Source organism: Sturnira hondurensis, unplaced genomic scaffold (genome assembly GCF_014824575.4).
Source record: "Sturnira hondurensis isolate 20B ecotype Veracruz unplaced genomic scaffold, ASM1482457v3 Scaffold0016960, whole genome shotgun sequence".
Taxonomy (NCBI): Eukaryota; Metazoa; Chordata; class Mammalia; order Chiroptera; family Phyllostomidae; genus Sturnira; species Sturnira hondurensis.
This window is the reverse complement of record NW_028089591.1, coordinates 113,033-185,121: the sequence shown is the minus strand read 5'-3', so window position 1 is coordinate 185,121 and position 72,089 is coordinate 113,033. Positions and strand designations below refer to the sequence as shown.

General features: G+C 39.1%; 1 protein-coding gene and 2 pseudogenes across 5 annotated transcripts; 1 reads left to right on the top strand and 2 right to left on the bottom strand.

The window, feature by feature from the left end:
• The window catches only part of LOC119001605 (proteasome subunit beta type-2-like), a 1,507-nt pseudogene extending 747 nt beyond the window's left edge, over nucleotides 1-760 (bottom strand).
• A 20,690-nt stretch (nucleotides 761-21,450) lies between these two features.
• XIAP (X-linked inhibitor of apoptosis) lies at nucleotides 21,451-56,571 on the top strand. 5 transcript variants are annotated; one of them, XM_037067018.1, is made up of 9 exons: nucleotides 21,451-21,587; nucleotides 21,842-21,966; nucleotides 32,743-32,861; nucleotides 42,713-43,616; nucleotides 44,995-45,094; nucleotides 45,543-45,621; nucleotides 46,362-46,404; nucleotides 50,340-50,540; nucleotides 54,908-56,571. In XM_037067018.1, the coding sequence occupies exons 4-9, from the start codon at nucleotides 42,740-42,742 to the stop codon at nucleotides 55,099-55,101; spliced, it is 1,494 nt and encodes a 497-aa protein (XP_036922913.1). In that variant the 5' UTR covers nucleotides 21,451-21,587; nucleotides 21,842-21,966; nucleotides 32,743-32,861; nucleotides 42,713-42,739; the 3' UTR covers nucleotides 55,102-56,571. The 5 variants fall into 5 exon arrangements, with proteins under 5 accessions (XP_036922913.1, XP_036922911.1, XP_036922915.1 ...); XM_037067016.1 differs by having other exon boundaries at nucleotides 42,708-43,616; XM_037067020.1 differs by lacking the exon at nucleotides 32,743-32,861.
• On the bottom strand, nucleotides 36,952-38,249 carry LOC119001602 (partitioning defective 6 homolog beta-like; annotated as a pseudogene).
• Nucleotides 56,572-72,089: the final 15,518 nt, after the last annotated feature.

The window sequence follows — 72,089 nt, the reverse complement described above, 5'->3', positions numbered from 1 at the left end:
AATGAAAGAGAACTTTGCTAATTTAGTGAAGGAAATAGACATGCAAGTCCAGGAAGGACAAAGAGTACTAAACAAGATGGATACAAAGAGGCCCACTCCAAAATACATCAAAATTAAAATGTCAAACTTCAAAGATAATCAGAGAGCCTTAAAAGCAGCAAGAGAAAAACAGTTAGCTACTTACAGGGCAGTTCCCATCAGACTGTCAGCTGATTTCACAAAAGACACCTTACAGGCAAGAAGGGGCTGGAAAGAAGATCTCCAAATATCCTCTTCACTGTCATCTCACATGAGATAGTTGGTGTGTAGTACTGGTCCAGGATACTGAGAGTCAGGAAGTCACTATAGCCATGGACTGTGAAAGAGGCCTTGGCCAAGGCTGCCAGGTAGTCCATGTAGTAGAACACAGACACCCATGCTCATCATAGCCAGCCAGGAGGAAGTTGACATGATATGGGGTCCGACTCTGAAGACAGTCAGCCAGGTTCCCCTGAGCGAAATTAGCTGCCTCTGTGGGAGACAATTCATAACCATTTCTTATCTTATAAAGTTGCACATTTTTCTGAATATATTCTGCAAACTGTACAGTGTCTCCAGCACTTCCAATACATAGGAGTAAGATTTTTTCACTCATCTTAAACACCTTGTCATGATCGTCCTTCATGTGGACAATACTGGTAGTGGCCAACTGCTCAGAGGCAACAAGGACAAAGTTGGGGCCCTGTATGCCAATGAAGTATTCCATGCTGGTGGGAGGCCAGGGGCTGCAGGCTGCACAGGGCACGGGACTCCCTGGCTTCGCTACCTCACCAGTGAGACAGCACCACCAACTTCAGCTTTGCTCTACAAAGACATTTGTTTTCATTACTTTCTTTTTTTGAGTGAGAGGAAGGGGAAGAGAGAAACATCAGTGTGAGAGAGAAGCACCAATTGGTTGCCTCCCATATGCATCTAGCCTGGACCAGGGGTTGGTGCCTGGACTGGGGATCATTTGCTTTTGGACTAGGGATCCTAAGTATCCAGGCCACGGGTTGCATGCACCCGTGCCCAGACCGAGGATTGAACCCTCAATCTCGGTATGTTTCTTGACTGGGAATCAAACCTGCAACCTTTTGGTTATGGGGCAATCTCCAACCAGCTCAGCCACACCTGCCAGGGCACTACTTCAATTTCACTAGTTGTAATTTGTCTGTTCATATTTTATAATTCTTCCTGACTCCATTTTGAAAGACTGTATGTTTCTAGGATTTTATCCTTTTCTTCCAGGTTGTCCAACTTATTGGCATATCGTAACATTTTCTTACAATCTTTTGTATTTCTTTGGTGTCTGTTATTACTTTTCTTTAATTTCTGATTTTATTTATTTGGGTCCTGTCTCTTTTTTCATGATGAGTCTGGTTAAAGGCTTTTTTAAAAATCTCATTTATCCTTTCAGAGAACCAGTATTTAATTGTATTGATCTTTTGCATTGATTTTTTTAAAGATTTTATTTATTTATCTTTAGAGGGGAAGGGAAGGAGAGAAGGAGAGAAGTATCAATGTATGGTTGCCTCTCATAAGTCCCCTGCTAGGAACTGGCCTGCAACCCAGGCATGTGCCCTGACTGGGAATCGAACCACAATCCTCTGGTTCGCAGACCCTTGCTCATTCCACTGAGCTACGCCAGTCAGGGCTGCATTGATTTTTTAGATTCTATTTTGTTTATTTCTGTTCTGATCTTTATTATTTCTTTCTACTCACTTGGGACTTTGATTTTCTTTTTTTTAAGTTTTTTTAAGTGTAAAGTTAGATTGTTTATTTAAGCTTTTTCTTGTTTCTTGCAATAGACCCATAAGCTATAAATTTTCTGAAGACTGTTTTTGCTATGTCTTGTAGATTTTGGGTTGCGTTCTCATTTTTATTTGTTCCCCATTATCTTTTGTTTCTTCCTTGATCTCATTGTTAACCCATTTATTGTTTAGTAATATGTTATTTATTATCTATGTCTTTGTGCATTTTTGAGTTGTTTTTTTCTTGTAATTGATTTCTAGTTTCACACTATTATGGTCAGAGAAGATGCTTGATATGATTTCAATACTCTTAAATTTATTGAGACTTGTTTTGTGTCCTAACATGTGGCCTATTCTAGAAAATGTTCCATATCCACTTGAAAAGACTGTATATTAGGCTGCTTTGGGATGAAATGCTGTGAAGATATCAATTAAATCTATCTGATCTAGTGTGTCATCTAAGGTGACTATTTCTTTGTTGATTTTCTGTCTGGAAGATCTGTCCATTGATGCCAATGGGGTATTAAAATCTCCTACGATGATCGTGTTACTGTTGATCTCTCCCTTGATGTTCAAGATTTGCTTTATATATTTAGGTGCTCCTATGTTGGGTGCATCAATGTTTACAGGGGTTGTATCCTCTTGTTGGATCTTTCCTTTAACATTATGTAGAGTCCTTCTTTGTCTCTTACTATAGCCTTTGTTTTAAAGTCTGTTTTGTATGGGATAAGTATTGCTAACCCCAGTTTTCTTTTATTTCCATTTGCATGGAATACCTTTTTCCAAACCTTTACTCTTACTCTGTGTGTATCTCTCATTTTGAGGTGGTTCCCTTGTAGACAGAATAGGTATGGGGTTTGTTCTTTTATCCATTCAGCTACCTTCTGTCTTTTTACTGGAGGAATTAAACCATTTACATTTAAAGTGAATATTGATAGCTAAGTTTTATTGCCATTTTATTATTTCTAACTCTGCTGCTCTGTTCCTTCCTCCTCCTTTTTCCCTTTTTCTTCTTCCTCTCCTTCACCACTTCCTCCTCCTCTCTCAAGAAGATCCCTTAACATTTCTTGTAATACTGGTTTGGTGGTAATGAATTCCATTAGCTTTTTCTTGTCTGGGAAGCTCTTCATTTTTCCTTCCATTTTAAATGACAGCCTTGCTGGGTAGATTAGTCTTGGTTGTAGGTCCCTGCTTTTCATGCCAATGCCCTCTGGTCTGAAATGTTTCTGTTGAGAAATCAGCTGACACTCTTATTGTGGCTACCTAGTAGACAACTAACTCGTTCTCTTATGCTTTTAAGATTCTCTTTCGTCTTTAACCTTTGCCATTTTAACTATGTTGTATCTTGGTGCAAGCCTCTTTGGATTCACCTTGTTTGGGACTCTCTGAACTTCCTGGACTTTTATGTCTTTTTCCTTCACCAGATTAAGGAAGTTTTCAGTCATTATTTGTTCAAATAGGTTCTCTATCCCTTGATCTCTCTCTTCTTCTTCTGGTACTTCTATGATGCAAATGTTTTTATGCTTCATACTGCCCCAAAGGTGCCTTAAACTATCCTCATTTTAAAAATCCTTTTTTCTTCTTGCTACTCTGATTGGCTATTTTTTTCTACTTTGTCTTCCAAATTGCTGATTCATGCCTTGCTTCATCTAACATACTGTTTTTTCCTTCCAGTGTCCTTTATTCCTGATATTGCATTTTTTATTTCTGACTGGTCCTTTTTTATGGTTTCTGTGTCTTTTTCATGCTGTTGAGCATCCTTATAGTCATTACTTTGAGCTCTATATCTGATAAATTGCTTGCCTCCATTTCATTTAGCTCTTCTTCTGGAGAATTCTCTTGTTCTTTCATTTGGGGTCTGTTTCTTTGTTTTCCCATTTTGGCAGCTTCTTTGTGTTTGTTTCTATGGATTAGGCAGATCTGAAAAGACTCTGATGCAGACCAATGTCAGATGCTGCCTGTAACTTGCCCTGGGCAACATGTTTGAAGCTATCAGCAATCCACAGCTTGTGGTTCCCTCTCCTGGACTTGGGTGTGTGGTGTGGAAAGTACCAATGTGTGTCCCAAGGCCAGCTTTTACCAACCCAGGGACAGTTCAACAAAATTTGGAAACACCCAGAGATATGCCTCTACCTGCAGGCTGCTTATTAAGTTTAGTCACTGTAAGAACCTCCAGCTGTACTCCTCAGCAGGGCTTAAGCTCCACAGGGTGGGGCTAGAGGGATTCCTGCAGATGGGGCTATTGCTTCCCCCCAGGCTATTACTATATGGAGAAGAGTGCTCTGCCTGAGAAAGATGGTTTCTGCAGTATGGGGGGGTGGGGATGACTGAACTCAGGGATGACTGAACTCAGGAATACTGGTGGCTGACCCTTCAGCTCTCTCCCAGAGCCACCAACCCCAGACTTTCCTTACATGGCTCTAGTCCCCTCTGTCCTCCCTCTACTGGAGCTCAGGATAAGTGACTGCAAACAAAATTTTGTGTGTTGGCACTTTACAAGGGTGGCTGCATCTCCAGTCATTTCTCCCTGGCCAACAGAAACCCTGCTGTTTTTCACAGCTGGATGTTACATGGGCACCCTTTCTGGTCTGGTACTCTAGGGTAGTGTGGAGTCATGCTGGACATTGCTCTTCCAACCCCAAAATGGAAGGTTGGCTGAAGGGCCCCCCAGCCAGAAGGAATGTGTATTGTTTTAGAAATGGAGTGTAATTCCCTCCTTATCCCCCTTTGGGAATGGCTTCCTGTCCTGTGACTTCCTCTTGACCTTTGTCCTTTCTGCATGTACACACTGAGGTAGAACATGTGCCTCCTTTGTCTGGGACCCCTTAAAATAAGTCTCAGACTCTGGGAGGTGGGGTCCTGCTTTGCTCATCTGCCACTGCCACCAATGCTCCCTGTAATGAGAGTAATAAAGGCTATGTCTGTTCCATCCACTCCTCCTTGTAGTTTTTTCAGCTTATCTGATTGAGCAGTGAAGATCCCCAGGCTTGACCTCTTGTGTTACAGGTGGGGAGTCCTGCTTGAGGCTTAGACCTCCTCCTTTCTCAGGGGGACCCCCCTGCAGTTGAAATATGCCTCCAGAATGCTCTAGGTAGCCCAGCCAGCCCTCTCATGCCTCTGTACTTCCTACCAGTCTTGATGTGGTGTCTTGTGCAAGTCCTTGGTTATAATGCTTGTCTCCAGTTAGTCTTCACTTGGTTATTCCTGCTGGCCTTTTAAGAAGGTGTCTGTCTATAGTAGACTCCCGACTCTCCCTAGCAGACAGAATCTCTGCTGATTTTCACAGGCAGATATTATGTGGATGCTTCTTCCAGGCTCTGGATACTTCTTCTAGGGCTGGGCAGCCTGGCATGGGGTTGAGACCCCACACACCTCTCAGGGAACTGTTTTAGCTAAGATATCCTTCTGGAATCTCCACTGCCACCTATGGATGTGCAGCCAGCCATTCTCACAGCTCTGTCCTTCCTAACCATTTTGATTTGGCTTCTGTCAATCCTTGATTATATAGCTTCTGTTCATCTAGTCTTCAGTTGGTTACTTATTTTTTTAACCGGTGTCTTTTATTTTTATTTTTTCCATTTTTAAAAGAGGTAAAATACACATAACATAAAATGTACTATCATAATCATTTTAAGTGTACAGTTCAGTGGTATTAAATACATAATGTTTGCAACTTTTCATTTTGTGAAACAGAAGCCGTATGTCCTTTAAAAAATAACTCTCCATTCTCCCTCCTCCCAGCCCTTGACAGCTATCATCCACGTTTCCTCTATCATTTTCACTACTCCAAGTATCTCATGTAAGTGGAATCATTTCAGTATTTGTCTTTTTTCCTATTTCCCTAATGATTTGTACATTTCCCTAATGATTTCTGACATTGAGCATCTTTTCATGTGCTAATTGGCCATTTATGTATATTCTTTTTTCCCAATTTTTTATTTAATTATTTTTCAAGTACAGTTTTCTGTCTGTTATTCCCATCCCCTCCCACCACCCCGTGCTCCCCTCTCCCTCCCTTTTCCACCCTTCTCAGTTGTTGTCCATGTACCTTTTATATATGTTCCTTTAAATCCCTCCCCCATTTACCCTGAAATTCCCTCCCCTCTCCTCTCTGGTCACTGTCAGCCTGTTCTCTATTTCAGTGTCTTTGGTTATATCTTGCTTGCTTGTTTGTTTTGTTGTTTAGCTTCCTGTTAAAGGTGAGATCATATGGTATTTGTCCTTCAACACCTGGCTTATTTCACTCAGCATAATGCTTTCCAGTTCCATCCATGATGTTGCAAAAGGTAGGAGCTCCTTCTTTCTTTCTGCAGCATAAAATTCCATTGTGTATATGTACCACAGTTTTTTGATCCATTCATTTACTAACAGGCACCTAGGTTGCTTCCAACTCTTCGCTATTGTAAATTGTGCTGCTATGAACATTGGGGTGCATAGGTTCTTTGGGATTGGTGTTTTAGGGTTCTTAGGATACAGTCCTAGCAGTGGAATTGCTGGGTCAAAAGGCAAGTCCAATTTTAGTTTTCTGAGAAAATTCCATACTGTTTTCCATAATAGTTGTACCAGTCTGCAATCCCACCAACAGTGGACCAGAGTCCCTTTTTCCCCCACACCCTCTCCGACATTTGTTGTTTATTGCTTTGTTTATGATAGCCATTCTCACCAGTGTAAAGTGGTATCTCATTGTGGTTTTAATTTGCATCTCTCTGATAGCAAGCGATATTGAGCATCTCTTCATGTGTCTCTGGATGTTCTGTATATCCTCCTTGGAGAAGTGTCTGTTCAAGTCCTTTCTCCATTTTTTAATTGGGTTAGTTGTCTTCTTAGAGTGAAGTCGTGTGAGTTCTTTGTATATTTTGGAGATTAAACCTTTGTCTGAGGTATCATTGGCAAATATGTTTTCCCATCCAGTTAGTTGTCTTTTTATTTTAATGCTGTTTTCTTTGGCCGCGCAGAAGCTTTTTATTTTGATGAGATCCCATTTGTTTATTCTTTCCTTTATGACCCTTGCTCTAGGGGACATATCAGTAAAAATATGGCTGCATGAAATATCTGAGATTTTCCTGCCAATGTTCTCCTCTAGGACTTTAATGGTGTCATGGCTTATATTTAGGTCTTTGATCTACCTTGAATTTATTTTGGTGTACGGTGTAAGTTGGTGCTCAAGTTTCATTTTTTTGCAGGTAGCTGTCCAGTTCTCCCAACACCATTTGTGGAAGAGGCTATGTTAACCCCATTTTATGTTACTGCCGCCTTTGTCAAATATTAATTGACTGTGGAGAGTTGGGTTTGTTTCTGGGTTTTCTATTCTGTTCCATTGGTCTATGTGCCTGTTTTTATGCCAGTACCAGGCTGTTTTGATTACAGTGGCCTTGTAGTACAGTTTGATATCAGGTATTGTGATCCCTCCTACTTTATTCTTCTTTCTTAACATTGCAGCTGCAATTCGAGGTTGTTTATGGTTCCATATAAATTTTTGAAGTGTTTGTTCTATGTCTGTGAAATATGCCATTGGTACTTTAATAGGTATTGCATTGAATCTGTAGATTGCTTTGGGTAGTATGGACATTTTGATGATGTTAATTCTTCCAATCCATGAACACAGTATATGTTTCCATTTGTTTGTGTCTTCCTTGATTTCTTTCTTCAGTGTTGTGTAGTTTTCTGCATACAGGTCTTTTACCTCCTTGGTTAGGATTATTCCCAGAGATTTTATTTTTGTTTTTGCTATATCAAATGGGATTTTTTTCTTGATTTCTGCATCTGCTGATTCATTGTTGGTATACAAAAATGCCTTTGATTTCTGGATATTGACTTTGTAACCCACTGTTTTGCCAAATTCATTTATTAGTTCGAGCAATTTTTGGGTAGAGTGTATAGGATTTTCCATGTACACTATCATGTCATCTGCGAACAATGACAGTTTTGTTTCCTCCTTTCCAATTTGAATGCCTTTTATTTCCTTTTCTTGCCTAATCGCTGAAGCTAAAACTTCCAAAACTATATTAAATAGAAGTGGTGAAAGTGGACAACCTTGTCTTGTTCCTGATCTTAGTGGAAGAGCTTTTAGTTTTTGACCATTGAGTATGATGTTGGCTGTAGGTCTTTCATATATGGCCTTTATTATATTGAGGAATGCTCCCTCTATTCCCACTTTGCTGAGTACCTTTATCATAAATGGGTGTTGTACCTTATCAAAAGCTTTTTCTGCATCTATTGATATGATCATGTGGTTTTTGTCCTTGCTTTTGTTTATGTGGTGTATTACATTTACTGAGTTGCGGATATTGAACCATCCTTGCATCCCTGGGATGAATCCCACTTGGTCGTGGTGTATGATCTTTTTGATGTGTTCTTGGATGTGATTTGCCAATATTTTGTTGAGAATTTTAGCATCTATGTTCATCGGCGATATTGGCCTGAAGTTTTCTTTCTTTGTTGTGTCTCTATCTGGTTTTGGAATTAGGATGATGCTGGCTTCATAAAAAGAGTTTGGGATTTTCCCGTCATTTTGGATTTTTTGGAATAGTCTGTGAAGAATGGGGGTTAGCTCTTCCTTAAATGCTTTGTAGAATTCTCCTGTGAAACCATCTGGTCCAGGGCTTTTGTGTGATGGGAGTTTTTTGATTACTGCTTCAATTTCATCTGCTGTTATTGGTCTGTTCAGGCTTTCTACTTCTTCTTCATTGAGTTTTGGAAGATCATATTTTTCTAGAAATTTGTCCATTTCACCTAAGTTTTCAAATTTCTTCCCAAACAGTTCTTCATAGTAATTTCTTACAATCCCTTCTATTTCTGTGGTATCCGTTGTAATCTCTCCTCTTTCATTTCTGATTGTGTTTATTTGTGTCCTCTCTCTTCTTTTCTTCATGAGCCTACTTAAAGGCTTGTCTATTTTGTTTCTTTTCAAAAAACCAACTCTTGGATTCATTGATCCTTAGAATTGTGCTTTTAGTCTCTATGTCATTTAATTCTGTTCTGATCTTGGTCATTTCCTTCCTTCTACTTGCTCTTGGCTGTCTTTGTTGTTGTTCTTCCAGTTCTTGCAGGGATCAGGTTAGGTTGTTTGTTTGAAATGTTTCTATTTTCTTTAGGTAAGCCTGTATTGCTATGAACTTTCCTCTCAGGACTGCCTTCGCTTTGTCCCATAAGTTTAGGGTTGTTGTGAGTTCATTTTCATTTGTTTCCATAAACTTTTTAATTTCTTCCCTAATTTCAATCTTGACCCATCCATTGTTTAATAGCATACCATTCAATCTCCATGATTTTGGGTGTTTTGGGTTTTTTCCTGTGGGGTTGGTTTCTAATTTCAGTCCCTTGTGATTGGAGAAAATGCTTGGTATGATTTCCATTTTCTTGAATTTGTTGAGGCTCGTTTCGTGTCCTATCATGTGGTCTATCTTTGAAAATGTTCCATGTGCATTTGAAAAGAATGTGTATTTAGCTTCTTTGGGATGGAGGGCTCTGTATATATATTAATTAGGGTCATTTCACCTAGGGTGTCATTTAATGCTACAATATCTTTGTTGATATTTTGTTTGGAAGATCTGTCCATTTTTGACAGTGGGGTGTTAAAATCCCCTACTATAATTGTGTTGCTGTCAATATCCTTCTTGAAGTCTTCTAGGATTTTTCTTATATATTTGGGTGCTCCTATGTTGGTTGCATATATATTTATGATGTTAATATCTTCTTGGTGGATTCTTCCCTTGAGTATTATGAAGTGACCTTCTGGGTCTCTCTTTATGGCCCTTTTTTTGAATTCTATTTTGTCTGATATTAGAATTGCTACCCCGGCTTTTTTTTCTTGACCATTTGCTTGGAAAATTTGTCTCCAGTCTTTCACTTTTAGTCTGTGATGGTCTGTTGTCCTGAGTTGAGCCTCCTGTAGGCAGCATATGTGTGGGTCATGCTTTCTTATCCATTCAGCTATTCTATGTCTTTTGATTGGAGCATTTAATCCATTTACATTTCAGGTTATTAATGATAGGTACTTATTCATTGCCATTTTTGTACCACAGTTCCTCTCTGTCTCTCTCTTTAACTTCCTTTCCTTAAAGCAGCCCTTTTAGTATTTCTTGTAGAGCTCATGTGGTGGAGGCATATTCTTTTAGACTTCTTTTGTTTTGGAAGCTCTTTATTTGGCCTTCTATGTTGATTGATAGCCTTGCTGGGTAAAGTAGCCTTGGTTATAGGCCTCTGGTTCTCATTACTTGAAATATTTCTTGCCATTCTCTTCTTGCTTGGAATGTTTCCATTGAGAAGTCAGTAGCTAACCTTATTGGGGCTCCCTTGTATGTTACTTCCTTTTTCTCCCTTGCTGCATTTAAGATTCTCTCTTTGTTTGGGAATTTTGCCATTTTAAGTATGATGTGTCTTGAAGTGGGCCTCTTTGGGTTCCTCTTGAGTGGGACTCTCTGTGATTCCTGGATTCATGTAACTTTTTCTCTCATCAGAGTAGGAATATTTTCCATCATTACTCTTTCAAATAGGTTTTCTATCCCTTGTTCTTCTTCTTCTCCTTCTGGTATTCCTATTATTAGGATATTATTACGTTTCATATTATCTTGCATTTCTCTTAGTCCCTCTGCATTCTTTTTGAGCCTCTTTTCCCTTTCTTGCTCTTTCTGGGAGATTCTTTCTGCTGTGTCCTCCAACTCGCTGATCTGATCTTCTGCCTCATCGATCCTGCTTTTCATTCCTTCTACTGTGTTCTTCAGTTCTGAAGTTGTATTCTTCATTTCCTCTTGGCCTTTGCTGATAGTTTCTATTTCCTTTTTCGTGTTGATATAGTTTACGGAGAGCTCATTGTAGCTCCCCTCTCGTTTCTGGTAGCTCCCCTCTAGTTTCTGGTAGCTCATCGTTAGCTCTTTGAGTTTCCTGATAACTAGTGCTTTGAATTCAATATCTGATAGCTGACTTGCTTCTCCTTCATCTGACATTATTTCTGAGACTTCCACCTTTTCTTTCATTTGGGCATTGTTTCTTTGTCTTCCCATTGCTTATGAGACTCTTCTTTTTAGCTTCAACTTCTTAAATTGATCTGTTCTGACTCCCTAGGTTTATGGTATGAACTTCTGTGGTAGAATACCTGTGAAATTCAGTGGTGCAGTCTCCTGCAGGTATCTTGATGTTCTCTGCTTCCACCTACTCCTTTCTTTTTGTGTGTGTGATCAGTTGGAGGGGGAGGCAAAATGGTTTATGACAGCAGGAGAGTACTTTATGATATTTACAGTCACAGCCGGTAGAGAAGAGATCGAAGATCTTTAGGCTCTATATAGTGTTAACTGTAATCTTCAACCCAATTTGCCACTTTTAAGAAAGGATAGACCAAGGATAAGTGTCTTGTTGGGGAGGGAAGGCTTGTGAGTTGTATCTAGAAAGCAGTGAGGTTGCGGGTGGTCAGATTTTGAGGTAAGGTGAGAGTAAGGATAGTAAATAGACGTAGTATGTGAGCAAGTAGAGTTAATCACTACAGTAATAGAATTCAGGAACCTGTAAAGTGGGCTAAGACCCGAGAGATGTGTTGTGAAGTATTTACAGTTGTATAGAAAGCAACAAACAAACAAACAAACACAAAAAAAGGGCAAGAGAAGTGAGGAAAAAGCATTAAGTTTGGGGTGAAAGGAAGAAGGACTAAAACAGGAAAAAAGAAAGGAGAGGAACAGAGTACTGAAAGATACAGCAACAATAAAGTTAAAAATTTATACTATTACTGAAAAAAAGTTTTAAAAAAGTAAAAAAATAAGTTTACATAAAGTTAGAAAAAAGTTAAAAGAAAAACCCTCCTCCATTGTTGGTTTCAAACTGTCCAATCTGGTTTTTCTTGTTTCAGCAGGGCCCCTCTGTGGGTGGGTTGTAGGCCCAGGCACACACCCTCCCGCCAGCCAGGCTACCAGACTGGGGTGCGGGCGCCCACCCACCCGACAGGCTGCCTGAGTCCCACAGGATCTGGTACTGGTCCTTCCCAGTCCTGTGGCTGGGTGAGAAGCAAGTCAAGCTGCCTTCACAGGAGAACACCTCAGTCCACTTTCCAGTAAGAACTTCTCCAGAAAGCATGCCTCCCAGTCCAGCCCAATCCCCAACCTGACTGGTTAGGACAGTGCTCCTCTCAAATTTCCTGGGCTGGCAGGCTGGTGGGCTGGCGACCACAGAGATCACAACTGAACATGGCCCTCTTTCCTTGCCACTCTCCCTGTACACGTAGGCAGACAGGTCTCTGCCCCCCAGCCCTGCCTAGATGGTGAGGAAGGGAGTCAGCTCTTCCAAGGACCCCACAGCCGGCCCAATGCTCCACTGGGTGCTGGGCTCCCGATGAGTTCTCCATGGCACTGGCCGCAGACAGAAGCCTCTACACCCCTAATGCGGCAGCGGCAGTTGAAGCTCCGAGGCGTTACGGGCTAGCCGAGGGCAGCCGGCCCTGCAGCTGCCACTTTTGTCTTTACTCACAGGTGCTGGGCTCCAGATGAGTCCTCTGTGGCAGATGCCCCAACGCTGGCCATAGACAGAAGCCTCTGGGCCCTGGAAGCTGCGGCAGCAGCAGCTCCGAGGTCTTTACTTGCCAGCCAATGGCTACTGGTCCCACCGCTGCTGCTTTTGACTTTACTCTGGGGTGTTTGGCTCCCAAGGGCAGCTGGCCCTGCCGCTGCCGCTTTTGTCTCTACTCACAGGTGCCAGGGTCCCAATGAGTCCTCTGTGGCAGATGCCCTTGTCACTGGGCACAGGCGGAAGCCTCTGGGCCCCGACCCTTCAGTTGGTTATTTAGGTTGATTATCCTATATTTTAGTTGTGATTCCAGATTGGTCTGGGAAGGTAGTGAGTATACATTCCCTCTGCTCAACTGCCCTCTCGGATCCCCTGTATTCTTTATTTCTGACTGGCTCTTTTTTACAGTTTATATGTCCTTTATTTGTGTTGTTGAAGTTGTCATTAAGTTCTTTGAGCATTCTTTTTAAAAATATATTTTATTGATTATACCATTACAATTGTTGTTCTATTCCCCCTTCATTCTCCTCCACCCTGTACACCCCCTTCCCCACCATTCTCCCCCTTTAGTTTATGACAACATGTCTCAAGTTCTTTAGATTCTATATTTCCTCTACTATTCTTGCCCTCTCCCCTATCTATTTTCTATTGTCTATGCTATTTTCTGTACCTTCTCCCCGCTTCTCCTCCTCCCACTCCCCTGTTGCTAACTCTCCATGTGTTCTTCATTTCTATGGTTCCACTCCTAATCTAGCTGTCCTCTTGGTTTGCTTTTGTTTTGGGTGTGGTTGTTAATAACTGTGAGTTTGCTGTCCTTTCACTGCTAGTATTTTTCATCTTCTTTTTCTTATATAAATCCCTTTAACATTTCATATAATAAGGGCTTGGTGATGATGAACTCCTTGAATTTGATCTTACCTGAGAAGCACTTTATCTGTCCTTCCATTCTAAATGAAAGTTTTGCTGGATAAAGAAATCTTGGCTGTAGGTCTTTGGATTTCATGACTTGGAATATTTCTTTCAGTCCCTTCTTGCCCGTAAAGTCTCTTTTGAGAAATCCGCTGACAGTCTGATGGGTACTCCTTTGTAGGTGACTGTCCCCTTATCTCTTGCTGCTTCTAGGATTCTCTTCTTCATTTTCATCTTGGGCAATGTAATGATGATGTGCCTTGGTGTGTTCCTTCTTGGGTCCATCTTCTTTGGAACTCTCTGAGCTTCCTGGATTTCCTGGAAGTCTATTTCCTTTGCCAGACTGGAGAAATTCTCCTTTATTATTTGTTCATATATGTTTTCCACTCGTGGCTGTTTCTTTTTCCCTTCTGGTACCCCTATAATTCGGATGTTGGAACATTTAAAGATGTCCTGGAGGTTCCTAAGCCTCTCCTCATTTTTTTGAATTCTTATTTCTTTATTCTTTTCTGGTTGGATGTTTCGTTCTTCCTTCTGGTCACTGCATTGATTTGAGTCCCAGTTCCCTTTCCATCACTATTGGTTTCCTCTGCATTTCCCTTCATTTCAATTAGTTTAGCCTTCATATATTCCTCTAATTTGTGACTATAATCAACCAGTTCTGTGAGCATCCTGATCACCAGTATTTTGAACTGTGCATCTGAGAGGCTCGCTATTTCTCGGTCGCTTAGAGTTATTTGCTCTGGGACTTTGAGTTCTCCTTGAGCCATAATGTTTTGATCTGTTTGTGCCTGTTATGTATGAGGAGTGGAGCCCTAGGTGTTCACCAGGGCGGGGAAACTCAGTCACTGGGTTGTGATGCTGCATGTGGGGGCGGGGTCAAAGGAAATCAATGGTGGTCCCCTCTGCCTCCTCCCGCTGCTGGGGCCTCGCTGTCCATCTCGCTGTTCACACCTCTGCTGGTTTATCTTTGCGCGAATGTGTGACTGAGCTCAGCCTGCCCCGTACCCTCACTGGGTCCGCGATGCTACCCCGGCTGCCCTTGCGCCTGGGTCGCCTGGGTCGGGGGATCCTTCCTCCCCAACTCTGCTCTGCTGCTGGCTCCGCCTCTCTTACCGTCCCGGTTGAACGGTTCTTTGTTGTTCGACTTCCGTGTAGTTAAGTTTTCTGTTCTTTGGCTGCGTCTTTGTTCACTAAACCTTTTTTGTATTCAAACTTGGTTGTGGGAGAAGGCACAGGGTTTCCACCTATGCCTCCATCTTGGTGGAAGTCCTCTTTGAGCATTCTTATAATCATTGTTTGGAACTTCCACCTACTCTGCGATCATCTTGTATCCTCCTATCCCCAGTTTTCTTATCCTTGGGGTGATATGATGATTAAGTGTGATCATCTATAAAATGCATTCAACATAGTATGAACACAAAAACATTCAATAAATATTAGCAGCTACACTTCAGCCACAAGACATTAACTTCCATTTCCCAAATGCATGCTGTTTTGTTTCATTTCCATTAGTTAGTACATAATGACATGTGTGCTTAAAATGCCTTGTTCCCACTGCTTCACCTAGCTAACTCTTGGTTGTCCTTTAAGACTGAAGTCTTGGTGGAACTTGTTCTAATACACCCTCCTCACAGTCTGAAACCCTTCTCTGGGCTTCCTCAGTGCACTGTGCCTGCCTCCACAAAGTGAGAAGCCATTGCAGAGTTAGATCTGGCTCAAGGACCTACTATATGCCAGGCACCATTCTAGATTCTGAGTCAAGACAAGAATAAAAATAACACTCAGTTCACAGGTTACTAAAAGGACTATGAGAGATCAAGTTTGCCAAGCACTTAAGACAGTGTCAGTAATTGCTAACTATTATTATCTATCTACATTCAAGACACTCCCTCACACTCATTGACATCTGTGGCTTTTCGTTCAGTCTTCCTCTCTAAACACACATCCCACTATCATCCTTTGTAATGACCCCTCCAACATGCTAGCCTCACTCCTGGACCTCAACTCCAGTAGATTTCACCTCTACCTTACTTCAGACACACCATGACAATATCCTGACCTTGATATTGTTGTTGGAGTGTAGGATTTTTGCAGGCTTATGGTTCCAAAGACAAGGTGTGGAAATCAGGACTTACCCCACCTTCCTTCACTCAGAGCGACTCTGCTCTTTATCTATTTTATTTATTTGGGCTTTCACTTATAACTGCTTTTGCAAAAGAAAAGTATTCTAATGCTAAAATTCTGCTGTTCCTCTCAGCACATAATTACACATTTTACTTTCCAAAGAATCCAGTTGCCATTGAGGTATGGTGACCCCCCTCAAAATTTCTACTTATCTACATTGCATGCCTTTTGGCCTCTGACGATGTGTCCTTTTTTCTTTTCAAGGCTAATGCCACTATTTAGGCTTGATCTCATTTCTTTCTCATTTCTTTTGAGTTTTTATGCCATCAGTTTTCCTTTCTCATATTAGGTTGACCCACACTAAATTGCTGCTTGGGACATTCGACAATGATGGACCATTGGCAATTTCATATGGTTCAAGTTAATATATCTGTTCTTTCCCTCTCTCAATATTCCTTCTTCTCAATCAAAAACAGTTACAAGAAATCCTTGTACAGGTAAGAGTAGCCTCTCCGTAGATTGTGTTCTTTTAAGTTTATACCTCTTTGTGTTCCTACATTTAAAACCTAAACACCCTATCTCAGGTATACCTGCCTTTGCTGTCCGCATCTCCCAACCGACAATGTACCCAACAAGTGTTTACTGAGGGTCTGGAGTTCTTATGCAATTTTTATTCGCACACTCAATAAATATCTTTTGGGTATCTACATTGTGCCAAACACTGTTTAAAGCACTTGGAATAGGTCATTGAACAAAAAGATTCCTGTTCTCCTGGAACTTATATTCTAGCAGTAGTGAGAGGGAGGAGATACACAATAGATAAACATAATAAATTAGAGGACCATGCAGTATTTTAGAATATGATAGATGTTGTGGAAGATGAAAAAGGACAGCAGGGAAAGATGACTGGGAGTGATAGGAGGGGAAGTTGAAATTTTATTTTATTTTTTTTAATATATTTTATTGATTATACCATTACAGTTGTTCTATTCCCCCCCTTGAATCCCCTCCACCCACACCCTCCCTCCCCCACCATTCTCCCCCCCTTAGTTTATAACCACGTGTCTCAAGTTCTTTGGATTCTATATTTCTCCCACTATTCTCGCCCTCCCCCCTATCTATTTTCTGCCTACCATCTATGCTATTTTCTGTGCCTTCTCCCCTCTTCTCCCCCTCCCACCCCCCTGTTTCTAACCCTCCATGTGTTCTTCATTTCTATGGTTCCACTCCTGATCTAGCTGTCTTCTTGGTTTGCTTTTGTTTTAGGTGTGGTTGTTAATAACTGTGTGTTTGCTGTCCTTACACTGTTCATATTTTTCATCTTCTTTTTCTTATATAAGTCCCTTTAACATTTCATATAATAAGGGCTTGGTGATGATGAACTCCTTGAACTTGACCTTATCTGAGAAGCACTTTATCTGTCCTTCCATTCTAAATGAAAGTTTTGCTGGATAAAGCAATCTTGGCTGTAGGTCTTTGGATTTCATGACTTGGAATACTTCTTTCCAGCCTCTTCTTGCCTGTAAGGTCTCTTTTGAGAAATCCACTGACAGTCTGATGGGTACTCCTTTGTAGGTGACTGTCCCCTTATCCCTTGCTGCTTCTAGGATTCTCTCCTTCATTTTAGTCTTGGCTAATGTAATTATGATGTGCCTTGGTGTGTTCCTTCTTGGGTCCAACTTCTTTGGCACTCTCTGAGCTTCCTGGATTTCCTGGAAGTCTATTTCCTTTGCCAGACTGGGGAAGTTCTCCTTTATTATTTGTTCAAATAAGTTTTCCACTCGTGGCTGTTTCTTTCCCCCTTCTGGTACCCCTATAATCCGGATGTTGGAACGTTTAAAGATGTCCTGGAGGTTCCTAAGCCTCTCCTCATTTTTTTGAATTCTCATTTCTTCATTCCTTTCTGGTGGGATGTTTTGTTCTTCCTTCTGGTCCATTCCATTGATTTGAGTCCCAGTTTCCTTTCCATCACTATTGGTTTCCTGTGCATCTCCCTTCATTTCAATCAGTCCAGCCCTCACACGTTCCTCTAATTTGTAACTTTGTTCCTCTAATTTGTGACTATAATCAACCAGTTCTGTGAGCATCCTGAGTAATAGTATCCTGAATTGTGCTTCTGAGAGGCTGGCAATTTCTTGGTCGCTTAGAGTTATTGGCTCTGGGACTTTGAGTTCTTCTTGTGCCATCTTTCGGGTTGTTTGTGCCTGTTCCATAGCAGTATCAGAGCCCTAAAGTGTTCACTAGAACAGGGCAACTCAGTCGCTGGGTTGTGACGTTGTAGGTGGGGGCGGGGTCAAAGAGGGACAATGGCTCTCACTGGTCTTGCAGGGCAACTAAGTCGCTGGGTTGTGACGCTGTATGTGGGGGCGGGGTCAAAGAGGGACTATGGCGTCCTGTCCGCCGCCTGCCGCCACGGCCCTCACTGGTGCCGCAGTTGCTGCCGTCACCGGGCCCACCTGTTTCGTCCCACTGCACGCGAGTGTGCCACCGCCGTCAGCCCTCGCCCCCTGGGGCCTGCGTGGTCTGTCTCACTGTGCGCGAATATGCACCCGCGGTCTGCCCCGCACCCCAACTGGTTCCCGTCTGCCTGCGCGCCTGGGTCGGGGGCCCTGTCCTGCCCGACCCTGCTCGCTGCTGGCTCCGCCCCTCTTACCGTCCCCGGTGAACGGTTAGATGTAGTCCGACTTCCGTATAAGGTGAACGGTTAGATGTAGTCCGACTTCCGTATAATTCAATTTTCTGTCTTTTGGTTGTGTCTTTGTTTCTCCAAACCTTTGTTGTATTCAAACTTGGTTGTGGGAGAAGGCACAGTGTTTCCACCTATGCCTCCATCTTGGCGGAAGTCTCGGGAAGTTGAAATTTTAAATAGATTGATCATGGTAGGCCTTATTGAAAGGTGACAAACAAAGTTTTGAAGGAGGTAAAAGAGGTATGTGGGGGAAGTGTTCCAGGGAGAGTAAACAGCAACTGCAAAGACCTAGAGGCAGGGAAGCCAAAGGAACAAGGAGAAAAAGTAGTAAGAGATAAGGACAGAAAGGACAGAAGAATGCCTATTATGTAGGATCTTTGTATCAGTTATCTAATGCTAGGTAAGATATTGCCCTAAAATTTTAAGCAACAATACCCAGGAATTAAAGAGTGTCTTGGCTGGGTGGTTCAGGCTCTGAATCTCAAGAGGTTGCAGTTGTCTGAAGTCTGGGCCTGAAGAATTTTCTTCCAAGGTGATTCACTCACATGGTTGGCAAGTTGACATTTATTGTGGGTGGGGGAGAAGAAGATATGGAGAAGGGCAGGACCCAGTTTTTCCCTGTGTGGGCCTTTTCACATGCTGTGTGAGTATCCTCATGACATGACATTTGGCTTCCCCCAGAGCAACAAATCAAACAGAGAGCAAGGCAAAAACCACAATGCCTTTTATGACCTAGACTTTTAAGTCACACACCATCACTTTCACTATATTCTACTGGTTACACAGGTCAGCTCTGACCTATCGTAGAAGATAACTACCCAAAGGTATGAAAAGCAAGTGGTAAAGATCACTGTAGATCATCTTGGTGGCTGGCTACAAGGGCCTTTGTAGACTGGCTTACAACAGTCTATAAAAGCTGTGGTAAATCTGTTCCTCTTACTTTGAGTGAAATAGGGAGTCATTGAAGGGATTTGAGCTGATATTTGATATGATCTGACTTATTAGGATAACTCTGGCTTCTGTGTGAATAGACTGGAAAGGGGCAAGAAGGTAAACTGGGAAACTGGTGAAGAAGCTTTTACAGTCCATGAGAGAGTGAACTACAGGTATAGTAGTGTTGATGAGAGTTGTTGATATTCTGGCTATATTTTGAAAATTGAGATGGCAGGATTTGCTCATGGGTTGGATGTGGGATAGAAGAGCGCAGTTAAAGATGATTCCAGGTGTTTTGTAGGAATTACAAAAATGGGTTAGATATAGATCTTGCCACAAATTATCTTACAACATAGATGAGATAAAGCTTGTACACAGTAGCTACACTGTAGGCAGAAAGCACTGTGCTCCATAACAAAGATACAAATTCAAGTGCTAAGTAAGATGAAAAAGTTCTGGAGGTGGGTGGTTAATGTACATAATGCCACTGAACTCTACACTTAAAAACAGTTAAAATGATAAATTTTATGTTATATACATTTAACCATAATTCAACTGCCAAGAGGGTTCAGAGGAGGAACATATGACCTTCAGCTAAGGAAATCTGAGAAGGCTTTGTGTAGGGGCAATCTTTTCACCTCGAATAAGGAACAGTTTGAGCAAATTAATAGAAGAGGCAGGAAAGCTGGGAATGGGCTGGTGCACAGTAAATACTTCCATTTTGTTTGATGATAGGTAAGATGACCAAGGAGACAGTGAACACGAAGTCAAGTAGTTTTACCATTATCCTGGAGGCCATATTGAACAGTTTAACTCAAATGGCCTTGTGCAGACTGGATTGCGGGGGAGTAGACTAGGTATAGAAGTAATGTTAGAAGACAGAGTAATGATTGGATATGTCTATAATCAGACAGCTCTAGGTTTGAATCAGTTTCTGCTCCCACACATACTAGCAGGGTGACTTTGTGCAAGTTACCTAACCTCTCTAAACCTCAATATCTTTATTTTTCTTTATTGTTTTTTGTTGACATTATTACAGCTGTCCCCATTTCCCCCCCTTTGGCGGCTTCCACCCAGATCTCATGCCCCTCTCTCTGGCCATCACCACACTGTTGTCTGTGTTTATGGGTTATGCACATATGTTTTTTTGGCTAATCCCTTCACTTTCTTTCAAACCCTCAGCATCTTCAACTGGAAAATGGGAATAATGATAGTTGCATATTTTATAAGGTTGCTGTGAGAATTAAATGAGATAAGTATTTGCTTGCAATTACTATTATTATAGTAAGTCAGATGTGAGATTCCCAGAGCCATGACAGTGGGAGAGGATCAGAGGAGATACTATCTTAGCAAATGCCTAAGAACCAAAAAGAAGTCTTTATTCAATCCAATTTCCCTTTTCATGACGGGCAGCATCATTTAAAGATGCAGGTGATACTTAAGATCTTCCCCATGAAATGAATACTTCTCATTCAAAATCTTTCATCTCACTACACTAGCCTCTAAGGGACCCCAAGTTTCTGAAACATAATTAATCTTTTGGTCTCACAATTCTACAGCATACGTATATATAAATAAATCTAGGATATAATCAGCATTTTATGTATACAGATTTCCTTTGCTTCCCTTCTTTATGCTTTCCGTGCTCATTCATTTTTGAAAAAATTTTAAAGATTTTATTTATTTATCTCTAGAGGAGAAGGAAAGAAGAGAGGGAGAGAAATACCAGTGTATGGTTGCCTCTCCTGCATCACCTGCTGAGACCTGGCCTGCAACCCAGGCATGTGCCCTGACTGAGAATTGAACTTCGATCCTTTGATTCGAAGGCCTGCACTCTATCCACTGCACCACACCAGCCAGGGTTCATTCATTTTTTAAAAGATTTTATTTATTTATTTATTTATTTAGAGGGAAAGGAGAAAGAGAGGGAGAAAAACATCAGTGTGTGGTTGCTCCTCGTATGTCCCTAACTGGGGACCTGCCCAGCAACCCCAGGCATGTACCCTGACTGGGAATCCAACTGGCAGCTCTTTGGTTCACAGGTCCGTGCTCAATCCACTGAGCTACACCAGCCAGGGCCTTCATGTTTCCCTTCATGTTCCCAATCCCCTTCGTGCTCCCACTAATTGTCCTCCTTTCTTTTTCCTTTCATCCTTCCCTTCTTGGACACAAAGCATATTGCAATCTTAGTTGTCTCGTTTATTGCCTGCGTGCTACTGGGGTAGTTATCCTTTCCGGCCCTCAATTTTCTCTGTAAAATGGGTTTAATAAGAAAGTGTCTACCTTACATGGTTGTTAAAATTACAACAAAGAACACGTTATATGGCTCCCACAGTGCCTGGTCTACAATAAGAGCTCATCAGGTTCGCTCTCTTTTCATCCTCCAACTTCTATTTCCCTACTGCTCGGCCTCAAAAACCAGCAAGTAAAAACCGTGGGAAAAAAAACACCTCCAAGCTGAAAGAGGAAACACTTGAGCTGGGGGCGGAGACTGCGCTGTGCGCACCGCGCAGGCGCGCCCGCTCGCCAGGTTCGGGTTTCGAACTTGGGGGGTGGGGGGTGGGGAGAGGGCTTCATTTGTCCTGGCTGTCCCCTTCCCGCCCTAGGAAGTGGCAGGACCACCGCGGCGCACTGGGTGGACGGGGCGCTCTGCGAGGGACGCCCGGGCCCTAGGGGTAAGTTCGAAAATGGCGGAGGGGGAAGGAGGAGGGGTTTGCAGGGCGGGAGGCTGGCCTCCAGGGCGGGGGTGGCGGGAAGAAGACTGCAGGGGCCCCTGTGGCTGGACCGGAGAGGTGAGACGGGCAGACTGTGTTCGGTGCCACTTTGAGGCACCCCCCCCCCTCCCCCGAGTCCCTCGGGATTCCTCCGGGGTATGGATGGTCTGGAGGGTGCAAGTGAGGGAGAAGAAGGGACTTCCGTTTCCTTTTAGGCCCGGTCGTCCGCCCAGTAGAGTTGGCATTTCGAGATCGGGACTTGGGCCGCCCCTCCTCCAGGACCCTCCCCTCGAGACCGCGCGGGGCGCCGCGGGTGATCCGGGCCGGCTCTCCTGGCACGGTGGGTACTGCCCGCACGGGCTTCCTTCTCGTTCTCCTCCCCTTTTCTTTTCTCCCCTCCCCTCCCCCCGTCGGGCCCCGCGTTACGGGGGAAGGCGGGAAGGCCGCCTTTGCCCGCCGGGGATGGCAGGTCGGGGCTTTTGGCCCAGGTTTCCGGGACCGTCGTAGGAAGGCGTGGGCGAGTGGGTGCCAGCCTGAACCCCATGACCTCTAAAGCAAATCGAGTCAAAGAACTTTTTTTAGGGATCAAAGGGACCCCTCCGACACCCCCATCTGATGCCTGTGGCATGTGTGGAGCTGGGTGGAGTGTGGGCGAGGAGGGCGTGTGAAACAGAAAGAATGGGAGCCAAAGAGCTTCCAGAAGAGGAAATTAGCTAGTAATTCTTTCCAACCTTTGCTGCCCTAGTCATCTTCCCAGCATATTCTGTAAGTGAAACAAAATTCAGTCTAACTTTCAGTTCCATTATTTTAAGTCCGAAATACACGTAATTGTTTTCTTTTCGGGCGGGGTGGTTGGTTATTACTGAAACTAAGCCATGGCCCTCCTCCTCCTCCTCAAAAAAAAAAGGAAACCGTCAATCAAAGCTTTGTAAAAACCTATCTGATTTAATAATCTACTTTTCTTTCAAAAATAATCGTGTCGCTAGTTCTGTAACAACTATACCTTGATTGTTAACGATGCATAGAAATTACTTACTTTGGTAAGACTGGAGGTCTCTATAGTAATTTCTCTTTTTTTTACTTAACGTTGTTACAACCAGTTCAAGAGAACAGTTACAGACGGCCATCTTAGAATTATAACATTTTAGAGTTGGAAGGGATCTTAGTCCAACCGTTTACAAAAAATAGTAACTAAGGCACAGGAAGGTTTCATGGCTTGCCTAAGGCTACTCGACTACCTAAATTAGAACCCAGGTTGCCTCCCTCCTTGCTAACCACATTTTCTCTGCAACTGCTACACTTGAGCCGCCTCCTAGCAGGAAAATTAACTACATTCCGTTCAAAGCACGTTTCTGAAGCATATACCACTTTGCGCCATACAACTCTGCTACTACTTTCAGTATTTTTATCATGCTTATGAAGCCGGTGCTTGAGACATTTTTTCTCATCATTCAAGAAGTGGCGAAAATTTAGGTTTAAAATATGTATGTATACACCCAGGCACATAATGTATACGCTCTTAACTTCTCCCCCCCCCCGAATTTTTTGTTGTTCAGTTACAGTTAGTTGTCCCCATTTTTCCCCTATTGCTCTCCCCTGCCTGCTCAGGTAACTTCTTGAAGGATATATAAAAATGTTAACAGTAGTTAACTTAATGGAGGATGGAGAAGGTGGGAGGCTTTTTACTTTGCACTTCACATGTGGCCTCATGTACTGTTTGAATTTCTTAAGTGTTGGCTTTATAATTAAAATGAAGTTTTAAAGTTAATACACATACATGTATATCAGTATAAGCATATGTCAATGTTGTATATGTATATACATACATGTATTTATGTATCATTGGTTTGGGGGGGTTTATTATTTTTTTTATTAGTGGTTTGTATTGTAAGATCCAGTGTGGTTCATGTCAGACCAACTGGCAAAGCATGCTCACATTTCTTCTTTGGTTTTCTCCCATTGTTTCTAATGTGAGATGGTAAAAATTATATGTTATTAGACTTTAAATATTTTTACAAAATGTGCTAACCTTTTAAAAACTTTTTATTGAATTTATTAGGGTGACATTTGGTTAAGAAAATTATATGAAAATCTGCTAAGCTTTTGAATCTAATAATGTAGCAAAATAGCATTCAGTATATCAAATTTGACACAATGAAAAAATCTGAATGTAGAATCTTTGTGGATAAGAATCATATGAAAATTAAGACTGGAAACATCCTTGGTGATTAATAGTTTAGCTCTTTTGTTTTTATGAGTAGGTTAATTGAGCCTCAAAGAAAAAGTGAATTGCCCCAGGTTACATATCTGATTATTAACAGAGTTTGGACCAGGATCTGGGTCCCAGTCCAGTGCCACTTGTACTGTACTTGTAATTTTACTGCTTTTTAGTACATTCGATGACTCGCTGTGTAGACAAAGTAATGGTGGCTAAAGGTTATTCATGCTCATTTCAGTAGTTAAGAATTCTTGAAATTAATGCACCATTAATTTGTATAGTGCTTGAAATATTTTAGTGCTGGAAACATTCCCCTTACATTTGTTGTAAACATAATTTGTTTAGTGAATCCTTTGTTTATATTATAAATGCTTAAAGACCCAAAATGTGGAATTATGTATTTCATTGTTTTGGGGTAGGGTTTTTTGTTTGTTTGTTTGTTTTGTCTCATTCAAGTCTGATAGCTAGTGCTAACAGGAAAAAAAAGCTATGGTTTATGTAAAAACAAAACCATTTATTGAGCACCTACTCTGTGCCAGTCATTGTACCGTGTGGTAGGGTTACAAAGGTGAATGTGGCAACGTAGTGCCCTTGTTTTGAGACTGGAAGATTACCGTTAGCTGATAATTCTCAAACTTAATCTCTGCTCTAATCTAGTAACAGTATTATAAAGTGCACTCTGTAGCACTGTTTAAGTTCATTGTGTGAGTAGTTTTCAGGAAACAAACACTGGTAAAATAAGGTGATATTGAACAAATGTTAGTTTTGTATCCTAGAGGCCATGTGGTACAGTGGGAAAAACCCTGGTATGGATGACTGGGTTTCTTGTCTTGGCTTTGTTTCCAATTAGCTGTGTGATTGTGAGCAAGTCACCAAATCTCAGTGCCTCCATATTTCTTTTTTTTCCATAACTGTTTTTCATGTATGTGCTCCATTTAATTCAAAACCTGAAGAGAGTATTTAGAATATTATATACTATTATATACTTATTATATTTACTTATTTTTTTCACTTAGGATTGTATTCTATGTAGTTTTGACCCTTTCAATATTCTGTATTGAATATTTCCTTTGTCATGAAGCCTTTCAAAATACAGTTTTTATTTATTCAGCATATTATTCTATGCCACATTTCCTTCGTCTGTAGAGTAACAGGTTTGAGCTGGTTGATTCAGGGATTCAAAACCCATTATAGTAGTTTTTTTAAGAATGAATTATCTCAGATTTTATCAAGGAAAAAAATCCCATATAACAATCCCAAATCTGTTTGGAATAAATATCTCAGATAAAAGGACAAGAAATTAAGAACAATGTGGAGATCCATTTTTTAATATTTTATGGTTTATACTTTCATGTATTTTAAAATATCACATGCTAAATACTTAGATTTAATTTGTTGGAGGTGTGTGTGATACATGTATCATTATTGTGTTAAAAAGCTGACATGTTTTAGGTTGATTTCGTAGGGTAGGTATGTAATAGGTTGAAGAGGGAGAAACTGGGCTTCTGAATTTCATGTTCTGGGATTATAGCACAGAGGAGAGAAAATCTGGAAGTTGAGAAGGGTTCAATAACTTGCCCAAGGTCCAAATAGCTATTGAGTTGCAGAGGTAGGATTTGAATCCAGATTTTTCTGATTCCAGTGCTCTTGCTTTTCTTCCATTGCATACTGCATTTCAAAAGATGAGGATCTCTTAAACATATTTCTTGATGGTATTGCTTTGATCAAAATTAACCAATTTGGTATTTTTTTAGTACATTGAGGAGCTGAGGTGAGAAATATTGAGATAGCACTTCATGAAAATAGTTTTAGGCTGAGATAACAATGAACACACCTTGAGCACCTTCTACTTGGAGCTAAGCTTTAATATCAATGTTTTGGCAGTGGCTGACAGGTAATAAGTAGGTGCCTGGTTAAAAAAAAAAAGTGTTGACTGAATACTCTTGCTTGTTACAAAGAAATGTATTAGATGAAAAAGGAAAATTTTAAACTTTCTAGGTGTTCCAGGTAATGGAAAAGAAAGGCTTATCTTCTGAGAAATTAAGCAAAGTAGTTGTTACGTTAGTTATTGTATCTACCATAAGAATTTAAAGACAAACAAGAATTACCTGTTTTATCTGTTCTGTATATAACTTAATAGTAGGTTGTTCTTTCTGTGTTAAAATCATATTTATGTTCATTTTGTAGGACTTGGCAAGGACTTTTATTATTTTCTATTAAAGATTTTATTTATTTGTATTTAGACAGAGAGGAAGGGAGGAAGAAAGGGAGGGAAACATCAATGTGTGGTTGCCTCTCACACACCCCTAACTGGGGACCTGGCCCACAACACAGGCATGTGCCCTGACTGGGAATCGAACCATTGACCTTTTGGTTCACAGGCTGGTTCTCAATCCACTGAGCCACACAAGCCAGGGCAGACTTTTATTTTTAATCATGGCATAGTCAGGGGTGTCCAAACTTTTGGCATCTCTGGGCCAAACTGGAAGAAGAATTGTCTTGGGCCACACATTAAATACACAAACACCAACGAAAACTGATGAGCAAAAAAAAAGGGTTTTGAGTAAATTTACGATTTTTTGTTGGGCCACATGAATACCCACAGGCTACAGGCTGGGCGCCACTGGTATAGATATAATTCTGCTATTTGATACATTTGGGGATTTGATTTTTGGATTTTGGTGGTATGATCGGTACCCAGTCTTTGTTAAGGGTGCATGTGATTCACAACATGATGTGCTTTTATAAAAATGCTTTCAGGGATCTGGGTCATGGTAAAAGTGTGGGTGAAAGTATAAACCACACTTTTTCCTCACCTGTGTGGGTGAGGAAAAATAATTTTCCTCTGCCCCTCTGAGTACTTCTGGCTGGTTTAAAATCAAATTGAAATGAAACAGATTCAAAAGAGAAAATAACCAGATTTATTAGGTATGTACACATGGAGGCTCTGTAAGAATATGAGACCCGAGGACAAATTGGGCAGTTGAGAGGGAGGCAGGGATCTGGGACTTCAAAGGAAAAGTAGGCAATTTAGAGGTAAATAGAAAAAGCAAGCATGCAATAAGTAAATAAATTCTTTTCATACCAGCCAGAAACAATGGGGAGTCTCCAGACTTTGCAGGATCTTCTCTGCCACACTTGTATTATCTTATGCTAAGGTGATGGTTCCTTTAAAGCAGGTTTTCTATCTGCATTCCTTTAGGCTGCTAAGAGAGCGGTTCAAAGGTTCTTTCTAAGCCTTTTGCTTCTTAAAAATAAGCAGCTTAAAATAATATTTCAAAAAGGTGTTATTTTAGAGTGGCAAACTCTGCTTCCCCTTTTCCCCTCTCCTGTGTAGACTGGGGGTAGCTTGAACTCAGATGGTCAGACAGAGAACAAGTGAGTGAGCCAAGACTGATTTCCTAAAACGAGGCAAAGCTGGTGCCACTGTGCACTCTCTGGTATATCTCTAGATATTAAATATTGTTTGAACTTTTATACTTATTCCTGTAATAATTTTGTTGGCCTGAAAACACAGGCCTATCAGCATATATTGGTATGCAATTTACCTTTCTACATAATGGCTCCAGCTAATTTTTCAACTCTTGAAAGGGCAAGGAGCCTAACATTTTGTGTTACCTCACTGGACTACCCCTTCTGCCAGTAATCCTTATAGTAATTTCCTTAGACCTATATTGGTCATGATGACTAGGTTTAATTTTTGACTGCTATTACTGGTCATGGTATCTTTGATGAGTAACAACCAGCCAGAAAACCACAGTTTCCCCATATTTCAGATGAATGTTATGATATGTTATATGGGTTAAATTAGATACCACCTATGAAAGAATTCTAAATTATAAAGTGCACTGCATATTTTAGTTATTATCAGAGTAATGTGAAAAAAAGAGGGTGGGCTGTGGAATTACAAGTTCATGCTTAAATTTTGCCCTTGTGTTAAAAGAAGCAGGATTAGAAATTTTTAGTTGCAATTCAGCATGTTTTAGTAGATTAGAGACAGTATTTACATGTAGTTAAAAGATGGGATGTAGGGAAATGAAAATTTGTAGGTAAGTGTTTAGGATACATGGGCACTCATTAAATATTTTGTGTTTTAGGCCCTGGCTGGTGTAGCTCAGTGGATTGAGCGCGGGCCTGCGAACCAGACAATCGCGGTTCAATTCCCAGTCAGGGCACATGCTTGGGTTGCAGGCCATTTCCCAGCAAGGGATGCACGAGAAGCAACCATACATTGATGTTTCTCTTCCTCTCTCCTTCCTTTCCCCTCTAAAAATAAATAAATAAATATTTTTTTTTTAAAAAAAAACCTTTTAAAAAAATATTTTGTGTTTTAATTTGGCTTGTAATCACTTATTGTGGCAAAATTTACTTTGTGTCTTTTTAAAAATTAATTTATTAATTTTTTAGAGAGAAAGTGAGAGAAACATCAATCTGTTCCACCTATTTATGCATTCATTGGTTGATTCTTGTATGTGCTCTGACCTGGGATTGAACCCACATCCTTGGCATATTGGGATGGCACTCTAACCAACTGATCTACTCAGGACTTTTGTGTCATATCTTTAATTCAGACCCAGGCAGAAGACAAAACTATTAAATGTTTGCATGTGGACAGCAGAGTAGCTTTCAGATAGTATTAAATATTTTTACTGAGGAAAAAAGTAAGATGTTGGCTTTTATCAAGAACTTACTTCAGTATTTGCTGGAAATCCCAACATGATCGTGGAAGAGAATACTTAATTCTCAGAAATATCTAATATCACTATTTACCATTCACTAAGTCATCCATTAAAAAGACCTCATCATGCCCTGACTGTTGTAGCTCAGTGGATTAAGTGCAGTCTGTGAACCAAAGGGTTGCTGGTTCAATCCCAGTTAGGGCACATGCCTGGGTTATGGGCCAGGTCCCCAATGGGGAGCGTGTGAGGGGCAACCACACATTGATGTTTCTCTTCCTCTCTTTCTCCCACCCTCCTCTCTCTAAAAATAAATAAATAAAATCTTTTTTTTAAAGGACTTCATCACGACACTTAATGGAACCATCTGATTTTTAGGACTGCATCCTAATCATTCTGTCAGGATAAGTTATCTAGACAAATATCAAGTAGAGTAAGTTCCAGTTCTGTGCCACTAATCAGTTGTATGACTTTAGTCAAATATTTAACTTCCTTATGGGCTCAGTAGGTTAGAGCATCATCTGATACATCAAGGTTGTGAATTCCATCTCCAATCGGGGCACATACAAGAATCAACCAGTGAATGCATGAATAAGTGGAACAACAAATTGATGTTTCTCTCCCTTCCTCTCTAAAAATCAATAAATAAAAATAGTAAAAACTTCCTTCTGCTTTAGTTTCCTTATTTTTAAAATGAAAGAGTTGCCCTGGCTGGTGTGGCTTTAGTTGGTTGGAGTGTCGTCCTGTAAACCTAAAGGTCGCAGGTTTGACTCCCCATCAGGGTACATGCCTGGGTTGCAGGTTGGATCCCCAGTTGGAGGCACGTGCAAGAGACAACCAATCTATGTTCCTTCTCCTCCCTTCCCCTGTCTCTTGAAAAGAAAAAGAAGAGTGATTTCTGTTATCCTATTCAGCACATAATTATAGTGAACAGGTTTTCCTTGTGAGCATCTATAAAATATAGTGGCTTTACTTTGCAGTGTACTTGATTCGAGCTGCCCTTTTGTAAAAATTGTTCTAGGAAAAATGTTGGCCAAAGATCAGAGGAAACTCTTCTCTTCTTACTAGGCTCCAAATTAATTATTTTTACAAGGCAGTGAGTGAACAGGTCAGAACTCCAGCAGTAGACATCACTCAGAAGCATTTTTCAACAAAGTCCTTTTATTTTCAACTCAAGTTAACAGTAAGTCTCAATCAGGTATCACCTGTGTTTCTTAGCCCTCTGTTGGTGATATACTGCCACCCGAAATGGACCAAAAGACATTTGTTCATGGCTAGCCCCTGGTGATTACTGCTTTTATCAAGAGTTGACTGTATCCTTTTTTGTTTAACCTGCTGATTGAAAATGTTGACATCAATTTAAAATTTCTCCTTTTTCGTCAGGGTTGCTCAGAGGCAGTCATCTAACAGTAATGTTGCAAAGTAACAAACTGGCAAAAATGCTCAGAATAGGTAAAAATTAATGACCAAGAACATATCCTTTCCTCCCCTTTTTGTAAGTCTTAAAATTATTTTCTGTGAATGAAAAGCCAAAACTTTGCAATACCAGGCCCTGATATTGATAGTTTACTGGGACAGTGTTTTCACAGATGAAGTTTCCACATTGCCACATGGAAAATAGCCAAAATAACGCCCCCAGTCTTCTGGACAGGATTGTGTAAGGGGCCTGACTAATCAAGAGCCCAGCTGCTTTTGCTTTGCTTTTCTTCTTTTTTTATTGTTTTTCTTTTTTAAAGATTTTACTCATTTTTTTAGAGAGAAGAAGGGAGGGAGAAAGAGGGAGGGAAACATCGATCAGTTGCTTCTTGCGTGCTCCCAACTGGGGACCTGGCCTGCAACCAAGGCTTGTACCCTGATGGGAATCAAACTGGCAACCTTTTAGTTCAGAGGCTGACACTTAACCCAATGAACCACACCAGTGAGGGCCAAACTGCTTTTTCTTTTGATTAGAATCTAGAATATTTGCTGGATAAAATTTAGAAAATTAAGAAAAACAGCAATAAAAATCAGTGATCCCACTATGAAGAGATAATCAGTAGAATTTTAATGCACAATTTAACCTAAACTTTATATATTTTTTTAAATTGGGATCATACTGCACAATATTATTTTGTAACCAGCTTTTTTCTGTTTTTAGATATATTTTGTTGATTATTCTATTACTGTTGTCCCATTTTTTTCTCCCCTTTATTCCTCTCCGCCCTCTACTCCCCACTTTCCTGTAGAACTCCCCCCCCCCTTAGTTCATGTCCATGGTTCATACATGTAAGTTCTTTGGCTTCTCCATTTCATATACCATTCTTAACCTCCCCCTGTCTATTTTGTACCTACCATTTATGCTTCTTATTCCCTGTACCTTTTCCCCTGTTTTCCCCCTGCCCTCTCTCTACTGATAACCCTCCATGTGATCTCTATGTCTGTGATTCTGTTCCTGTTCTAGTTGTTTGCTTGGTTTGGTTTGGTTTGGTTTGGTTTTTTAGGTACAGTTGTTGATAGTTGTGAGTTTGTTGTCCTCTTACTGTTCATAGTTTTGATCATCTTTTTCTTTGATAAGTCCCTTTAACATTTCATATAATAAGGGCTTGGTGATGATGAACTCCTTTAACTTGGCCTTATCTGGGAAGTACTTTATCTCCCCTTCCATTCTAAATGATAATTTTGCTGGATAGAGTCATCTTGGATCTAGGTCCTTGCCTTGCATGACTTTGAGTACTTCTTTCCAGCCCCTTCTTGCCTGCAAGGTTTCTTTTGAGAAATCAACTGGTAGTCTTATGGAAACACCTTTATAGGTAACTGTTTCCTTTTGTCTTGCTGCTTGTAAGATCCTCTCCTTATCTTTAATCTTGGGTGATGTAATTATGATGTGCCTTGGTGTGTGCTTCCTTGGGTCCAACTTCTTTGGGACTCTGAGCTTCCTGAACTTCCTGGAAGTCTATTTCTTTTCAAAAATTGGGAAAGTTCTCCATTATTTTTTATTTTATTTATTTTTTAAAGATTTTATTTATTCATTTTTTGAGAGAGGGGACAAGAAGGGGAGAGAGGGAGAGAAATAATCAATGTGTGGTTGCCTCTCGTGCATCCCCTGCTGGGAACTGGCCTGCAACCCAGGCAGGTGCCCTGACTGGGAATCAAACCGCGGTTGTTTGGTTCACAGACTCATGCCCAATCCACTGAGCTACATCAGCCAGGGCTTTCCATTATTTTTTAAAATAAATTTTCCATTTCTTGCTCTTTCTCTTCTCCTTCTGGCACCACTATGATTTGGATGTTGGAATGTTTGAAGTTGTCCCAGAGGTCCCTAAGCCTCTCCTCATTTTTTTGAATTCTTATTTCTTCATTCTGTTCTGGTTGAATGTTTATTTATTCCTTCTCCAAATCATTGATTTGAGTCCTGATTTCCTTCCCTTCACTGTTGGTTCCTTGTATATTTTTCTTTATTTCACTTTGCATAGCCTTTATTTCTTCCTCTTTTTCTGGCCACACTCAGCCATTACCGTATTACCAGTGTTCTGAAATCTGCACTTGATAGGTTAGCTATCTTTTCATTGCCTAGTTCTATTTTTGGAGCTTTGATCTGTGTTTTGTTTTGTTTTTTGTCTGTGTGCCTGTTAGGGGTGGAGCCTTAGGTATTCGCCAGGGCGGGGCAACCCACATGGCTGCCTTGTGGCACTGTATGTGCGGAAGGGATCTGAGAGGGAATGATGCTGCTTGCTTGGCTCTGGTCTGGCTTTCAGTAACTTCCCCCACTACCCACAAGCAAATTGGGCCCTCCTGATGGTTCTTCCTGGGTGCATTGGTTTGTGTATGTTCTGGGACCTTGTGGTCTCTCCAAGCAACTTTCCTGTGAGGCAGAGAGTTAACATTTTTTTCTCTGTTTGTTGGTTATTATTATTCACCACTTTTTCTGGATAGATTAAAAAGTGCTAAGATACACCAAAAGGTTGAAGGTCGTGCTAAGATACACTCTTGTTTGAAACCATTTTATATGAGTATTAAAAGCAAATAATGACAAACATTATTTGGATAGAACAGGTTTAGATAGGACATTCATTCCAACATTTTAATAGTAAAAATTATATAGTATTTATGCTGTAGTATACAAAAGTATAATAGTAAGATATTGCTAGTTTTATAAATGTCCAGCAATGAAGGTACATACCTGCATATAAACTATGTTAACATTTGTTTTTTAGAATGCTCATACATGCTTTTATATTCATAGAACATCTGTGGAGGAATACACAGAAAACTGGTAAGAGTGATTGCTTCTAGGAAGAAAACCAGAGGTTTAAGGTACAGGGGAGGAATGGATGCAACTTTTGCACCTTTTGAATTGATCATGTGAGTATTGTCTCTTTTAAATAATATACATCTAAAATTAGTATTAAGCAGTATGGATTTGGTGAGGTTATACATTCATACAGCTAGGTACTTGTCATCCACTGAAAATAATGTTTCTAATCCACATTAAAATTGATATGGGAAGATGTTTATTAAATATTATTAAATGAAAAAATCAAGTTATAAAATATCATGTATAATAAATCCTCTTTAAAAGTTTTTATAATGTGCATGTGCTCGTGCACACAGAAAAGGTTCTTAAAGGATCAATATACTAAATTGTTCACAACCTGGGTAGTAGGATTTTTCTAACCCCTCTCCTTTTTTAAAGATTTTATTTATTTATTTTTAGAGAGAGGGAAGGGAAGGAAAAAGAGGGAGAGAAACATCAATGTGTGGTTGCCTCTCACAAGCCCCCTACTGGGGACCTGGCGTACAACCCAGGCATGTGTCCTGATTGGGAACCAAACCCACAACCCTCTGGTTCACAGGCCTGCACTCAATCTACTGAGCTACACCAGCCAGGGCTAATCCCTCTCTTTTAAAAAGGAAAACAGTTTGTATTAAAGATTGTGTTGGTTTCCATCTTGAGATTTTCAGCCTACTCTGATTTTAGCAAAGTTTTTTTCGTTTTGGTTGGTCCTCACCATAAGATGTGTTCACAGATCTTAGGGAGAGAGAAAAGGAGATAGAGAAACATTGATCGGTTGCCTCCTGTACCCCCTGACCAGGAATCAAACTTTCAACCTTTTGGTGTATAGGGTGATGCTCCAACAACCAACTATGCTCCAACCAACTGAACCACCTGGCCAGGGAGGAAAAGTTTCAGTCTGAGCTCTGAATAAGCATAAATAGTATTAATCTATGTCATGGATCTACAGTTTAGAGTGTACATCATCCTAAGTTCTGAACAGTTTTCAGTGAAATGGAAGATGAAATAATAATGATCTTGAGCCCTTTTGTACTCTTGAGTGAATTCTTAAGCCCCAAATCTGTGTATTCTTCATGTACCACATTCTTTTGGGGGAACACAGTCCCAAAATTTGTTGAAGAATAGATGAGGGAATGCTTTACTGTATGTTTATTTTGTGGGAACTATACCTGTGGAGTTAATTATTATGAATAATTTGTCAAAGATTGTAGGTCTGTGCTCAAATTCAAGTATTACTATGACTTTCTAAATTAAGTGAGCATGTAATTGATATTTCTTTTGTTAGTTCTTAGTATGCCCTTTCAGATATTTACAGAAGTAGGTTTGATAATCAAACATATATTGTGTACAGCTGTATTAGTAAGCTTATGTTATTGACTGAGTGTATGGGCTAAGTGCTCATTAATGCCATTCAGTTATTTGAATGACTAGTGCATAAGTTTAGGGAAAGGTCTTTTGATCTGATTGAATATAATTAACTTCAGAACTGTTTCAATGACCATTTAACTTGTTATAAGAAAATGTGCTTCATCATTTGAAGAATTTTAGTATAGTATAAACGAACAATTTGAATGAATTTTTATGTAAACATACCGGTATAAAAGCTGAATTTGAAAAATGAAATTTCATTTTTTATTAGGGCATATCATTTAAAAAATTCAGCTTTTTTATACTGTGTCACATTTACATAGGTATATTTTATAGATACTACAGCATTGTAAATCACAATGCTATTTCTAAACAGGGAACTAATTGGCTAATGCTTTAAGATAATTAAAAGACGGATTGACCTACATTGGGTTAAGGAGAATGCTGCTTACTGAACAAGATCTCTGTGTTGGATCCTCTATAGAGGAAAAAGCTACCGATGAGAAAAACTTGTAATATTTGAGCAAAGAGTGAATCTTAAGATTGACTTCAAATTACAGTGGTGTTTTGGGGTTAACACATATAAAATTTTTATGATATTACTATGGAAAATTTTATGAGTACTATAATATATATTTTTAAGATTTTATTTATTTATTTATTTATTTATCTTTAGAGGGGAAGGAGAGAGGGAGAGAAACATCAATGTATGGTTGCCTTTCGTGTGTCCCCTGCTGGGAACTGGCCTGAAGGGAACTGGCCTGCAACCCAGGCATGTGCCCTGACTGGGAATCAAACCGCGATCCTCTGGTTTGCAGGCCTGTGCTCAATCCACTGAGCTACACCAGCCAGGGCTGAGTACTATAATATTTTTGAAAAGTGATATTAGTATGGGCTTTTTATCACTGAAGAATTATACTGCTTACATGGTATGCATGTATTTTCTACAGGGTCTAGCACAGATAATGCCCCTTTTTATTAATAAGATCATAAGCATGTAGTTCTGTAACATAATACCACATTCAAGCACACTATGTGACATTGTAGGTGGAAAGTTCAAATTAAAACTATGAATTATTACTCTCATATTATTGCCCTACCAACTACACTCAAGCAGGCCTTCTGCTGGATCCTGTATTTTGGTCACATTTCCTAGGCACAATGGCATATTAACAATTTTTAGTACTCACAGTGATTTCAAGAGTCCAGGGGAGGTAGTGCTTCAGATGTGGAATAATGATGACAGTAGCTTAATAGCGGTGGTTCAACAATATTTCTTAAGTGCTACTGTGTGTTGTGCATTACTTTAGGCATTGGGAATACAAATGTGATAAAAACACAGCCCTGTGATAAAGGACCTACATTCTTTTTTTAAAGATTTTATTTATTTATTTTTAGAGAGAGGGGAAAGGAGGGAGAAAGAGAGGGAGAGAAACATGATGTGTGAGAGAAAGTGATTGGTTGCCTCTCATGCCCCAACTGGAGACCTGGCCTGCAACACAGGCATACTCCCTGACTTAGGCAAATCTGGTTCACAGGCCAGTGCTCAATCCACTGAGCCACACCAGGCAGGGCAGGACCTGCATTCTAATAACACATGTACATACATACATACACACACACACACCTGCAGAAATTATTAAATCTTTTCATGTACTTGGGTTGTCAGCAAATTATGTAGAGGATAGCTTGGGAACACAAAGAGTGGTCATTCTGGAGTTTTGAGTGGAAAAAATGAGCAAATATGTCATAGATGAGATTCTAAAAACAAACATTTTCTGAGTTTTAAACAGATGCCTTTATTTAATTACATAATGATTCAGTCAGCATGATAGTAGTACTATAGTGGGAGCTAATAGAGTTGTGTTGCTTGCATAATTTTTTTTTCCAGTAATTTTTTTCATCCTCTTGGAACATCAGTCAGTTGCCTCCTTCACATGTATTAAACCTTTTTTCTTTCAAAATATTTTATTTATTTAGTTTTAGAGAGAAGGGAAAGGAGGGAGAAAGGGAGAGAAACATCCATGTATGAGAGATACATCAATCAGTTGCCTCCTACCGCCCCCAACCAGGGACCTGGCCAGCAACCCAGGCATGTGCCCTGACCAGGAATCAAACCAATGACCCCTTGACTTGCAGACTGGCACTCAGTCCACTGAGCCATACCAGCCAGGGCAGACTTCACATTAGAATTTAAAATATGTAGTTAAAAGAAAACTTAACTGGGATCTTTGCAACAGGTTAAATATTTAACCACTTCAAACAAGTGATTTGGTACTCTCACCTAGTTCTGAAAATGTACTGTGACATCTAGCTTTCCATATTAAAGCATATAACTTCAGTAGCAAATGTTCCTTTGTTTTACTTAAAATGACATCTGGTCTATCAAAGAACATGCTAATAATTACCAAGCTATTATTTTAATAACATTTAAACAGTTTTATCAAGGTATAACTCATATAAAGTTAACTTGAAAGTGTTCATTTCATTGGTTTTTAGTATATTTGCAGAGTTGTGCAAACATAACTACACCTAATTTAGAATGTTTTCATTACTCCAAAAAGAAAATCAATAACCATTTGCAGGTGCTCCCCATTTCCCCTTATCCCCCAGTTCAGGCAATCACTAATCTACTTTCTATTTCTATTTATTTCTATATTTTAACTTGCAACATTATTGTTCTTATGCCTATTCCAGAGCATTGGATCAGGGGTTTAAAAGCTCTTGAACTAGCCAAATTTACAAGTCCTGTGACAGCCTCATTCAGAAAACATCCAATCAATTTTTTCCTCATGTTATAATTGTTCCATGTTCTAAGAGTTATTTTTTTAATCTGGAGCGTGTTTCAAATTCTCTGTTTGCACCACTTGCTAGGGATACTAAACTCAGTGAATTAGAAGGAATAAAACCTTCTGTCCAGACTCAAAACTAAGTTTGTTTTATTTGTGTCAACTATTCCAAGGTAGGAATCTTCTGTGGCGTACACTGTTATCTTCAATAATAACGTCAGCTTCTTCATCACTTTCTTCATCCTTTGGCTCAATGTTCAGTTCAGTCTGCTGTAGATAGCCTAGAAGACTACTATCAGTGGGTTTGCTGGAGCTGTCAGAAGTCCTACTGTTCCTAATATTGTTCTCCTGATTTGTCTTGCTGTTTTGACAAGGTTGCAGCTGTTAGCAATCATCGTGTCTGTTACTTGATCAAAACTCTACCCTGAAACTTCTGCGTCATCATTAACAGCCAGTAGACTTGTCCTGGGGGCCAGACCTCCTGGAACAAGCTTAGGGTGTAAAGAGATCCCTGGGACCTTTCTAAGCCATGTGTTATCTCCCTTAGACTGAAACCATTCCAGCTATAGAGTGCTAGGGAATGTCTGGTGTTGTATTTAAAGATGAACTAACCCTACAGTGTGTTTCTGGGCGAATATCAACATCTGTAATAAAAAACAGATATAAAGTCTTAGAGCATACCAGTGACTGGATATGGCTTTTTTCTGTGCTTGACAGAACACCGTATATTGATTAAAACATTTTACTTCTTTAGCATGTTTATATAGGCACTGTTGTCTGTTGCTTTCTTTTTTATTTTAAAGATTTTATTTATTTATTTTTAGAAAGGGAGGAAGCTAGAGTGCTGGCCTCTGAACCCAAAGGTCACCTGTTCGATTCCCAGTCAGGGAACATACCTGTGTTTTGGGCAAGGTCCCCAGCTGAGGGCGTGTGAGAGGCAACCAAGCGATGTTTCTCTACCCCCCTTTCCCCCTCCCTCTAAAAGTAAATAAAGTCTTTTTAAAAATGTATGCAGACTAATGTAAAAAAAAAACCTTTCATCCCTGGCCAGTGTGTTAGTTCAGTTGGTTGGAGCGTTGTCCGGTAAACCAAATGGATGAGGGTTCAGTCTCCAGTTTGGGGCATGTATGAGAGGCAGCCAAGCAATGTTTCTCTCTCACATCAGTGTTTCTCTCCCTCTCTCTCTCCCTCCCTCCCTCCCTCCCTCCCTCCCTTTCTCTCTAAAATCAATAAGCATGTCCTCTGGTGAGGGTTTAAAAAATTACCTTCCAGGTCTTGTCCATGAGTGTATGTTTTCATGCGGTAGCAGTCTAATGTACATCCTATTTTATATTATTTCCCATTAAAATGGCTTTTGTTTCATGTATTTAATAAGAAAAACCTGGGAAAACAAGCTTTTGTATTATATTCAGATGCCAGGTAGGTGGGTCTTTTGTGTGTGTGTTTTCTCTGTCCTCCAACTTCCTTTATTCCCATATTATTGCTGGATTAGCAGTCAACCTCCTCTCCTTGGCCCCTGCCCATGGCTCTCTTTATCTAGTTGACTAGGCTGTATGTATATGTATATTTTAAACACACCTCACATCTTGAAATCTTCCATGCCCTTCATGTTAACATGTAACACTACTTCCTGGTTCTTTGTTTTGCCAATGTTTGCTACCATAGGGCCATTTTTTCCCCAAGCATGGTTCTCTCAGGATTTTTGTTTAGCTCATTTATATTAAAGCTTCCTTTGACTGTCTTCTTTGTGCCTTCTTACCTTTCTGCTTACCCACTAAAAAGGCTGAATATGCTTTCATGAAGAAGCCTTACTATCTCAGCATACTTTATTGCATTCAGACATTTTCACATCCATGGGTTTTTTTATCACCCTTCTCCAATACCTATACCCTATTTGCTTCTGTATTCCCAATTCCTGTGCTCCGTATATACTTACTTGCTAAATATCATCTTCCCCGCCTTCATTTCACTTAAACTATTTTTTTGTTTTTTGGGTTTTAATTTTTATTTATTTATTTATTTTAGAGAGGAAAGGAAGGAGTGAAGGAGAGAAATATCAATGTATGATTGCCTCTCGTGAGTCCCCTGCTGGGAACTGGCCTGCAACCCAGGCATGTGCCCCGACTGGGAATCGAACCACAATTGTGTGGTTCGCAGGCCCGTGCTCAATCCACTGAGCTATACGAGCCAGGGCTATTTTTTTGTTTGTTTTGTTTTATTTTATTTTAGATTATTTTATTGTTGTTGAAGTACAGTTGTCTCTTATTTTCTGGAGTGTCCCCACCACTCCCCCACCCCCAGCCATCCCCACTCCCACCTTCGATCCTACCCCCATTTGTTTTTTTCCATGGATCCTTTATACATGTTCCTTGATGACCCTTCTCCCTTCCCCCCCATTATTCCCTCCCCCACCCCCTCTGGTCACTGTCAGTTTGTTCTTAATTTCAATGTCTCTGGTTCTATTTTGTTTGCTTGTTTGTTTTGTTGGTTAGGTTCCACTTATAGGTAAGATCCTATGGTAAACTATGTTTTTAAAAGTCCTCTTACCCTTTCTTTTGGTGCCTTCCTCCAAACCCAAGTTTTATGGTTTTTGTCAGTCATCTTTCTCCCTTCCACTCTTAACCTCTCTGATAATTTCGTTTTTTAAATTTCATTTCCTTTATTTATTTACTTCTTAGAGGGGAAGGGAGAGAAAAAGAGGGGGCGGAGAGAGAACAGTGTAGGAGAGAAACATTAATTGGTTGCCTCTCATGTGCCCCCAAAAGGGGAACCTGGTCCACAACCCAGGTGTGTGCCCTGACTGGGAATCAAACCCACAAACTTCTGGTTTACAGGGCTGTGCTCAATCCACTGAGCTACACCAGCCAGGGCTGGTAATTTCATTTTTTCACTTTTCTCCAAAAGCTTTCACTCTGATAACATATGTAATGTTCAGTTGAAGGCTTCTGAATAGATATCTACTTTTCAAAACTGAAATCTAAACTATTAGCTGGGGAATAACACACACACACACTCGCCACCCTGGGAAAATGAGGTCTCCTCTTGGAAGCTTCAAACAGATTGTCCCACCAGTATTGAATGATGGAGTTTTATATAATATCTCAAATAGGGTGGCTGCTTAAACCATATAAAATATACACAATTGTGAAATGAGGATAGATTGTTGATTTTGTACTTCTATTTTGATTGACCTGAGGAATAAAACATCTCAGAAGGTAATTTTCATATGGATTGTACTGAGCATTAATTCTTCAGGGTAATTACAGACTTGGAAATGTTTAATACTTGCCCATAGTCCATGCTGAAGTATCTTCCAGTGGTGGGAGGAACTCATATTCTATAAGGCAATCCAGTTCATTTTGTACTGCCATTTTTTAAAGATTATTTTTTTAGTTTACTTTTAGATGGAAGGGAGGTGAGAAAGAGGGAAAGAAACATTGATATGAGAAACATAGATCAGTCACCTCTCATACGTGCCCAAATCGGGGACCAAACCTGCCACCCAGGCATGTGCCTTGACTGGGAATCGAACCAGCGACTTCTGCTTTGCGGGATGATGCCCAACCCACTGAGCCACACCAGTCAGGGCTGTACTGCTATTGATTATTTTAACTGTTCATCCTTGTATTGGATTAAAGTTGACAGCCTATAGTTTTCTTTATTTTAATTTTGCTCTCAAGCTTCACAGAATTTGGTTCCCTTTTCTACATGACAGTGTCTTAGATATCTAAACATAGTTATTATATCCTCTATACCCCTCCCCTCACAATTTTTTTCCCTTTGAGGTAATCACTTTCTGCTCCATCCAACTATTGCTGATAGGACACCATTTTCATCATCTGGATTGCTCTTTAGGGACATTACACTTTGTTAACATCCCTTCTAAATTTGTTCAGAACTTAAAATAATAGACAAAGTGTAGCTGAATTGGCTCTGGATGTTGCACATATGGACATTAATGCAGCCTGGAGTTGCTTTAAGTTTTTATCAGTCATGTAATGTTGGCTCATAGTGAATTGGTAATTAACTAAAATCCCAAGATTTTAATCTGCTTTGCCTTCATGTAACGTCTTTCCAACCAAGTTTCAATCTTCTTTAGTTGTGCAACAGATTTTTTAAAATCATAATATAAAACTTTACACACATCTCTGTTAAATTTTATCTCATTACCCCTGGCTGGTGTGGCTCAGTGGACTGAGCACTGGCCTGCAAACTGGAATGTCATTGGTTTGATACCCAGTCAGGGCACATGCCTGGGTTGCAGGCCAGGTCCCCAGTTGCAGAGCATGCAAGTGGCAACTGATTGATATTTCTCACACATCAATGTTTTCCTCCCTCCCCCTCTCTCTAAAAATAAGTAAATAAAATCTTTTTTTTTATTATCTTATTAGGCTATCATTTACCCTTGGTTTCTTTGAATCTTGTTTCTTTTCATTCAGCTTATGCTGATTCAACATAAAGGGTCTTGAAAGCTAGTGTCAATGTTTTCAGATATCTGAGAAGCGATAATCAAAAGTCATGGAGACAATCTTCTAAAAATTGTTGTATGCAGCTTATAACTCAGCTCTTTAGGTATATATGAATTAATACCATTATAAATTGACAAGGCCCAGAAAGACTGATATCCATTGCCAGCCTGCAAGACAGAGAAGCCTTGTGTTGAACAGTGTTCTAAGAGGGGTGATGTTCCAAGACATATTGTGCCAACATAATGCCAAAAGAATTGGTTATTCCCAAGAAATCAATTAATGCACAGATGAAGTAGAGACAGCATCGTTGTGACTATTCTTTTATTTTGCATTTCACAAACATGTACAGAGTACATATAGTGTTAGGAACTGTGTGAGATTCAGAGAATCAAGGTTGCCTCCCTGATTTTTATGCCTATTGTCCCAGGGTAATTGTTAGTAGCATCACTTTTCACTTTAAAAAGTATCCAGGTTAGGAGGATAAATAACTGGCCATATTTCTCATAACCCAACTACTTCCCTTTGAGGTTTTTTTTTCATTGGGTTAAATGTTACACAGCTATAATTTGCCAGATCTAATGAGGCTGTAGTAGTACTTAACATTTGCATAGATAGTTCCTTAACCATGGGAAGTTGGTAGCAAAAGCAACTACACATACTTACTTTTCCTCCTGAGCCACCATCTAGAGGGCACTATTATATACAGCTAAAATCCTCCAATTCCAACCAAAAAATGTCCTCTTTGTTTACACATGAAAATCAGAAACTTTTGATGTTCTTGAAGAACCCATTGGAACCAATATTGTGAATAACTTATCTTTTATCAAACAAAAAGCAAAGAAATATTAAAAATTAATTCATTAGCATTCTGAACATTCCTTTTTAAAATTTTGTAGAAACTGAACTTTGATGCCTTGAATATATAATGATCCATTATAACAATTATGCATAGGTTTTAAAAATCTGCATACTTTATGCTTCTTTCATGGTTTTCCTAATTAATGATTTCACATGGTTAATTTTAATATATTCTGCATCACAGTTTCTATATTTATGTAAAATAAGCACTTAAAATGAATACTACTTGCTTAAATATTGCTTTCTTCTAAAAGAAAACAAAATTGCCAGTTTTAACTTTAAGACTTGAGCTCAAGTATTTAGATTTAGAATGTTTCTTAGAGATTATATAATTTTATGTCATCAGTAAGTAATTTCTTAGTTCCTAATATCAAAAGTGATTGCCTGTGTTTCACATTTTGGATTTCCTAATGTAATGTTCTCTTTTTAGAAAAGGTGGACAAGTCCTATTTTCAAGAGAAGATGACTCTTAACTGTTTTGAAGGATCTAAAACTTGTGTACCTGCAGACATCGATAAAGATGAAGAATTTGTAGAAGAGTTTAATAGATTAAAAACTTTTGCTAATTTTCCAAGTAGTAGTCCTGTTTCAGCATCAACACTAGCACGAGCTGGTTTTCTGTATACTGGTGAAGGAGACACTGTGCGGTGCTTTAGTTGTCACGCAGCAGTAGATAGATGGCAATATGGAGACTCAGCAGTTGGAAGACACAGGAAAGTATCCCCAAATTGCAGATTTATCAAGAGCTTTTATTTTGAAAATAATGCTGCGCAACCTGCAAATTCTGGTACCCAAAATGGTCAGTACAAAGCTGAAAATTATCTGGGGAACAGAAACCATTTTGCTTTAGACAGGCCCTCTGAGACTCACGCAGACTATCTTTTGAGAACTGGACAGGTTGTAGATCTGTCTGACACCATCTACCCGAGGTACCCTGCCATGTGTAGTGAAGAAGCTAGATTAAAGTCATTTCAGCACTGGCCAGATTATGCCCATTTAACCCCAAGAGAGTTAGCTAGTGCTGGGCTCTACTATACAGGTGTTGATGATCAAGTGCAGTGCTTTTGTTGTGGTGGAAAACTAAAGAATTGGGAACCTCATGACCGCGCATGGTCAGAACACAGGCGACATTTTCCTAATTGCTTCTTTGTTTTGGGCCGGAATGTTAATATTCGAAGTGAATCTGATACCCTGAGTTCTGATAGGAATTCCCCAAATTCAACAAATTCTCCAAGAAATCCAGCCATGGCAGATTATGAAGCACGGATCATTACTTTTGGGATGTGGATGTACTCTGTTAACAAGGAGCAGCTTGCAAGAGCTGGATTTTATGCTTTAGGTAAACCTTATTATAAAATCAGGCTAATAAATAACTTTCCAACTGTTCCAGGGCTCCTAAAAAGTAAATGCATTCCTTTAGCTCCCCTGAACTATTAAATATTTAGGTGTAGAGTGGCATGATTATATCACGAATTCTGTTAACCCATATGTTGAATATGTAATGTGACCACTGAATTTATATGAAAAGGAGTACTATATTAAGAGTCATGTTTATCTTCATGTAATTGTTTTTTGGAGAACGATAACATGCAAAAGATGGTAGGTGTCCCTGATAAAAGAATGGGTTGGGTAGTAATACTAACTATAATTTATTGAGTGCCTACTCTATGTGCTCAGTACATATATTAAATGCATTTTCTCTTCTTCACCTCTTAAGAAAATAAGAAAAGTTAATATTAAAGAGTTTAGTTTGGCCGATATTAAAATTTATATCTGTCAGCCCTGGCTGGTGTAGCTCAGTGGATTGAGCACAGGCCTGTGAACCAGAGGATCACAGTTCAATTCCCAGTCAGGGCACATGCCTGGGTTGCAGGCCAGTTCCCTGTAGGCCGTTTCCCAGCAGGGGATGTGCAAAAGGCAACCATACATTGATGTTTCTCTCCCTCTCTCCTTCCCCTCTAAATTTAAATAAATAAATAAAATCTTTAAAAAAATTATATCTGTCTTTTGTACAGAGACTATATATTTGAAAGCTGCCCTGTATAATGCCTTTTTGCTTCAAATGAGCACTTGTCAAATGGACTACCATGGGCATGTCAGGAAGAGCTGCATCAATTATTTAATAATTTACGTACATAGTGTGATAGGTTTTGGTGTCATAAAGCTGTAATCTTAGAGAAACTTATCTTGTAATTTCATTATGCATTAAACTTTATTATTAAAGTTTTAGAATTTGAAAAAGTAAACTTTGGGCTCCAAATGAGATATGTTTAAAAAGAATGTAACAATTGTAATTTTCTGCATAAAAATTGGGCAGTTTTATTTTTGTTCTATAAAATACCTCAAGTTGAATCAGTGAATTTAATGTGTATTTCCTCCTCAAATGATCATATCTATTACTTAGATGTGAGTTTGAATGTATTTTTAATAGTTTATTTTTTGTCTTTTTCCATTACCATTTATTCCTCTTATACCCTCCTCTACCTCCACCCTTTCCTTCCCCCCAATCCCCACCCTGTCTTCCATGTCCATGAGTTCCTTTTCTTTTTTGTTAGATCCCATGGCCCCCAACTTCCCCCAAGGTGAATGTCTTTTTAACCTATAAATTTTTATGTAACTTAGAAGTGCTTAATTTCATGGCGTTAAAAAAGGGGTATTTTTGTGTAAGCTTCTAATTGTATAAAATAACATGTAGTTTTACTTGTGTGTCTTCTTAGGTGAAGGTGATAGAGTCAAGTGCTTTCATTGTGGCGGAGGTCTCAGCGATTGGAAGCCTAGTGAAGACCCTTGGGAAGAACACGCTAGGTGGTTTCCAGGGTAAGGTATTTAAATGTTCATTCAATAACAGCCAGGCTGGACAGTGTACAGTGGGAAGACTTGAATAGCTTTTCACCTCAACTATTTTTGCCTTCCCAAGCCTTGAAATTCACACCAGGTTTATAAAAATGGGGTCACCTACTTTATAGGGAAAAAACGCCTAAGCCATCTCTGGTGACAAAAACATTCATTACTTGTATATTGTATTTATGACATTCAGAGGATTCCATTTCTAAACACCAAATTAGGAATGTATACTTTAGTTGTTGTTGGAAGTAGGCTTTTTTACAATGGATACAAAAGAACCCACAATAAGTAGCACAACAAAGGGAGCATTTTGTGGCTCCTTAGAAATACTGAAAAGTAAGTTAATGGAGTTAAGATGATGGAGATGATATCATACACTTTGCTAATTTTCCAGCTACTAAAGTTGAACCTTCTTGTTTAGGTGTAAATATCTGTTAGAAGAGAAGGGGCAAGAATATGTAAACAATATTCATTTAACCCACTTACTTGAAGAGTCTGTGGTAAGTCAAATATTGTGGAATATGTATTTTCAGATACTATGTAATTTGTTTTACAGTGATTACTTGGTGTAAAATTCACAGTGTTGCATTTTAAATTAATAATGTATGGTGAGCTTTAAAAGGGAGATCTTGAAAAGTGCTTGTTATTCTTAACCTGAAGCAAATTGGTGAAAGCGGATTGGGATGAACTGATTTAAAATCACTGTAGGCAAAAAATGAGCTTGAAGAGCAAAAATACTTTAATCTCTCAGCCTTCTGGAATGTGACTTTTGTGCGTTGTGTTTTGTACTCATAAATAGTTTTAAACTACTTATGAGTACAACTCTGGGAGAGCACAGTCACCATTATGGTTCTGCCATCAACTATATTGCCTCAGTCAAGTTGTTTAAACTCCCTGAATGTCAGCTTCTTATCTGTAAAGTGAATGGGTTGGGTTAGATGACCTTTTAGCTTCCTTCTAGCTTCATTGGCCTGTACCCCTTGTATATATTCATATGTTGAGTTGGAATAAAGCCAGTTTTTAATTAGTGATTACTGTAACTTTTCAGAGTAAGTAATTTGCCTTCTACCAAAAAGAATTTTTTAATTTTAATTTTTATTTAGTTCTTGTTCAAGTACAGTTTTCTGTCTTATATTCCCAGCCCTGCCCCCTCAGTGCTCCCCACCTCCCTCCCATTTCTGCCCCCCACCTTAGTTATTGTCCATGTGTTTTTAACTTACAATTTATATTTCTATTTTAGGGAAGAAATGATGAGAAAACACCATCACTAACTAAAAAAATTGGTAAATATGCTTATTATAATAAATATGCTTTTAATTTCATTACCAACTTATACTTGTTATTTATAATGTAGAAAGGTAAACATACTCTTTCAGGTTCACCAAGGTGCATTTGTTTGAGATGAGATTTGCTATAAATTGAAGAAGTAATGACATGCCTATAGATTTCAGTAAGATATTTATATATACAGAACATTCCTTTGGAAGTTGGACAGTTAGCGTTCCAGGCTTGGGAGGAGCAGCTACAAGCTGGCCATCACCACTTCTGGGGCTTCATCACCACTTCTGGATTAACGAGGGTCGTGAATCCAGTGCTCTGCTAACGTGCCATCATCATGCTCAGCCCTAACCTGCCTGCTTGTTTATTCTATGCCATCGTTGTGCCTTTCCCGTCTTCACAGAGGGGTACAGTTGGGTTTGTGTATCTCTTATTACTTCACAGAGAGGTAGACGTTTTATCACAAAGATTATTTATTCATCATAGACATTTTAAAAAACCAGAAAGTGGGCAGAGAAAGGTAGTATGTTCAGTGAAGAAGATGTTGTTATCCCCACTTTTCAGATGAAGAAACAGTCAGAGAGGTTAAGTGACGTGTTTGCAGTTTGATTACAGATCATTGGTGGAGCTAGGACTGTAAACAAGGTCTTCCGAACCCTGCGTCACACTACAGCCCTCATTCTGAACTGAGGCATCTTGTTTCGAAAATAGTAGAAAGTTTAATTTAGAATATGTCTGGTGATTCCCCACATTCTATACTCACAGCAAGAGAATACTATATGTATTTATAAATATGCTTGAGAAGAGCCACTTTTATAAGGCTTTTGTAATGGGAATAAATAATAGAATTTAAGAAATCATTTATTCCAGCCTGTATTTTTTAAATTATCCAGAAACAAAGAGTATAACATTTCTTGATAATCATCTTTACCATGCATACTATTCATTCTTTTTATGACTAATAAGACTCTTGGTTTGGGATTAATGTTTTTTAATTGAGATAATTTATGTAGCAAAATTTTTACCATTACAAAGTATAGATTTTAGTGTTTTTAGTATATTCACAAGGTTGTGCAACCATCCTTATTGTTTAATTACAGCACATTTTTGTAACCCCAACAAGAAACCCCATACCCGTTAGCAGTCACCCCCCATTGCTGCCCCTATATCCCCAGCCCCAAGCAACCACTAATCTCCTTCTGTCTGTGTGAGCTTGCCTGTTCTGCATATTTCTTATTAAATGGAATCATAACAGCCTTGAGGTTTATCCATTTTGTAGCAGTCATATATGAGTATTTTTTATGGTGGAAAACTATTTATATGGATAATCTTGTTTATTCATTTGTCAGTTGGTGGACATAGCTGATGCTGCTGTGAACATTTATGTAAAAGTTTTTACGTGGACATATGTTTTTAATTCTCTTGGGTATATTTTTAGGGATGGAGTTGCTGGGCCATATGGTAACTCTTATGTTTAATCTTTCGGTAAACTACATTCCCACCAGCAATGTATGAGGGTTCCAGTTTGTTTCTCCGTGTCCTTGTGAACAGTTATAATTATTTGTCTTTTTATTATAGCCGTCCTGTGGGTATGCAGTGGTATCTCAGTGTGTGTGTCTGTGTCTGTCTGTCTGTCTGTCCCAGGTGGCTAATGATGTTGGACATTTTCTACCTGCTTAGTGGCCACTTGTATGTCTTCTTTGGAAAAATGTCTGTTCATCTCCTTTGCCCATTTTTTGGTTGGGTTATTTGTATTTTTATTATTGTAAGAGTTCTTTATACACTCTAGTTCTTTTTATATGTAAGTCCCTTATCGGGTACATGATTTGCGAATATTTTCTCCCATCTTGTAGGTTGTCTTCACTTTCTTGTTGGTGTTCTTTAAAGCATGTAACTTTCTAGTTTCGATGAAGTCGAATTTATCTGGTTTTTTTTGGTTGTTGTTGCTGATGCTTTGAAGTCATATCTAAGAAGCAGTTGCCCAATCCAGCATCACCTGTGTTTTCCTCTAGGAGTACTATGGTTTTAGCTCTTACATTCAGGTCTTTGATCCATTTTGAGTTAATTTTTGTGAATAGTATTAGGTAGCAGTATATTTAATGCTCTTTCATGTGGATATCCTATTGTTCCTGCTTTTGGTTTTCAGCAAGTTGACCATCAGGTACTGGCAGGATATCCAAGTAGGTGAATGTTAAAACTTCAAACTCATATAAATGACTGTGAAATTGTGGTAGTAGGGAAAGCATCCAGAGAGATTATTTTTTAAAAAAGTGGGGGGAGAGATCACATGAGGGAACCATCAATATATCTAATCAGATGGACAGAAGGAACTGCAAAAAAATTGGGGGAAGCTGACTTCTGGACATCTCCACCTAGAAATCTCAAAAACAGTTCAAATTCAGCTTCTCTTTTGAAAACCACTTAGACACATTCAGCCCTGCTCAATCCCCCCCCCGTGTTAGTTAATAGTATCACGATTTACAAAGTTGCCCCATAATTTGAGTCATTATAAGCTCTTTGTTTTCCTTCATCATGCTACATTTAATTAATCACCAGGTCTGATAATTTCCACCTCTTTAATATTGTCTAATTCACTGGTTCTGTCTTGGTTCCTGCCCTTCTTTCTCATCCAGGCTATTGTAGCAGTCTCTTAACTGGTCTTCTATTTGCACTCTAACCTCCTGACAGAATTTTTATCAAACACAACTCTTAAGTTACTTCCCTACTTAGAAAATATCTTTTGTTACCATACTGTTCTTTTTTTTAAAATATATATTTATTTATTTTTAGAGAGGGGGAAGGGAAGGAGAAAGAGTGGGAGAGAAACATCAATGTGTAGTTGCCTCTCATGTGTCCCCTACTGGGGAGCTGGCCCGCAACCCAGGCATGTGCCCCGACTGAGAATCAAACCAGTGACCCTTTGCTGCACAGGCTCATGCTCAATCCACTGAGCTACACCAGCCAAGGCTACCATACTGTTCTTAAAATCAAATCCCTACATGTCCTGATCAATATCCACCCCAAGTTTATATTCTTCTATTGCCATAGGTTAGATTTGAACATCTTATAAATGTAGTCATACAGTATGTAGTGTTTTGTCTCTGGTTCATCATTGTGATGACATTTTACTCTATAAGACTCATCATGTTGTCTATGGCATTAGTTCATTCTTCTTTCTTGCTGTGTAGTGTTTGAATATAGCATAATGTACTGAGCCATTTGCCTGATGATGTTTGAATTTCCAGTCTGGGGCTGCTATGAATATTCTTATGTATGTCTTTGGTATATGTGCATCATTTTTAATACCCAAGAGTGGAATTGATGAATGAGTGGGTATGAATTTCCTCTTTAGCACTTCCTTACATAACTGTATCCTACTGTGAGCATCATAAAAGTGAGTTTTGGTTTGCTTCCTTGCCTCATCTAGTTCACCCCACTTATCTATAGAAACTAAGTCTGAGAAATAGGAAACTGATAACTTTCAAAGTCACACCAGGAGTTCCCCCATTTCCCATTTTATTTATTTGCTTATTTATTTATTTCAAAATAATTGCTAGGGGCTCAGTAAAGAAGACATCTGCTCTTTAAGTACCTTAGGTTGGTTGTTAGAACATCTGATTTAAAAAATGTTCAGATTTTTTAAGCTTTTAATACTTTTCTTACCTGTTTTACTTTATCTTGCACTATTTCATTTCACTACGTCTTTAAAGCATCTAATCTCAATTCATAGTGCTACAAAATACTCCATTTTCAGTTATTGTAAAATTCTGAAAGTGATCCTTCAGTGCCTAAATATTTCAAAATCTTCTATTCAGAGCAGCTTTGGTTTGTTGGGGGTTTTTTTCTTGCCGCTTAATTTTTTTAACTAAAGTTTGTGTTGAGTTGTGTTCATGAAAATAATTGTTTCAACTGTGTTCTTCTTCACCGATTTTCATTTCAGATGATACCATCCTCCAGAATCCTATGGTACATGAAGCTATACGAATGGGGTTCAATTTCAGGGATATTAAGAAAATAATGGAGGAAAAAATTCAGACATCTGGGAGCAACTATAAATCACTCGAGGTTCTGGTTGCAGATCTAGTGAGTGTGCAGAAAGACAACATGCAAGATGAATCAAGTCAGACTTCCTTGCAGAAAGGTATGCCGGGCTGGTTTTAAAAAGCAAGAGGCATCTAACAGTGCTTCATTATGGACAGTATCTTATATGACTTTGTGACCCATTAATTTCCCTCCTATCACACCCCCCCCCTTAGAATAAACATTTTGTAACATTTTATTGTGAAAAATGTCCAACATCTTCAAAAGTGGAGAGGATAATGTAATGAACCCTAATGTACCCATCAACCAGCTTCAGTAATTCTTAGCACTTTTCAAATCTTATTTCATGACTTCCCCCAATGTTTTTTTCTGCTCTACTATTTCACAGTAAATCCTAGACTTCCTATATATTATTTACCTTGAATACTTCAATAAGTATCTAACAAATAAGGACTTTTTTAAAGATTTATTTATTTATTTATCTTTAGAGGGGAAGGGAAGGAGAGAAATATCAATGTATGGTTGCCTCTCATGAGTCCCCTGCTGGGAACTGGCCTGCAACCCAGGCATGTGCCCTGGCTGGGAATCGAACCACGATCCTGTGGTTCGCAGGCCCGCGCTCAATCCACTGAGCTATGCCAGCCAGGGCAAGACTTTTTAAAAAACTTTAATATTGTGCGTGAGTCTGCTTGGACTGATGGAACAGAACACCATAGACAGGTGGGATTAAACAGCAGATATTTATTTCTCATGGATCTGGAGGCTGGGAAGTCCAAGATCTAGATGCAGGCAGATACGGTCCCTGATGAGAACTCCTTCCAGGCTTGCAGATGGCTGCCTCTGCCTTCTCTGTGTTCTCACATGGATGAAGGAGAGTGCTCTGGCTTCTCTTCCTTTTTTTATTTTTTATTTTTTATTTTTTTATTGTAAGGACATCGATCCCATCCTGGGGCCCCACCCTCATGACCTCATCTAAACCTAATTTGCTTCCAAAGGCCCTGTCTCCAAGTACATTGGGTGTTAGGGCTTCAAATAGAGTTTTGGGGAGACACACATTTAGTCCATAACATAACATGATCACACTTAAATGAAATGAGCAGTTAAGGCTAGAGTGAAGTATAACCAGAGGTAAACTATTAATCCGGGGGGGGGGAATCTATGCCTAGAGCATCACCATCTCAAGTAAAGGGTTCTATGCAATGCTGAAAAAAGTCAAGTTGATATCAGGGTTTGGTAGGCATGACATTTCATTCCATTGTAGTCTATGTAAGGAATCTCAAACAATCAGAACCCAGAGAAACCTTAAAGATTATATAGCTTTCATTACTTCAGTGAGAAAACTGAAGTGCAGATGTGCTGTTGCCCAAGATCACTCAGATAGTTGGGGGTGAAATTCAGGTTTCTGGACTTCTGGTCCAATGTTACTTTTTTTAATTAAAAAAGTTATGGTACAATGCACATAACAAAATTGACCATCTGAACCATTTTTAAGTTTCTGGTTCAGTAGTGTTAAGTACATTCACTGTTGTGCACACAGTGTCCAGGATCCTTTTCATCTACAGAACTGAAAGTCTGTACCCATTAAACAGCAACTCCCCATTCCCCTTCCTGCCAGCCCTGGGCACACAGCCTTCTGCTGTCTGTCTCTCTAAAACCGGCTACTCTAGGTATCTGGCTCATTGTTCTTTTCTACTCACTGCAGCATCACATCCAAAAGTAATGTATAAATTACTTTATTGTTTTCCTCCCTTTTTTAAACTACAAAGCTACTTTTAATACTTTGGGGTAAACCCCACAGAACTAAAACACACTTGGGAGGGGTAATCCCTTCATCCCCCAGGAAAGGTTCATGGGAACAGAAGCTATCTGGGGGGAAGGGAGAGCAAAAGAGACCCAGTATAGACTCAAGGCAAAGGGAATGCCATCAGTGCTGGGACCTTGGAGCACTACAGGAGGGAACTTGAGCACGGTGGGACTGGTTCCAGGCACATAGGTAAAGGGCAGGAGGGTTGGACACAAAGCCACCAAGCTGCTTGGGTTTTTCCTCATTTGCTTTTTTTGTGCTTCTGCTGCCTGATCTCCGAGACCCTTTGCTTCCGAGTGGCAGCAGAAAGCCCGTCAGCTCAGTGCTTTTCCTTAACCAAGTGGCTCTGTTCTTTCATATTCTTCTGGTTGAACTCACGCTGCTTATCACTGGTTGTCACACTAGCAAGAATATGCATTTCATTCTTGCTGTTATATGATGTAAGTCAGTTTATAATGCTGTCCCTTTCCTTAAGTTGTTTCCTTTGTCTTGAATGCCTTTTCCCTGTCTTTATACCTAGTTTCATTCCCCACTGCCCTCCCCCCATTCCCTAAATCCACCTTGTGAACTAACTCATCCTTCAAGGTTCAGTGCAGAGGTCATGTCTGTGAAGTTTTCCCCAGGACCTGTAGCAGAGTTCAGAGCTCCCACTTCTCTACTCAGTACTCTTAGAGCGCTTGTGACATTATTTTGGAACTGCTTTGCTTTTTATTCCTGCCCATTAGACAAGCTTCTTGAGCATAGGTGCTTTATGTTCTTGTCTCTGGGCCTTTCGTTTTCATTATGCCCAGGAGGTTGCCTTTTAAGAAACAGGAGATAAACAATCCTTTCTTACACCCCTAGTCAGGGAAACCTTTCTGAAGCACAAATTTGAACATCCGTCTCTGGGTTAAAACGCTTCACTGGCTCCTAGGGCCCTGAGAATCAAGTTCAAACTCCTTTACACGGGTTGCGGGATACTTCAGGATTAGGCTCCTCCTAACCTGTTCTATAGCCTCATTTCATGCTGTTTCCCCTTCAAATTCTGTTCCCGAGCTTTACCTGTGGATATGTCAGCCCTATTCTGTCTCTTCTCTTGGAGCCTACTCATGCTTTCCTCTACCTAGAACACCCTTCTCCCACTCCCCTGTCCCCTGAGGCCTTCTCCTCTTTCTAGTTTATTCCTCTAGGAGGCTTTCCCTTTATGTGTTCGTACATGCACACACTTCCACCCTTCTTGTGTTCTTCCTAACACATTCTAACTACCTTTATCATCACACTGTACTATAATTTCCTGGCTACTTGTGTCCCTTACTTGTCTGTGAATGACTAGGGGGCTGAGGTCTATATATGTAATTGTTGTATCTCTAGTGCCCAGACCTATTTAGGCATTCAGTAAGTGTTGGTTGAATAAAATTAAACCACTGTTTCCCAAACCTCTTTTCATGATAGTGTTCCCTAGGAGTTTAAAAGGCATGCCATGAAAAGGGAGCTCTATTATTAAAGAAGGAAATGCATTACAAATTTCTAAGAGGGGACATAACACTACATTATTTGGCCCTGAACTTGAAAGCAGTGATTTCCAAATGCCAGTGGGCTTAACCCCAGATATTTTAGATTTGGGAATGGGGCCTAGGAATCTATTGTTACAAATGCCCCAGGTAATTCTCATGTAAGGCCAGCTTTAGAAATCACTGGTATACAGTGATTACAAAGATTGCTAAAGTATGTAATGCATTTGGAATAGTGCCTGGCACATGGTAATAAGTGTTACATTACTGTTAACTGCTGCTACTGTTGATTTTGTCATTGCAGTTATATAAGACCACAAACCATGGTTTTTGTGGCATATTTGTTAACATTTCGCAAAATCTAGTTTGGGAAATGTTATTAATTCTAATCTGAATTAATAAGCAAGTAGTTCAGTACCATCCGTATGCTGAAGACACCCAAATCTCTATCTGTAATGCTGACTCCTGACCTCAAGACTTGACTCTCCAGTTGCCTACTGGACATTTTTATATAGATATCCTGCAAACACCTCAAAAATATCTTGAACCGCCCAGACCTGTACCTCCTTTTATATTTCCTATTGGCATCACCATCCCTTTGTCAGCCACACTAGAAATATTCAAATCAACTGTGTTTCTTGTTTCTTTCTCATCCCTCACATCTAGTCACTCGCCAAATCCTACTTGTCCCACTTCAGAAGTGTCCCTCCAATCTACCCTCCATTTCTGGAATAAGCCATAGCCTTTTTGTGCGGCACTACTTTTACCTAACCCTTGCTTGTCTGCCTGGCAAATTGCTGGCCAGTTTAAATGTTATTCCTCCACTTCCCTGCTGCCCTGATCCCCTGATCCAGCAGCTGCCAAGCCATGAATCTTTCCCCAACTAGTCTCAACAGAGGAACTTGTTCTTTTATCTTGTCCCCGAGCACTTGGTGTATGTATCATTATTAGAGCACTTACCATTGTGTATTGTGTGCTTACCTTCATTGCCTCAGCTCACCTCCTTTTCTCCCACTAGCATTCAAGCTTCTTAAGAGCAGATGCCATGTGTGAGTCATCCTGTCTCCCAATACTTGATTGGTGTCTGGCACATAGTAGGGGTTCAAATTGTTTCAGTGAATTTAAACCACTAAGGAAGTCTACAATTAACTAATTTCTTTTCTCTTTGTACAGAGATTAGTACTGAAGAGCAGCTAAGGCTCCTGCAAGAGGAGAAGCTTTGCAAAATCTGTATGGATAGAAATATTGCTGTAGTCTTTATTCCTTGTGGACATCTGGTCACTTGTAAACAATGTGCTGAAGCAGTTGATAAATGTCCCATGTGCTACACAGTCATTACTTTCAAGCAAAAAATTTTTATGTCTTAATCTAACTACGGTAGACATATTATGTTCTTACTACTCTGATTGAATGTGTGATGTGAACCAAATTTAAGTAATCAGCAATGAATTCATTATCATTTTCTCCCAAGAAGAAAAATTGTAAACTGCAGTGTTATAGTTGGCAATCTAAAATTTGAATTTCTGGATTTTCAGGATATTTGCTATATTATCTATCCTCTTTTTTTCTATTATTAATTGAAACCCTAGACTAAGAAGCATCATATTGTAACTGATCACAATGTGTATTTGTGGTACACTGACTTAGCTTCTAAGTGTAAGTGAATTAACTAAATTTTTCGTTCTTTTCAGATAGGCCTAGCACGTGGAGTATTCTTTGTAAATGTGGAGATTGGAGTTAATCTCTCCAATCACATAATTTGTTTTGTGTGAAAAAGGAGTGAACTGTTCCACACTGGTGGAAAGATAGACATTATTTTTAGATGTTAGTCTTTATGCTTTAGATTTTGTCTATTTTCTTTTAAAATTATACATACATACTTTGGTGGATGACTTTACACAGTGATTTTGCCATTGTTAAAAAGGTATTTGATGATACAATGCCATCTAGCCTACATGTATTGAATGATCCAAATGAAGGTTGTGTGCATTTTATATATGTAGAGAACAGAATATTAGAAAAGATAGGTACCAAACTGTTAAATGTGGTTTCTCTTGAGGGGGTGGGAGGGTGGGTCCCAGAGGGGCTTTACAGGGGCCTTTTGCTTTCTACTTTTCATTTTGTTTGTTTGAATTTTTGTAAGTATGTGTTACTTTTGTAATCAGAATTTTTAGAAAGTATTTTACTGATTTAAAGGCTTAGGCATGTTCAAATGCCTGCAAAACTACTTAATGCTCAGCTTTAGTTTTTCTAGTCCAAGAGGGCAGGACAGTTAACCTTTTTTGGTACCAATGTGAAATTTAAATGTCTTTATGTTTGTCCTGCTTTGTGGATGAAAAATATTTCTGAGTAGTAGTTTTCTGACAGGTAGACCATGTCTTCTTCTCTTGTTTCAAAATAAATATTCCTGATTTTGTAAAATGAAATATAAAATATGTCTCAGATCTTCCAATTAATTAGTAAGGATTCATCCTTAATCCTTGCTAGTTTAAGCCTGCCTAAGTCACTTTACTAAAAGATGTTTGTTAACCCAGTATTTTAAACATCTGTCAGCTTACGTAGGTAAAAGTAGAAGCATGTTTGTACACTGCTTGTAGTTGTAGTGAAAGCTTTCCATGTTGAGATTCTCATAATCTTGTATTGTAAAGTTTCCTGTGAGTTTTTGCTGTTAGGATGATTAAGATGTATATAAGACAAAATGTCATGTCTTTCCTCTACTTAACATTTTTTGTTTTCTTGACTAGTAATAGTAGTAGATAACTGAAATAAATGTTTTCTCAAGATCCTTAAAAACCTCTTGGAAATTATAAGCTATTGACAAGGAAATAAGATTATTTGTTTAGATATTAAAGACAAAATAAAACTTGAATAAGAATCAACATAGATTAAAAAGTTTAAAAATCCTTCACAGAATACCCACCCAGGCTTTTTTTTAAAAGATTGGATTTTTTTTTAAGAGATAGGGGAAGGGAGGGAGGAAAAGGACAGAAACATCAATGTGTGGTTGCCTCTCGAGTGCCCCCTACTGGGGACCTGGCCTGCAACCCAGGCATGTGCCTTGACTGGGAATTGAACTGGCAACCTTTTTGTTCACAGGCTGGCACTCAATCCACTGAGCCATGCTAGCCAGGGCCCACCCAGGCTTTAATTACAAGATTCTCACAACAACCTGTTGTAGAGATGAATGAAGCATTTTACTGCAGAGAAAAATTTAAGACTTAAAAATTATAATTATTGTTGTATTTTCTAAGAGAGTGTTGTCATGTTCTCCTAACCTCTGTTGATTATTACTTTAAGTGATACTCATTTAAAGCATTGCAAATTTAAATGAGGATTTTTAAAACGACTGCCCTGTTTTGTTTTACTATTATATATTTACTAAATTAAAATTTGCATATATAGTTTAAGCTTTAAATTGAAATTGCAAGGGGAGAAAAGTGTTAAAAGTTTTTAAAAATGTGTTTTCCAGGACACATCAGCTCCAAGTCAGGTAGTTAGTTCAGTGTAATTGTTGGCTAAGGATTGAACTGTTTTAACATAAGGTCTTTCCTGTTCTGGGGGCCTCAGTTCATTAAAACTCTTCTTTTAAAACTTATGTGTTTAGAATTAAGCAAGACCTTTTTTTCTCCCCATGACTTGTGAAATTTAATGCATGAAGCTGATGTGACTAACAAGTTTATTTTAAGAATTGTTTAGAAATGCTGTTGCTTCAGGTTCTTAAATCACTCAGCACTCCACCTTTTAAATAAATTTTTAAGACTTAACCAATGTTGGTGTTCCCACTTTAAAAAGCACTGGATTCTCCCTGTCTAACACACAAGAAATGATGACTTGCAAGGTCAAGAGTATAAGCAGATCCAAATCTCTTCTTCCCCTTCTCAGAGCAGTTTTCAGTACCTACATGTAGATATTCCTTTTGTGTATGAACATTTCAAAGTCACCACCTATTTTACTACGTTTAGTCATGTGAAGAGTCAGGTTATTTGTAATAGTTATCTTTATTCATAACAATTTGATATGTTACCAGAAGCTTTATCTTAATTTTTGAGAAATGGGGTTAGTGTTCATAAATTCCAGTTTATTAATAGCTTTATATCACGCTTTTTGCTAGATTTGTTTTTATGTGTGTGGTATTGCTTTTTTTCCCTTTGGTTAGGGTCTAAGATGAGGTAGGGTGGGTGTCGTAAGTGTATATGTGATGTGGCCCTTTGTATTATGATCTTCTGTGTTTTCGTTGTTCTCATATTTAAATTTTGATGGGTTTTTTTCTTCTTTTCATTTTAGTGGATTAAATTGGTATCTTGAACTCTCTGAATGGGAGACTACCACCACAGCATTATTTGCATGTATTGTACCCTTTAGATCCAAATCATTGTTTTACTTCCTGGTTACTCAGATGTTGAATATGGAAGGAGGGGGTGAAGGGATGGGAGAAATGGGATTGGTCGTGTACCATTTCCATTAGAGAAACAAGAAAACGGGAGGGAATATTGGACAGGTGTAGTTATTTTTAATGAAGTCTGCTTTTTAAAAAAGAAAGCCATTTCTTCATCTGTGAAATGAGATTAATGCCTATCTTACATTTGTGAGAGTTCAAGATCAGGTATGTGAAATACCTGCTATAAATACTAGTCCCCTTCCTAATACTCTGTTACCCTTCCAGTTTGCCTTGACTCTGGAAATGTGGGCTAAAATGTAGATAACTCTCAGTGACTCTTACTCGTGTTTTTTGGTGTTCCTCATAGTTAACATGTAAACTACAATAAATAAATAGGTTATGTCCTTAAAGATATTTAAATTTTTGTTTAAAACTTAAAAAAATTCTCCAATTTAGTTGAGCTTTCCCAATAGAAACAATTGGCTTATTCCCACCTTCATAATCAGTTTCAATTTGAGTCATATACTTAGCACAAAGTCTTTCACTGGCAGCATAATAGAATTATAGGGTGTTAAAGCTAGAAGTGACCTTAGAGAGCATCAAATTCATCCCCCTCATTTTACAGATGAGATAACTGAGGCTCAAAAGGGAAGTGATTTGTTCAAAGCTATATGGCTAATTAGTGGCAGTCAAGACTGGGACTTAGTTCGAAGGTGAAAAACTACAAGCTACTTCTCCTGAGAGGTCTGAAAAGTTTATTTTTCAACTATTTTTTCTTTTATACCATAACTTTCACTACGTATTAAATGACACTTTATAGCTAATACAATAGGACAATCTTAAATACATATATCTTCAAATTGTAATACTACATTAATGTTTGGTGGTAAGAATCTATTTTGAAGTCTAAAGTTTGCAGATATGTGTATAGATTTTTTTGCATTTACTGCATTCTTAGTATCACTAATGTAACATTTAAAATTACTGTGTAAGTATATATTGTCATTTTGTCTGTGCTTAGTTACAAATTTGCATTTTTGATTTGATGTAACAGGCTTGTATGCAATTTTTGTTAGATTTTGTGTTTTTTCATTGCTATTTTACTTTATCTAACCTGAGAGAATGAATGGTTGATTGATATGTCATTGTATTAGTGTTGTGAATAATTGTGTGAAATGTTTTGAGATAGAGTACTATATTTGTGAATACAATTTTATGGCTTTCTTTTTTCATTTAGTAGAAATCTTTCCATCAGTATGGAAAACTAAGAAAATTACTTTCCACTGCATAATCTGGCAGTCATAGATTAAAGCTTATTTTTCTGTGAATAAGACGTATTCAATAAAGTACTATTCTTTAAAATGTTATCTTATTACTTTGTAATATGTTGTACTTTTCCCCCAAAAATTGCCCTCCTGAAAATACGAAAATGTAACCTTCTTAATACACCTTATGGCATTCAGCCAGGTATTAAGGTACACAACTCAACATTTTTTTTTAAAGAAGACATCCATTTTCATGATAATTTATAGAATTCTGTAAGTGCGTGAAAAGTTGATTTTTAAAATGCATAAAAATACAAACCATAGTTAACACTCCCCTCCCCACAAAGATTGGCTTGGTTGTCTCAAGACAGTATAGTCACCATAACAAAGTTTGAACAAGCAGGGATCCTACAAGCCACTGTCCCTTTGAGGCAGGTGGCAGAGAAGGGTTTGTGTGGGTCTATAGAGGCAGTGACCCAGAGATTTTCAGAAACTGCAAGCAATCTGATAGCATAAAAAGGGAAGGGGATAAAGGATCCTTAAAGGCAGAGAGTTTAGATGTGGGTATTTCAGGTCGCTATTTAGCCTAACTATTTCTGCCCACCATGGGGATTTCTAGATCAGGAGCCGCGTTTCAGGTCTAGTCTCTTACAGTGACTATGTTACCACCGTTTCTGAGGTTACCGTAAGGACCTTGTTTTAAATGCAGTTCACATTTCTTCTTACATGTCAACTACATTTTCAAAGAATATCGATGAAGATGTGAATTTTCAAAGCTTTCTCACAGAAATTTTCTTAACACAAAAGTAGAAAGTGTAATAAACTCCATGATACTCATCATTCAGCTCCAACAAATGTCAATCTTTTGCCAATATTGTTTCCTTTAGGACCCCCTCCCTTTTTTTGCTGGCATACTCGAGAGCAAATCCTAGATGTTATGTCATTTCTCCTAAATTACCTTATGCACCTATACCAGATTAGAAGGGTTTTTTTGCATATATGTGTGAATTTCAACTTACAACGTTATTGAATTTAAATGGACATTTAAAGAACTAAAATCATCTTTATTCCTTTTATTGAGGTAAATATGCCTCCTCAAAATCGATATTTTTTTAAACAATACATTGGGCTTTTTTAATTTGTGTCTTTTTTAAAAGATTTTATTTATCTTTAGAGGGGAAGGGAAGGAGAGAAACACCAATGCATGGCTACCTCTCGTGAGTCCCCCGCTGGGAACTGGCCTGCAACCCAGGCATGTGCCCTGACTGGGAATCAGACGGCGATCGTGTGGTTCTCAGGCCCGCACTCAATCCACTGAGCTACACCAGCCAGGGCAATACTATTTTTTAAAATTATCTTCTCACTATTTCATTTATAGTTGCTTATAGGCTATAGAATTATATGTACTTATTAAAAGTTAGGAGAACTGAATGGTGTAAGGATACTTAGTGGTTGGTTCTCAAAGTACAGTCTGGGGCCTAGCAGCATCTGCATCAGTTGGGAATTTGTTAAAAATGCAAATCATTGGGCCCCATCTCAAACTTGCTGAATCAGAAACTGGGGTGTGCCCTGGCTGGCATAGCTCAGTGGATTGAGCGAGGGCTGGGAACCAAAGAATTGTAGTTCAATTCCAAGTCAGGGCCCATGCCGGGGTTGCAGGCCAGGTCCCCAGTGGGGGACACTGAAAGGCAACCACACATTGTAGTCCCTCTTTCTTTTTCCCTTACCCTCTCTAAAAATAAATAAACATAAAATCTTAAAAAAACAAAACAAAAACGATGTGACCGTGCAACTGTTTTTTACACTAGGAGGTTTTGATGCAGGCTAAAGTTTGAAAACCAATGGAATATGGTATGGGGTCTGAATCCACAGATAAATAAATGGCTGGAACCTGTAAATTGCTCGCTGGAGATTATTGTCATAGTCAACTTTCTGTCCTTATAATTCAATGCTTATCCATTTCCATCTTTTCTCCTGCTACCAAAACATGAAAGCATAAAAGCATACTGAAGATCCCTGTCTGATTCTCTTTTTAAACAATCTTGCACACTCTGAATTTTGTAACAAAAATCAATCGTCAGACTTTTCACTGCTGCTAAGTTCAGAATAGCCCAACATTGCTCATTGTCATTAAACTGTACTCCAGTCAAGCGATGAAAGGGTAACTATTTGAACTTACCGCCAAGATGGTGGCATAGGTAAACACAGCTTTCCTCCTCACGCAACCACATCAAAATTACAGCTAAAATATAAAACAACCATCATTCAGAATCCTCAGAAATTGAGTTCAATTGAAGTCTGACAACTACAGAATTAAAGGAACCACATCCATCCAGATGGGTAAGATAGGCACAGATGCAGACCAGGCTGACCCCACATCCATGTGTGGTTAAAAATTTGGGAGGGATATCTAGGGAGTGAGGAGTCCCAGGGTTTCAGTGCCAGGAAAATAAGTCCCCACAACTTCTGGCTGCAAAAACCAGTAGGAATTGAGTCAGTGGAAGAAATTGCTGGGACCCCAAGAAGTTCTTGAGCCCACACATGGACTTACTCAGACTCAGTCCCTCTGAGCTCCAGCATCAGGGTAGCAGCTTGAAAGGCACTAGTGGCATACAGGGAGGAACTGAAATGTCAGGCAACAAGGTGGGAGGTGAGGGATGTCATTCTCCCAGACAGGCAAGTAGAGGCCATTGTGTTTTCTGAACCCTTCCCAGACAGAGCCATAGAGCCAGCAGGCTGGTGCCATGTCTTGAGATTCCATCAACCTGGCTAACACCTACCCTGCAGATCCCCGGTAACTCCAGTAACTCCGTCCCACCCAAATTAAGGGCCCACCCAAGGTGATTTTCTATATGAATGGCTGGTCTTGGCTCATGCTTCACAGCTTCCTAAATCCTCTCAAGCAACAGCTGGCCTCAGTGAGCCCCAGACCCCCACTAGTAGCAGTCAGCCTAGATTCACAGCTTGGCTTTGCCTGGGAATCTCCAAACCCAGCATGAGTAGCCATCGCCTCAGATTGTCTTATAGCTCAGGCAGAGTGGCCCCGGGCAAAACACAGGTTGGGACTGACCTTGGCCTGCACCACCCAGGAAACCCCAGGGCCAGTGTGCCCAGTGGACAGATAACAGACCAGGTCAGAATGCCACCACCTTGTCTCTGCACAGCTGATCCTCCACAGAGGGCAGAGGGTGGTGGTCAGTGGTCACCGCCAGTCCTTGCAGCTGACTGACCTGAGTATGTCCCTCTCATTGACCTGCCAGTAGTAATCAAGGCTCAACTACAAGAGGAGGGTGTCTTCAGCCCACACAAAGGACGCACTTCAAGCATCCATCTTGGGTGATAGGGGAAGCTGTGCCACTGGACCCTACAGGACACCTACTACATTAGGCCACACTACCAAGACAGGGAGTCAAAGCAGCTCTACATAATGCATAGAAACAGAAACAGGGAGGCAGCCAAAATGTGGAGACCAAGAAACATGGCTCAAATGAAAGAACAGATCAAAATTCCGGGGGGGGGGGGGGAAATAAACAAAATGGAGATAAGCAATCTATCAGATGCAGAATTAAAAACACTGGTTATTAAGGACGCTCGAGGAATTTAGGACCTCAGCAACAAATAAGATCAAGTCAGAAACAAAGGATACACTAGTTATAATAAGACCAATTTACAGGGAAACAACAGTAGAGGGGATGAAGCCAAGAATCAAATCAATGATTTGCAACATAAGGAACCAAAAAACAAGCAATGAACACAAGAAGAAGAAATAATCCAAAAAAAAGAGGATACTGTAAGCAGCCTCTGGGACAACTTCAGGCATTTCAACATTTGCATCATATGGGTGCCAGAAGGAGAAGAGAATAAGAAATTGGCAATCTATTTGAAAAAATAATGAAAGAAAAATTTTATAATTTGGTGAAGGAAATAGACATGCAAGTCCAGGAAGCACAGAGTCCCAAACAAGGTAGATGCAAAGAGACCCACTCCAAGGCACATTATAATTAAAATGCCAAAGGTTAAAGAGAGAACCTGAAAAGTGGTTAGCTACCTACAGGATAGTTCCCGTAAGAAATACAAATAGGTAGTTACAGAATAGCCACGGAGCTGTAAAGTACAGTATAGAAAATGGAGTAGCCAAAGAACTTATACACATGACCTGTGGACATGAATATTTGCCTGAGAAAATGGAGGATGCTGGATGGAGGGGGTCAAAGGGAGAAAATTGGGACAATTGTAATAGCATAATCAATAAAATATAATTTCTAAAGAAAAAAGGATTAATTATTTAAAGACTCCTGCTAGTGAAACAACAATCAGTTGATATCATACAGAAGAGAACTGCACTTCTAGAAAGAGCTAAAGCTTCAGTGAAAAGTGAAGAGTTAAGTTACAATGATAGAATTTAAGAGGTAGAAGGAGTCAACCTGTCTAATTCATAATAACTAACAGTTCTGAATACCTTTTTAGGTCTGAAATTTTTAAGTAATTGTGCCACAAAACACCCAAAGAAAACTCGGGAAGTGGTCTTGGGTCTCTAAGAGGGCTTCAGAGTTGCATAAATCCATGCTCATAGATCAATATTGGTCTCTAACTGTTACCAAAGTAAAACTTTTTTTAAAACGGAAGATTTAAAAACAGTTTTTACTGATTGATTGTAGAGAGACAGAGAGGAAGGGGGCGAGAGGGAGGAGAGAGAGAGAGAAATGTCAGTTTGTTGTTCCACTTATGTGTGCATTCATTGTTACTTCTTGTGTGTGTCCTGACTGGTGATTGAACTCACATTCTTGGCATATCGGAATGATGCTTTAACTAACTGAGCTACCTGGCCAGGGCCACCAAAATAAAACTCTTAAGGTAGTTAAGTCTAGACAAAAGTTAGTGGACTTAGTTTTCTTTTCTTGCAAACTGCTAATTTACTTAACAAATACAATACTTCATAACTGGCCATTTGGCTTTGTATAGGGCTACTCTGCTTAGAGTTTTTTCCAATCTTACTCTCTGTTTAATTTGAGATTTCCAAGACCCTATATGCACCATAATTAATGACAGCCCCAGAAATATCTTCATGGGCCTAGACTTGTTAACTTTAGGCTTATGAATAAATATTGGAAAATATTAGTTCAAAACAAATAAAGAATAAGAACCTAATAGAAACCAAACTTTGATTATTTTCCTTTTAATTTCCCAGATAATTTTTAATAGTTTATTTTTTATTATATTTTTCCAGGACCATTTATCCCCCTTATACCCTCTTCTGCCTCTATCCACACCCTCCCAGAAGAATTTAAATTTGCAAAAAGAAAGAGTAGGGTATGAATTGAGGTAATAGTATCTCAGCAATGATTGTGCTGCCCTGGGTACTGTGGCTTAGTGGTTTGAGAGCCCACCTGTGAATCAAAGGGTCGCCTGTTCGATTCCAAGTCAGGGCACATGCCTGGGTTGCGGGCCAAGTGCAAGAGTTGAGGGCATGCAAGGCAGCCAATCAATGTTTCCCTCCCTCTCTCACCCCCACCTTTCTGCTCTCTCTAAAAAATAAATTTAAAAATATATTTAAGAAAAAACAAGGATCATGCTACAAAACATAATTCTTGTTTCAATAAACTTTACTATCCCCAAAATATATTTTATATACAAAATTAGATATTCATTGGTTACATAAAATTTAATTTTGAGTTAAATATATTTTATATACAAAATTATAGATATGTATTACATAAAATTAATTTTTCAGAGTTAATTTCTTTAAGTCTGTGTGTTGTATTTCTTTAGCTTTATTCTGTTACTAGGTACAAAGGATTTCTTTTTAATTCCACCAGCTTATATAAGGAGTTTTGCATTTTTGGCTAAAGCATCAAAAATATATTTTCTCATTAAATATTGGAATTTTGTTTGGCAGTGATTAAGTTCTGCTTCTGCCAGATTACTGACAATTGTACTGAGGAAAAAACATGGACATGTTCATGAACACATGATGTTTTTAGAGAAACTTATATTAGAAATAAAAGACTCCAAGTTTCTCCCCATAAAATTATTCTGATGTGAAGAAAAACTTGCTAAAAATCATTTTATTTTTTATTAAATAAACATTGTGCATGGATTTCCCAGTAGAAATTTAACAAGGGCCTGTGTTAATCATTAAGATAATGGCCTAACTCATCTGGAAAAACCTGTTTCTCTTTCAAGAAGATTTTTGTTGGTATGTTTGTTTGTTATTTGATTATGTGAAAGAATGTACTCCACTATACTTAAAACTTTCTTGGTTTTGTACTGTAAACGTTTCAGGTACATTATGTTCTTATGTGACTTAAGTAAAAAGACCTACATTAAGTATTGAGTTTAAATCTGTATTTAGTAAGTTATATGAAATGAAATTTAACAAAAATGTTAATACATAAGGATAATAATCCCTGTTCCACCTACCTCAGAGAATTGTTGCAAGGATTATATGAGTAAATGTATAAGAAAGAACTTCAAAAGGTATAAACCCTCCATATAAGCTCAAGGAGTCATTCTCTAATTAGGGTTTACTGGACTAATTATGGGTTAGTTTCACACAAAATGAAATAGTCATGGACCAGTATCTGATTAATCATGGATATATAGTGATGAAATTCATTTATACAGTTTCTTGGCCATTTCTTAGATCTCAAAAACCTTTATATACATTATTTCTTTGCCTTCCACTCTCTGCGTGATTACTCCTTGTGTTTAAATCCAAAGTGTATGGGTAATGGTGCACAGGTCACTGTGAAATTGTTGCTGTCTACAATTGTGCAAATTGTGTTCATAAACCCTGACATTCCTGTGTTCGTCAAATAGATCTACTTGGCCAGTCAAGTTAGCTCTATTTTCTAACATGCAAAAATAAGGATACATAAAATAGATCAATTTAGGGATGATAAAATAATTGGTCTGGTACACTTGCACTATGCCATTGTGTCTCTCATTCATTATAGTCCTAGCATCCCTGTAATTTACTGCTGAGACTCCCCAGACATAGAGGTTATCTGACTCACCTAAATCATATGGTGAATCACAAGTCAAGCTATTCTTATAGGCAATGAAAATGTTTCTAGCTAATTTTTGGCATGAATTAGCTAAATTGGCTGCCTCGCTGTCTGAACTTAGAGTATATATGTCCAAATCCAGGTTCTTTTATGGGTGGCAAGACCCGCCTGGCTATATGATACCAAACCACAAAACCAAGTAGAAGTAATAAGTAGTTCTATGTGGTTGTTACCATGTCTACTCAAATATAATTTAAAAATTAAAGTAATTCTAAAACACCAAAATTTATAACTATGTTTTTGGTCTCAAGAATTTGGAACTGAGCAACAGAACATTTTTTAAAGATTTTATTTATTTACTTTTTTAGAGAGAGGAGAAAGGACAGACAAAGAGAGGGAGAGAAACATCAGTGTGTGAGAGATGTGGCTGCCTCTCGCACACCCTCAACTAGGGGCCTGGACTACAACTCAGGAATGTGCCCTGACTGGGAATCAAACTGGTGACCTAACAGTTCACAGGCCAGCACTCAATCCACTGAGCCACACCAGCCAGGGAAAGAGAAAGAGAACATTTCACTACATTGCCAAGGCAAACCTTGCAGGTCAGGAACCATATCTTCCTAATCACTATGTCCTCAATGACAAGCATGCCATCGAGCCCATTAATAATCACTGAGTTAAATTTTTCATTTCTAAAATGTATGAATGAAGGAATGAGTGAAAAAAAATAATAAATGAACAACCTGAGAAAATCTCATCTCAAAGTTGTGCATTGACAAATATAATACAATATGGAATCCATATTGATTTCCTAAAAATATTCATTTTATGAACAAACATTAAAATCCTAGTATGTTCCAGGCTCTGTGCTAGATGCTAGGAACTCCATTCTGTCTCATTGTACTGAAAGGCAATAGGAACAGTATCTAATTCAAACTGTTTGGGGAGGGAAATTTTTCTGGAGGAGGGAGCTGTTGGCAACTGCCCTGCCTGGTTTCAGAAGCTGTAATCTCCTGTGGCTAAAGTTGAGTAAAGGGCCTTGGAACCATAAGCCATTTAGAAGACAAAGCCCATTTAGGAGACAAAGCTTATCTTTCTTGTAGGGGCACCACCTCTACCCCCTTTCTCTTCATCCTGCTTGGCCCCAGGGGGTGGGGTGGGGGATGACTGGTTAGCCAATGATAGGTAAGATTCCTTAAGGGAGGGATCTACAGGCGCAGTCTCCAAGGGGCCCTCAGGGAAGAACTTGGGGGGGGGATATAGAAAAAGGAGGTGATAGACCCTCGCCCCTCGGCTTTGATATAGCCTGAGTCCTCATTCTGTCTTTGAGAAGTCTCCTAATCTCTTGGCTGCCCTACTTCCCAAGCCTGATTTAAGCCTGAAACAATGCTGGCGGTGGGTGAGGCCCAGTGCTGGAAAGGGCGGGTTCCCTGGGGCAATCAGGCCTAAGATAGCATGCATAAAATCCGATGAAACCTACTTAGCTAATACCCACAATTTAAATGATAAGGGTTGAAGTATGAAATGAGTTTGTTCCCCAAAGTTTTATGGCCCTTTAACTATCTGACCCTGACTCAGAGTAAATCTTCAGAGTTCTCTGAATGTTATCTATTGTTTAATCATTTCTGCCTGACAATGATTGATGAGCTTTACCTATACACCCTGCATTCCTGAGAAAATTGAACCCAATAAAAGCTGATCAAGGCAAGGGTCGAGGTGCTCTCCTATTGAGAGAGTGGCCGAGCCGTCTCTTTTCCTCCACAGGACTTGGTAGTCCATGTGAATTTGTCTCATCTCATCTATAATGCCTCGGGCCCCAGGAGCCTGGGTCTGCATCAGGGAGCCCTTGAAGTAGTCAAGGAGATGGAGGGAGTTCTGCCTAGGAGACAAGCATGAGCAGAGCTCAGAATCAAGAAAGTTTGAGGAACTAAAGTGGAAGTTTTCAATGAAAGGCCTGAAGTCATTTATTGAGAATCCTTGAGGGCTCTTTCTCCTTGGGTACATGTTTAGGATAAATTTGGTCTCTTTCCCCATACAGATTAGAAAAATTCAAGCTGATATGATGGGTTTTGAATTTCTAGCAGGAAACTAATAGGTTAATCTTCTAAAGCAAGTTTTGTGAGGAATGTTAGGAGCTAAAGGATATGATACTCATTCATCCGGCAACCATCATCAGTTCCAAGCCTTTGCTGGGGCTGGATGGAATACAGGGTCCAGCAGAAGCAATGCCTACTTGAGTGTAATTGGTAAGGTAATGATATGGGTGTAATAATTTGTAGTTTTAATTTGAACATTTCACCTAAAATGTCCTATGGTGTGCTTGAATGTGACATTGTATGTTATAGAATTGCATGCTTATGATTTTGTAACAAAAGATTTTGTAATAAAAAGGGGTGTTATTTGTGCCAAACCCTGTATATGTGTCTCATATAGGTTCCTTTTTATTTGAAATATATATTGAAATGAAGCCACCTGTTTAATTATACCTTGTTTCACTTCATTGATGGTCTCTACCAATATCTCTTAATCCTATGAAATCTACTAACAATGTGTGTTAAGTGCTTGCAGTGTACTCAGAAGTTCTGGGGGATAATGATAAAAAACAAATAAGGTTCAGGCTGGGTCCTCCTGAAGTTTATAGTCTTGTTGACAGTAAGAGGTTTAATCATCATTCCACCATTCCAAACATAATTCAGGGGTCATTGGTAATCACTGCATTATTTTTAAAAATAAAATAAAATAAGTATTTTTATACACCAATAATAAACTATCAGAAAGACAAACTAAGAAAACAATCCCATTTACTATTGCAACAAAAAATAAATAAAATAAAGTACCTGCAATAAATTGAACAAAGGAGTTAAAAGACCTGTACTTGGAAAACTATAGGACACTGAAGAAAGAAATTGAGGAAGATACAAATAAGTAGAAGCATACACCCTGTTCATGGATTGGAAGAATTACCATCATTAAAATATCCATACTACCTAAAGCAATCTATAGATTCAACACAATTCCTATTAAGATACCAGTGGCAGATGGAAGGGGGGTGTAAGGTCATGGATAAAGAGGTGAGGGAATTAAGAAGTACAAATAGGTAGTTACAGAATAGCCATGGGGATGTAATGTACAGTATAGAAAATGGAGTAGCCAAAGAACTTACACACATGAACAATGGGGGGGATTGTCTGGGGGTGTAGGGGGTACTGAGTGGAGGTGGACAAAGGGGAAAAAAATCTAAACAACTGCAATAAGAAAATCTGTAAAATATAATTAAAAAAATACCAATGGCATATTTCACTGATCTAGAACAAATATTACAAAAATTTATATGGAACCAAAAAAGACCCCAAATAGCCTCACCAATCTGGACAAAGAAACGCAAAGTAGGAGGGATCACAATATCTGATATCAAACTATACTGCAAGGCCACTGTAATCAAAACAGCTTGGTATTGGGATAAGAACAGACACATAGATTGATGGAACAGAATAGATAGCCCAGAAATAAACCCATGTCTTTATGGTCAATTAATATTTGACAAAGGAGACAAGAATATACAATGGAATAAAGACAGTCTCTTCAATAAATGGTGTTGAGAGAACTGGACTGGTACAGACAAAAAAATGGAACTAGACCACCTACTTACACCATACACCAGAATGAACTAAAAATGGATAAAAGACTTAAATATAAGTCATGATACCATAAAAATCCTAAAGGAAAACAGAAGTAGTAAAATTTCAGATACCTCCCATAGCAATATTTTTGCCATAGATCTCCTAGGGCAAGGGAAATAAAGGGGGGAAAAAACCAAATGGAACTACATCAAATTAAAAAGCTTCTGCACAGCTACAGCTACATCAAAAAAAAAATGAAAAGGGACATGACTGTGTGGAAGAACATATTTGCTAATGATATATCAGACGAAGGTTTAATGTCCAAAATACATAAGTAACTTATGTGACTCAACATCAGGAAGAACAACAATCCAATTAAAAAAAACATGGACAGCCATGGCTAGTGTGGTTCAGTGGACTGAGCATTGGACTGTGAACCAAAGGCTCGCCAGTTCAATTCCCAGTCAGGGAACATACCTGGGTTGTGGGCCAGGTCCCCAGTGGGAGCCATGTAAGAGGCAACCACACATTGATTTTTCTCTCCCTCTCTTTATCCTTCCATTCCCTTGCCTCTAAAAATAAATAAAATATTTTTAAAAATAAAAACAAATAAATAAAATCTTTTAAAAAAACATGGGCAAAGTAGCTGAATAGACACTTCTCCAAGGATGTCATAAAGATGGCCAATAGAAATATGAAAAAGTGCTCAACATCACTAATCATCAGAGAGGTGCAAATTTAAAGTATAATGAGATCACTTCACACCTGCCAAAGTGGCTATAATTATTAATAAATCAACAAACAAGTGCTGGTGAGGATGTGGAGAAAAGGGAACCCCAGTGCACTGCTAGTGGGAATGCAGACTGGTGCAACCAGTATGGAAAGCAGTATGGAATTTCCTCAGAAAACTGAAAATGGAACTGCCTTTTGACCCAGCAATTCCACTGCTGGGATTGTACCCTAAGAATCCCAAAACAGCAACTCAAAAGAATTTGTGCACCTCATGTTATTTATAATAAGTAAGATTTGGAAACAGCCTAAATGCCCATCAGTAGATGAATGAATTAAAAAACTGTGGTGTATTTACACAATGGAATACTACACAGCAGAAAGAAAGAAGGAATTCCTACCTTTGGGGATATCATTGATGGATCTGAAGACTATTAGGCTAAGTGAAATAAGCCAGCCAGTGAAAGACAAGTACCATGTGATCTCACTCATAAGAAGAATCTGATGAACAAAATAAACTAACAGAATAGAACCAGAGGCATGGAAACATGGAACAGACTGGCAGCTGTAAGAGGATTGGGGTGGTGCGGGCTGGTTGAAAGAAGGTGAAGGGATTAGTCAAAGGACATACAGGACCCACATATGAAGGATATGGACAATGGTGGGGATACTGACTATGGAAGTGGGGGGGTGGGCTGGGTAGAGGGGGGCAAAGGGAGAAAAAGTGGGAGAAACTGTAACAGTATAAGTAAGTAAATAAATAAAGGTAAATACAATGTGATACAGTGCTAGATTGTGTGGTATACACTATCATTGTTACTGGAACACAGAAGGACAGACGAGGGTGTGACCCAATAATTGGAGTAGCTTTTGTGAAAGCAGTGCAATCAAAGCTAAAGAGATTGGTGAAGGCCATTCCAGATACTACAACTTGACGATTGTCTATATATTTGTTGTTTTCCTTTGTTTTCTATATGATGGAGCCACTTAATGAAGGACTTCCATGTTTGTCTGGCCTATGTCTCAAATAATATTTTAATATATTTCCATACACATTCCATTAAATAATAACTCTTTGAACAGCATTCCATTTTTAAAAGAATTTAGCCTCCCTTGCTTTGAAACGACAACCCAAAAATTGAAGCCAAAATTCACTTAAAGCCCTGCTCAAGCATTCCCTCTTCATATGGAATGGTCAATTAATTCAAATGACAAATCATAAATGCGAGCAAGTCAGCAGGTGATTCCTGGCGTGATTGAAGGGGCCTGGTAACCCTTCTGTCTGTTTTTTTCATCTGCCTATAGAAAATAATGGTCTCACAGAGGCATTATGAAAAATAATTGAACTTGGTAATG

Excerpts from the sequence above, each read along its gene's own strand:
- XIAP (XM_037067020.1), top strand. The coding sequence starts at position 42,740 with ATGACTCTTAACTGTTTTGAAGGATCTAAAACTTGTGTACCTGCAGAC. Across the intron at positions 45,095-45,542 it reads CACGCTAGGTGGTTTCCAGG|GTGTAAATATCTGTTAGAAG; the intron begins GTAAGGTATTTA and ends CTTCTTGTTTAG. Across the intron at positions 50,541-54,907 it reads TCAGACTTCCTTGCAGAAAG|AGATTAGTACTGAAGAGCAG; the intron begins GTATGCCGGGCT and ends CTCTTTGTACAG.